Source organism: Erpetoichthys calabaricus, chromosome 8, assembly GCF_900747795.2.
Source record: "Erpetoichthys calabaricus chromosome 8, fErpCal1.3, whole genome shotgun sequence".
In the NCBI taxonomy this organism is placed as follows: Eukaryota; Metazoa; Chordata; class Cladistia; order Polypteriformes; family Polypteridae; genus Erpetoichthys; species Erpetoichthys calabaricus.
The window spans coordinates 98,963,056-99,035,144 of NC_041401.2; the positions used below are offsets into that span (position 1 = coordinate 98,963,056).

At 37.2% G+C, this 72,089-nt stretch overlaps 1 protein-coding gene across 1 annotated transcript; it reads left to right on the plus strand.

Annotated features, from left to right (window-relative positions):
- The first annotated feature begins 2,321 nt into the window (after positions 1–2,321).
- On the plus strand, positions 2,322–43,975 carry bckdk (branched chain ketoacid dehydrogenase kinase). Its single transcript, XM_051930790.1, has 11 exons — positions 2,322–2,691; positions 6,541–6,609; positions 8,903–9,013; positions 12,434–12,481; positions 19,487–19,606; positions 19,985–20,083; positions 23,230–23,303; positions 26,267–26,395; positions 34,183–34,272; positions 35,060–35,215; positions 38,221–43,975. Exons 1-11 carry the CDS (start codon positions 2,461–2,463, stop codon positions 38,363–38,365), a joined length of 1,272 nt encoding a protein of 423 aa, XP_051786750.1. The 5' UTR covers positions 2,322–2,460; the 3' UTR covers positions 38,366–43,975.
- The last annotated feature ends 28,114 nt before the right edge of the window (positions 43,976–72,089 follow it).

A 72,089-nucleotide genomic window follows, 5' to 3' on the forward strand; every position in this document is an offset into this window, starting at 1 on the left:
AATCCCAGCCAGCACAGAGCGCAAGGCAGGAACAAATCCCAGGCAGCATGCCAGCCCAGCGCAGGACACACACATACACCAAGCACACACTAGGGACATGTTAGGATCTCCAATGCACCTAACCTGCATGTCTTTGGACTGTGGGAAGAAACCGGAGAACCCGAAGGAAACCCACGCAAACGCGAGGAAAACATGCAAACACCACGCAGGGAGGAGCCGGGAAATTAACCCGGGTCTCCTTATTGTGAGGCAGCAGTGTGATAAAGATGTATCTAATGAAAATATGTGTCTTGTTTCATGTGTATGATGAAATGGTAGATCTAGCTAACGTAGTTTCATTAGTTGTATTAGCTATATTATGTTACAATAGGTAAACTGCAGGTCTTGTACTTTGAACGTTAGGTGATATACGTGTATCAAGTCTTATTTGCGCATGCTTCGAGATAAATGATTAGTATGGGCTGCTCTTACGGTAAACAAGAATAAATGTTTCTGGCAAAGACAGATTTTTTTTTAAATTACTATAAATATGGATAGCTGCCTGCTCTTTGTTTCCAGTGCATTAGTAGATCTTCATGCCGGCGTCTGTATAAATCGATGAAGAGTCTACAGCGTCGTCATTAACAAGGCTAACATGAGGTGAAGTAATTGACAGTGCTGATAAAAGTAAACACACGACATATCTCAGTGACATTTGGCTTTACCTCCCCTTCATCATCTCACGTGCACTTTTAAACAAGCTTCAAGGTGTCGTTTTGAAACATTTGTGCGTCAAAAGCTCAGCGTCTCATTTCCAATGCACGTGATGATGTGGATGTGTAGCGCCAGTTCGTATCAGTATAGTTATTGCAGAATTTAGTGACAGTTAGTGATGGACCAATCGCATTTCCACGAGGTGTAGTCTAGTTTGGTTGAAGAGTTTAATTCAAATACTGATATATGCTGGTTTTACATTGGAATTAGAATATGAATGTACATTATGCAGATTAAATTCCCGATTAGAAGTCTAACACCAACCAGGTTTTCAAGGAGCATTGCCGCATAATCGGAACTATCAATCAAACGCATCAGGCAACGGCAATCTGCAATCCCCAGACAGATGCTGACCAGGTTTGTTATTGAACACGAGACCTGGCGCTGTCCGACTGGCGTAATTGTTCAAGCCACCGTTACGCATACATTTACTTCTAAACAACGGTAATCCGTGCTAGCGCCTAACATAACTAGTCAACGTTGATCCGATTACTGCAGAATAATTACTTGCTAAGCGTATGTCGATTTACAATTGCCAATTATAATTTTTGACTTCAAAGGTGTATATCACAACTTCATAGAGATTCGGTATTCGTCCACAATGCTCTAAGAGTTTACTGTTAAAATGTGCTGTTAATACAAATGGCCAGGAGGTGTCCCTAGAGAGGTGAGTGTCAGATCACTGATCATGCATAATATGCACTCACCTATCAAAAACTCCATTATGGAAGGTGAACTAGCCAGTGTGGCGAGAGAAATGCAAAATGGAAAATGCGCGGCTGCAGCGCCATGTGCGCGTGCCAGGAATTCGCCTCCCCGCCCTTCTCGCCGATTGGTCAACTGCTCACCTTGGGTCCACCTCAGGGGTAGGCAACGTCAGTCCTGGAGAGCCGCAGTGGTTGCAGGTTTTTGTTCCAACCCAGTTTCTTAATGAGCAATAAATTATTGCTGATGAAACACTTATTGCTTAAGTGATAGTTTGATGCTTCATTTTAGTGGTCTCGCTTGTTAAGTCTCCCCGCCCTTAATTGCTTATTTCAATCTTAAACAACTGCATTCAGTGTGTTAATGGCTCCTTATTTAGTAATAAGATGTAAAAGACAAAGCAGCCAGAAGTTCTCCATCTAGCTTCATTTATTTTCTGATAATTTTGACCATACCTCCCAGCTTGAGTTCCACACCCACTGTGGAACCCCACTGTCCTTTATGATTTTTACATATAAGCATATACTTCTTTTGCAAAACTACTGATATGACTACAGCAACGCGGCTGTACGACAATTCCCGTACTTTTATTTTCAACGTAATAATAATAATAACACATTGTATTTATATATGGCAGTTTCTTTTCCTGCATTCATAAGAAAAGGGGCAATTAATGACATTGAGAGTTTGGAAGACCATACATAATATGTACTCACCTATTAAAAACTCCATTATGGAGGGTGAACTAGCCAGTGTGGCGAGAGAAAAGCAAAATGGAAAATGCGCGGCTGCCGCGCCATGTGCGCGTGCCAGGAATTCGCCTCACCGCCCTTCTCGCCGATTGGTCAACTGCTTACCTTGGGTCCACCTCTTTCAAATGTCAAACGGTTACAACGAAGAAACCAAGAAATCCTCTGCTGCCGCTGGCGAGATGGCAGTGCTGAGTGTTTACGTAAACGAATACTGGACACAATCAAAGAAGATACTTTAAAAAAAAAACGCATGCATTTGTATCTCTGGAATCGCTGGCAGACCTTAAGGATGCGATTTAGTGTGCCCAGGCGAGCAGCAGAGGTGCTCGGCTCTGCCTTCGGAAGAGGGACCTGCAGCCATGTTTCGGCTCGGTTCCGGTCCACATCGTCCATGACAGGTTACACAGAGCTGGCCCGGGAGCGCTCTAAAACTGTCACCTCATTTTACAATCAGTCTGCTATAGATGTATCCGCTGAAAAGGTAATTGGTTAATCGGGGGCCGCGTTAGGAGATGTCGGGGAGTGTTGGGAAAAGAAAGACCGTGGCGCTTCGAGGCCGTGTCATTGACAGGTCGAACTTGGATCACGTCTAACTGCCTGCATGCCACAGACCCGCGTGCACTCAGATTTGCGAAAGGTAGTGGCGCATGACGAGATGATAGCTTTTTGTCTGATAACAGATCAGTGGACAACGAAGGAGGTTAAAATAAGTGTAGCTTGAATCGTCTGAAGTTACGCCACCCGTTAGGCAATCGGGAAAAGAAAAACCGTATCAGTTTCCTATTAAAAATATTGAAACTTGCTTTTTAGAAAAAAAAAAAGTTTTCAAAGGTAAAGCCTGTTTTTATTGATAAGTTAACGTTGACATTTCGGGTAACTACTTTCTTTTAAGTCTTACTTGTTCATAGCTGTTTTACTTTCAGATTCGGAGTAGAGGAACAATTTTCAAAAGTTAGGCAAAACTGAAAATAAAGTTTATTACACTTTTACAAAGTTAAACAAAACTGAAAACTCCATCCTAACAGTTTCAAGTTAAGCAAAAAAAAATTGTTCACAGGAAGACTGTAGGTTTATGGGTTATTTATAGAAGTGGTGATTGTGTTATTGCAGTCAAGCCAAGTGGCTCAGATGCATAATCAAAAAGTCTCAAAGATGTACTGTATTGTCACTTCCCACCACATACACACTCTGTGACCTTCAACAAATCAGCTAACCAGCTAGCATTCCAGCTTCCATAATTTGGCCAACAATAACTTAGAGAAAGGTGCTATGTAAAATCAATTTATATTTAATATTTGAAAGAAGTTCCTGTTGGACAGTTTAATGGTGCAGAAGGTGGAACTTGAACTCAGGGTGATTCTTTACATAGATGTGAAGAGTTTGTATGTGCTCCCCATGTTTGTGTACACATCGTCAAGGAACAGTCCAAGACATGGTTTCAGGATGATTGGTGATTCGGCATTAGCCCATTGTCAGTGAGTGTTCTTGCAATGAAGTGATGTCCTATCCAGAACATGGTTTTGCTTTATAGCAAGTGAAGGTAGAATAAGCTGTGGCTTTCCCCAACACTGTACCTAAGGAAACAGTTGATTGACCGAATTGATAGAAGTAGTTGTTTTGTGTTATGAAACCATAAATACCAGCATTAAATCAATTTTCTAACATGCTACTTTGTTTCAGGAATGTGTGAAATCAGTACTTGTCCTAGTAGTATTGGGCGCAAGGCAGGAGCCAAACCTTGATAAGTGTCGGTCAGTCGCCGGGCACAACCACACATGCACCCACACTGACTTATACAGGGCTAATTTGAATTACCAAAATCAGCCTCACGTGGCTGTTGGGATATTTGGAGGAAAACTAACACAGGCATTGGAACATCTTTGGATCTGTGAGGTGCTAGCCCTACTGACTGTGATACAAAAGTTTTAACTATATCTTTCAACAATTGCTTTAATTTTGCAGTACAGGATGATACTTTAAAGGGCTGTTTATCTATTAATAAATGAAATTGTAGATGCACAGTATCATTGCAGAAATTTGCTCAAGTGGCACCCCTCTCAGTTGTGCATTTTCACTTGGAGATGCTAAATGCAAGCTCACAGGATTCATGACAGGATTCTTCTGACAGCAAGAGCATCTTCTTTTTGCAGTGGACTCTCTCCATTTTAGCCTCATTACACAGGCTACTGTGTTATTGAATATCTTGTTAATCAAGATGTTATCACAAGATATCTTGATATTGTCTTGTTAATCAAGATATTATCTTCTTATCAGTTTTCTGAAACCTCTGTTTCTATTATATGGTCATGAAAAGCAAAAGTTTATCCCAGCATAGTGAGTTCAAGACAAGAAAGAAAAGCTGAATTGGGTGGCAGGTATTTGCTTGGAATCACCAATTCTCACTTACAGCTTATAAAGAAAGGTCCTAAAATCATCAAACTGGATCTGTCCAGTGTACTGTTTTTGGTTTGCACACAAACTCTTCTGACTGCACCTTTGGCATCTGGCATTGTCTTGATGACTCGACCCATTAGCCAAGAATTGCGAGGTGTATTTTTATCCACAATTAAAACAACGTCTCCTGGTTCAAAATTTCTTCTTGGTGCAAGCCATTTTTGACATTCCTGATGTACTGGCAAATACTCTTTAGTCCATCTTTTCCAAAACAAATCAGCCATGTATTGAATTTGTTTCCAGTGTCTTTTAGGGTATGGTTCATTTTCTGAAACGAGTTCAGGTGGCATTTCAGGTTGAGTGTCCATCAACAGTAAGTGATTGGGAGTGAGTGGTTCCGGATCATTAGAGTCGTTTGAATTTTCTGTAAGGGGTCTGTTATTGAGTATTGATTCCACTTTGCACATCATTTTGATCATCGATTATTTGTTGGTTTAGTGTCGAATCTAAGATCTTTCTTATACTTCTGATTTGTCTTTCCCACACTCCACCTTGATGAGAGGCTGATGGTGAGTTAAAAGTCCATTTGATTTGTTTTTGCATCATTGCGTTATTGATTTTTTTGTGTTCCAAATTTTTTGTGGCTTCTCGTAGCTCTCTTTCTGCTCCAACAAAATTTGTTCCATTGTCTGAGAGCATGATTTTAACCTGACCTCTTCTACTCTTAAATCTGCTTATGGCTTGAATACAGGAATCTGTGTCTAAATTATTGCCAATCTCTATGTGTGTGGCTCTAGTTGTTAAACAGGTGAAGATTACTCCATACCTTTTGACTAAGCTTCGTCCTCTTTTGACAAAAAAGGGACCAAAATAATTGACTCCAACATTAGTGAAAGGTGGTTTGTTGGGTGCTAGGTGATCTTCTGGCAAATCTGCCATTTTTTGCTCACCTGCTTTCGCATTGTATCTTCTATATCTGTTCTGTTGAAACAATACACAAACAGAAATTCCATAAGGTCTTTTGGCCTGGGTGACAGTAGGTGTAACCACTTTGTCTCCTTAAATGAATACTCCACCCAAAAATTATACAGATTTTTTTCATTTTGCTTATCACATATAGTTGGTCATGGTGGCCAAGAAATATTTTAATCTCATGTTTTTGTGGAGAAATTAATTACTGAATATTAAAACTGAACAGGGTTGATAGCTGATCAGTGCTGGACAGTGGCAAACAACGTGAAAAATGCCAATGAAAAAAAGAAAACAAATTCTCTTGTAATTCATTTTGCATAAGCTGTATATCCAATATACATTTGTACAGTGAAAACATCCAAAATGTATGCATTTTTGCTAAAATATTAGTAACAGGTACTAACTGAAAGCACTGCATTTATTGTCAACAGGAAAGACATCATTCCCATAATGCTGTGTGTTTATATTAAAGACAGGATTCTTCACCAGTGGATGAGGGGAAGAGGCAGATCTTCAGTTTTATTTTCCCTCCATTTAAGTACTTCATCCTGACCTTCAGTACTTGTAGATTATTTTTTAACATATCAATCTCAGCACATTAATACAAATGGTATGCTTTGAAGTCGTAAAAAATAATCCATTGCTTTTTATACAATGCTCCCATCATACACTTAAAATGGTAAACATAAGATAATGAAATTTAAAATGAGCTAGCATTAGCCATCTTTAAAGGCACTGCTTTTATTTGAAATATTTATTGTAAAGTAATGAACTATAACCATTTAAGATTCTCTATTTTTAAGACTGATTTAAAAATTTAATTAGCTAGTAATCTGGGAAGTTGCACTATCAGGGTCTAGATGGACTGGACAAAACTCGTCTCTGTACGAAACTACACAAGCATGCACTTGTCCAACAGGCCAATGAGGTTAATTGGAATTTAACTGTTCCTTTGCTTTTCCAGCCTTCTGTTCGCCTCACTCCTACCACTATGCTGTATTCTGGGAAGTCGCCAGATGGGAGCCACATCCTTGTAAGTAGCTTTTTTTAAGCTTAGTAAAGTGCTATATAAAATAATTCCTTGTGTTGTGTTCATCTACATATGGAAGACAAAGGTGGAGATTAACCCCTTGTTAAGAAAATATCAATAAGGTCTAACATTTGTCCGGCTTGTAATTCTATTCTAACCATATCCCCAAAGCCATAACGTTACATTTCTAAACTTTTTATCTTGACAGATTGGAATTACCCTTCAACAGTTTTTTTTCTTTTATTAATAATAGTTTGATTCAATTGTTTGGCTAGTCTGTTTGGCATAGTCTTGACAGTTGAAACTATATCCAGTCATCTGAACTGATTTATAGTTTCTTACTATCTCCTATAATCTAAGGGCATTTCACTATCAGAGATGGTTATAAACACCAATTGGTTAGGTTCACTTTCCTCTAAAACATTTCTGATTTGGTTAGCAATGGTATGCTTGTGTTATTCCCACTTTGGTGCTTTGTTCCTGGATTTGTAATCTTAAATTGTGATTTTTATTTTGTGAATTTGTTGTTTTTCTTGTGTGGGTGTGTTTGTGTGTGCCCTGCGGTGGGTTGGCACCCTGCCTGGGATTGGTTCCTGCCTTGTGCCAGCTGGGATTGGCTCCAGCAGACCCCCGTGACCCTGTGTTTGGATTCAGCAGGTTGGAAAATGGATGGATGGATGTTTTCAGGTCAAAAAAAATTTTATATTAGATAAATGTCACCTGAGGCCACTCCAGAATTGTGTGTTTACTTATTTTTATCCATTCTGATGTGCACTATCTTCTATATTTTGGATGATTAGCTTTCTGCACGACACAACTATGATTCTACTTTAGGTCATAGTGAGGATATGTTTACATTCTCTGTAAGAATTTTCTAAACAGAAAATTCGTATTTCCTTCAATTATGACATATCATCCAAATCCCAAGGCAACAAAGCATCCCACAGTAACACACTATTATTATATTTGATTTCTGGCACAATGTTTTTATTGGGGCAGCACGGTGGCACAGTGGGTAGTGCTGCTGCCTCGCAGTTGGGAGACCTGGGGACCTGGGTTCGCTTCCCGGGTCCTCCCTGCGTGGAGTTTGCATGTTCTCCCCATGTCTGCGTGGGTTTCCTCCCACAGTCCAAAGACATGCAGGTTAGGTGGATTGGCGATTCTAAATTGGCCCTAGTGTGTGCTTGGTGTGTGGGTGTGTTTGTGTGTGTCCTGCGGTGGGTTGGCACTCTGCCCGGGATTGGTTCCTGCCTTGTGCCCTGTGTTGGCTGGGATTGGCTCCAGCAGACCCCCGTGACCCTGTGTTCGGATTCAGCGGGTTGGAAAATGGATGGATGGATGGATGGGTTGGAAAATGGATGGATGGATGTTTTTATTGTGTTTGCTTTACACTGTGCATAACGTGGTCCATGCCATCCAAAAAAGTCCACTTTTATCTCCTCTGTCCATAGAACATTTTCACAAAACACCTGTGTATCATCCAGTAGCTGCCTGGCAAATGAGAGACAAACATATATATTCTTCTTGGTTAACAGTAGTTTTTGCTTTGCCACTCTCCATTGAAGCCCATATTACCCAGGTGAATTTATGAGACAAGAAATCTGCTGTTCTTTAAATGTTTTTCAGGATCGTTTGTGTCATTCTGGAATGTTTTTATGCCCTATGCCCTTGGAGTAAATTTGGTAGGCTGGCAACTCTGAATAGATTTATTACTGTTCCAAATGTTTTCCATTTGGACATTCTGGCTCTCACTGTACCTTGATGGACTCCAAGATCCTTAGAAATAGCCCTGTGTTATTTTTCAGACTGATAGATATCAACTACATTTTTCATATCAACTACATTTTTCTGATCTCATTGGAAGTATCATTTAATTGTGGCATTACTGTATATGGCTGGAGAATTGTTTTGCTGACAACTTGACATGATGTTAAGTCAGGTTTACACTGAGCAGGACTGAATATAATCAAGCCTGGCTGTGTTCTGTAAGGTGACGTGACCCCAAATGTCTTTTCACACAGTGTTGGATAACTTTGGTTTTATTATTAAATAATTTAAAAATAAAGCATGTGTTATTTGTTCAGTGACACATCCTTTGTCTAATGTTACATTTTAATTTAAGGACCCAAAAATATTCCTTGTTAAAGTTTTCAATAATAGAGTAAAAAAAGGAATATGTTTTCATTGCAGTGTAAGCTGTTTAAGACAAAGTTACTCTTTTAAATGCTTGAGATGACAAGAACATGGCGATCTCTGTCTGTTGTGGATTTAACCTCACTTTTTCCATGTCTTGTAGAGCAGTGCCAGGTACCTCCATATGGAACTACCCGTCAGAATTGCACATCGCATAAAAGGATTCCGTAGCCTGCCTTTCATTATAGGATGCAATCCAACAATACTCCAGGTGGTAAGTGCCCTGACATTTATTTTCTACAGAATGGTTACGCATCCACTGGTTAAATTTTAAGCTTTCTAGACTTTGAGGGTCAATATTTCTTTTGGGAGTTTTATAATGTTTTACAAACAACATTTATCCAAAAGGCAGGCATAGAAACATGAAAAACTAATTGACGTGTAACAAAAAACAGATTTGTCAACAAAATATTTTTGACTTAGGTCTGAAACTGATGATTAAAGTGGATGTAATTTCTTGTGAAAATATAAGGATGTAAGTGAGGAAGAAGACATACACTTGTGAACCATTTTCAAGTTTTATTTCTTTAATTTAAACTGAAAAAAACTGAAGAAGACTTAAAAACAGCTTGAGAGAGAAGTTAAAATCAATAAAATACCATTAATGGTATGCACCTTAAAGTGTTTTACAAAGCTAACAATGCTGCAATACATTATTAATTTAAGAACAAGACTCAAATTAAACATTCTATTGTAAAGACTTTTCACAGTTAAAATATATTGTCGCATCTTGTTCATTTAGAAGAATCCTTCTTTCAGCTGCTCCCGTCTGTCATAATCCAATTGGAAAGTGATTGTTGTGCTTTAGTTAAAATTAGGGAAACTTAAATTAATTTTACAAAGAATATCTGCAGTTTTATTAGAATCTAGCAGGCATTTATCAGTGTTGTCCTATTCGAACGTTTGTACCATTGTTAACATTTTGGTTATATTTAAATGATTACTTCATGTTACATTTTTTACCTTTTTTGTGCTCTCTTGTTGGGTGACAGAAGAGTTTTTTGACAAAACTGAATATTGTTTATTTTACAGATTTATAATATGTACATTGTAATACAACTTTAAAATCCCTATGCTAATAAAATGTGGTGGGGGGGGGGGTAACAAATAAAGAACCTACTATTAAAAACTAAAACCTTGATAAAGGACAATTCCAATCTGTATAGGTATTCATGGATAGGAATATATCAAGTAAAGAGAACATTGGGGTTAGACAAAATACAGATTTTTGCCCATGAATGTTCAAGCATTTTTATTTTTGCTGAAGTTTTTTGATTAACATATACCACAGTGTTGCTGCTGTCCTGTTCCCAGACAACTACAGCTGATTTATTCTCCATAAATGTTCTTTAGCTGGTCAATTTTGTTTATTTTTGTATAGCCCCCTTCCCTGAATACAGGCCAAGGGTGCTCTAACAACTATACAGCTATAATACAATTACATGATATGCACAGATTTCAAATTGAATAAGAAATAAACTGTAACAGTATATATCCAATAATATTATATTTGTAGTAAATCTTTGAATTATAATAGCTTTTGGCTTGAGAAATGGCTTCTTTTTTATCATTCCATATGACAATTATATGCAGTGATCTCAGATTTGTGATTACAGTATGTGCTTCACTTCACATGTGATTAAATATGCAGGTAGATTTGGTGGGAAAATGCCATTTTTTGCAGTTCTCAACTCATTTGAAACAATCAGCTTTGTTCTATGTAATAATATTTTGTGATGAACAGCATTCTAAGGTGCTTTATAAATACCTAAATATGGTAAATTTGCTTATATTTTTTTATTTGAATCATGGGAAGGTTAAATGACTTGCTCAAATACACTTAGTGAGTCAGTGGTAGAGAATGAGCTGGCAACTTTATGATTTTTTCCCCCTGTATTCAGTTTATATTCAGTGAATGGATTACTGACCCCTACTTCTTGTTTGTGCAACAACATTATGCCTGTATCCTTATAAAAGTTACAAGAGGTGAAGTATGGAGTTCAGAGTTCACCACAAGTGAAAAACATGAGCAAAACCAGGGAATATTGTAATTATGATGGTAACAGATGAGGTGCACTATTTAGCTATAACCTTATTGTCAAAGCTGTTTTAAAAATAATGATGATGAATGGGAACAAATATTGTTACATTTGGAGTACTAGAACAGAGCTTCTTCAGTATTCTACAGTAAGTATTTTTATTATTTAGCCATTCACTTCTGGGTTTAGTTGGCCTTACCTTCTTTTCCCAATTCAAAGAACAATAACATTTACAGACACCAAAGTAACATGATTCTGACAAGTCTTTGACTCATAGGGGCCCTCCTGCTAGCATAGGATTTTGAGTATTCTGTGTCCAACAGTAATATGGAACCCCTAACGCTTTTTATAGTAAGTAAAAGAGATGTCAATTAATTATTTTGGTTTGTAAGGCAGACCGTTTTATTTGGAGGCCAAGAGATTACTGTATGTTGAAAACTACTAAGTCTAGGTTCACACCCCACAATCGAATCAGTTTGTCATCCCACTGCAGTCACAAATATGTACCTGTAAATAGTCTACTGCAGTGTGCATATACTTTGAGATGGGAACATACTCAATATAGAATGCTTGTTTATATAATTTATACTGGTGCCCAACTCTCATTTTTATACTGTGCAGTGTTTTACCATAATAATTTCAGGATATTTTTTAAGTGTTCTTTTTTGTCAGAGTGGTTGGTTAAATTAATCCTGAACAGCAGGGTCTCCAGTCTATGAGAGGTGTGTTTCTATGGCAACCTAAGAGCAGGGCTACAAAAAGGAGAGGAGCTCTGTCCCAGATTTGAGGCAGCCTCCTTCTTGGCTCTCTTTTTGTTTACATCCTACTTCATCTGAACTTTTACCCAATTTTTTTCCACGTCTTCAATAAAATGTCTTCCAGCTCTGTGGGTAGTCATAACAACATGCAGTATTCCCACATCAAAATTGCCTTATTGTTAGATAGAAACTGAAGTCCTTCTAAATCTTGTCACTTTGTCAAGGACTTTGAGCACTGGAAGTGGAAGTTGTTCTATATTAAACATTAATAATATATAACAGCACAAAATATAAAAGTGGTGAAATATTCATTTTTAAAAGCATTCTTGTGTCAGTGTTGAAATAACTGTAAATGCCGACTGAGTGAAAGAGCCATTGGTGCTATTTTACTATAAAGAAATCTTTTTAATTATGAAATTGTGCAATACACTAATTCCCACACACCACAGAAATCCAGCTGATTATTGCATTTTATATATATATATATATATATATATATATATATATATATATATATATATATATATATATATATATATATTCCTCCCACAAAGATATTTTAGACTTTTTGATCAGCCTTAATTTCAATTATGTTGTCTTTTGCTTACTTAGAACATTTATGAGCACCTCCAAAGTAAAAAGGAACTCGTATGACACTGAAGTTATTTTTCATTTATTTATTTATTTTAAATAGAAGGGTGGTGAATATGCTGCTGAGACTTGTAGGGAACAAACTTGTAAAACAGCATAGCTCCTTTCTGCTAAAACTAGATTAGATCTAAGCACTACTTTGGCAATAATGGCAGGTATTATAATTGTTGCCTCAATTTCTTTCAGCATGAACTTTACATTCGGGCCTTCCACATGTTGTCAGACTTCCCACCTGTAAGTAACTTGTTCTATGTTTGCATTTTGCAGTAGGGACAATAGAGTGATGCCTAATAGAAAACCTTTTCATTTCAGCAGTTATAAAAGATGTGTTGACCTTTTGATTTTCCATACTTTCTATTGTTTACAAATTATTGTGGCTTGTTGGCTTTTGCCTGAGAGAATACCACAGTGGATTTCACATGAGTCTGAACTAAACAGAAAGATGAAAGAATTGGGTAATGGATGTTGCAAGCAACCATTTCTAGTAATGCCAAACAACCTAAAACAACATAGCATCTTTCTTGTGGAATATCTTTAGTGTTCACCCTACATTTCCATCACCTTGCAATAAATGATTAATAATTTTTATCAAATAATAGTACATTTGGAAAACCTTACAGATAAGAAAGTAAACAATATAGTTGAGCTTGTGTGAGACAACAAAAGTATTTGTTAATTTTGTTTTTAATATTGTGCTAATCATAGTATAGTGTACAGTGAAATTCTCACTTGCCTGTCTAAATAACATGCAACTCGCTATCATTTTTGGGTGCCTTGATCAGCAGCAAATATAACTAGTCAAACGTACACCTGACCTTAATCTCTGGTTTCTTCCTTTCTCAAAAGTAATTTTTTCAACAAGTATGTACTATATGTACACTACCAGTCAAAAGTTTGGAAACACCCGGAAATTTTCATGCTTTTGATAGAAATTAAAACCTTTTCTTACAAGATACCATTAAATTTAATAGAGTTTTCCTCTCATTGCCACCTTCTTCCAATGACCAGTCTCCCCACACCATCCCTACTAATCAAGAACTCCTACCATGTCAACTGGAATGGCCAGTGACAAGTCTACCTCTGACCATCAGTGTACACTGTCCATAACTGAAGACCTAGTAAGGAGACAACTGAGGAAACAACTCACAGGAAAAGCTGCAGGACCAGATGGAGTCCGTCTATGAGTTCTTAAGGCCTGTGATGACCAACTTTGCGGTGTCCTCTGTCACCTATTCAGTCTGTCCCTAAGGTTTTAGAAAGTGTTACTGATGTGGAAAACAACCTGCATTGTTCCTGTTCCAAAGAAGGCAGGCAACTCTTTACTTAATGACTACAAACCTGTGGCACTTACATCTCGCATCATGAAGACCTTTGAGAGACTGGTCCTACACTTCATTAGTCCTTTTGTGGTAGACCACCTGGACCTACTGCAGTTTGTCTATCGGACAAAGACTGGAGTGGAGAATGCAATTATCTATCTGCTCCACAAGTTTTATTCTCTTCTGGAGAAAGCTGGCAGCACTGTGAGGATTATGTTTTTTGATTTCTTCAGTACCACCCAGCCATCTTTGTTATGGGGTAAAATCAGAAATATGCAGGTGGATGAGCCTATGCTGTCCTGGATAGTGGACTATCTGCCAGGCAGACCACAGTTTGTGAGACTCAAGGACTGTGAGCAACACCGGAGCACCACAAGGAACGTTCTTGTTTCATTTTCTCCTCACTCTGTAAACCTCAAACTATAAATATAACACCAGGCCATGTCACTTGCAGAAATTCTCAGATAATTCTGCACTTATGAGTTGTATTTATAAAGGGAATGAGACAGAGTATAGGAGTCAGGTGGAAAAGTTTGTTTCTTGGTGCAAACAAAATTGTCTGCATAAAAACAACAAAACCAAAGAACTGGTTGTTGACTTTCACCACACCAAGGAGCTTCTATTTCCGGTCACTATTCAAGGTGTGGATGTAGAGTACTTGGATGACAACATTAATGACAGGTTGGACTGGTCTCAGAACACAGAGGAACCTTATAAGAAGGGGCAGAACAGGCTCTTTCTCCTTAAGAGACTGCGTTCCTTTAATGTGGGAAGTGACATCCTTCAAATCTTCTATAACTCTGTGACGGCCAGTGTGTTTTTCTACGCTGTGGTGTGCTGGGCTGGTAACATCACTTCAAGAGAGGCCCACCAAATCAACAAGCTAATCAAAAGGGCAAGCTCAGTTATAGGATGCAGTCTGGACCCCCAAGAGGTAGCAGCAAAACAGAGAATTAAAACTAAATTGAGTGCCATTATAAACAATGCTGCACATCCTCTCTCTGGCACACTAACACTGAGTACTTTCAGCCAATGAATTATTCAGCAGAAGTGTGTCAAGAAATGCTACTGAGGCTCCTTTTATACCAACAGCAATACATCTGCATAATGACTCACTGTGACTGTGACAACCAAGTCATTGCTTTTCTTTCTTTTGCATTTTCTTGCTTTATAGTCATATGGTGTGTGTTCTGTTCAAAGTATGTGTATATTTATTTATGTATGTATTTATTTATTTAAAGTGCTTCTGTAAAAAAAAACAAATTTCCCCTTGGGGACAAAAAGTTATTTCTATCTATCTATCTGTATTTCTATCTACAGTATATCTGTTTATCTAAGATTATGTCTGATTTACTGGGTGAACGTAAACAATTGTCCAGTGGTAGTATAATAATTAGTGCTGATTATGGATAACATGGATATAAATATTTATACATTGAGTTATTCTGGCCAAATCTGAAAACAAATTAGATTTATGGTACTTATTGATGATTGGAAAGCTGATTGGAATACTGCTGCTGATATTCCTCATTGAGAAATTATTGCTGTCATGTAACATGTATTAAAAAAAAATCCTCCAATACCATCACATTCTAAACTTCAAATATAATGTAACCACACATGTTTAAAAAAAATAGTGAACATTGTACATATTCTGCATCAATTTCTTTTCTAACTTTCCTTATTCAGTTCAGGGTGTTGGGATTCTGGTAGTTTGAGTGCATGTCATGCACCGACCCTGAAAGAGGCACAGGCCATTATGAGTCAGACACACACAATGCTCACACAAGGTCAGTTTAGTCTTTAGCCTATGCAGTGAAACTAAAGGACCTGAAAAAAAACTATATGGACATGAGAAGAATTTAAATCTAGGATTATAGAATCAGTATAGAATCAGTAAAGGAAAAAAGGATCACAGTGTAATCCAGCAAGTTTTACAATTTTCATTAGTTTATAATACTTATTTTATAGCTTGTACTTACTTTTTTCTCTTTTCTGTCTTCTGTAAAGGTATTTTGAAAGCAATATCTTGACATTAACCTCCTTTGATATAATACTATTAACTTAGTAGATCTTTACAGACACGAAAGCAGAATTTGTCACGTGCTGTCCTCCACATATTAAAGTATATGCATTGTGATTAACTTGACCTGCTAACTACTGTATTAGTAAAACTAAACATGTACTTTTGAACATACAGTGAGGGAAATAAGTATGGAATGCATCAACATTTTGTTCAGTAAGTATATTTCCAGTGTGGCTATTCGCATGAATTTCTCACCAGATATTGGTATTAACTCAAGAAATCCACACATATAAATAATTCACAACATTAAAGGCCACAAATTAAGGTATGTGTAATAAATTGGAATGACGCTGGGAAAAAGTATTGAACACGCTAATTTAATACTTAATGAAGAAGCCTTTGTTTGTAATGACAGCTTCAAGACACTTCTGTATGAAGAAACCAATCACCTGCAGTACTTGTATGTGATTTTGACACATTCTTCTAAAGTGATTGTCTTTAAATCTAAAAGATTCTGGGGGGGCCCTCTTGTGAACCCTGATCTTTAGTTCTTTCCACAAATGTTCAATTGGATTTATGTCAGGTGATTGACTGGGTCATTCTAACAACTTGATTTTCTCTGAAACCAATTGAGAGTTTCCTTTGCTGTATGTTTTGGATCACTGTCCTGCTGGAAGGTCCACCCACATCTCATCCTCATCCTGGTTGTTGGCAGCAGATTCATTTCAAGAATCTCTCGGTCCCATTCATAGTTCCTTCAATTACATAAAGTCTGTCAGTACCATGAGATGAGAAACAGCCCCACACCATTTTGCCTCCACCTCCAAACGTCACTGTTGATATAGTGTTTTTCAGGTGATGTGCAGTGCCATTTCTCCTCCAAACTTGGTATGGAGTACAACAGACAAAAACAGACTATATTCTCCCAGTATTTCATAGGCTTGTCCAAATGTTGTGTAACAAACTTTAAATGAGCTTCAATGTGTCTTTTCTTCAGTAATGGAGTCTTGCAGGGTGAGTGCATGCACCTAGGGAGTGTATTGCCTATTGTATTCTCTGTAACAACTGTACCTGCTGCCTCCAAGTCTTTCTGGAGCTCTTTCCAAGTAGGCCTTAGCTTTTGGGCTACTCCTGACTACGCTTCTGATTCCCTGGTCAGAACACTTCAGAGAAGTGGCCAGTTTGTGGTGGAGTGATGTCCCTTCCATTTGCAGATAATGGCCTCAATAATGCTTACTGGAAGATTTAGAATTTTTGAAATATGTCTGTAACCAGCTCCATTGATATGGTTTGCAACAATCAAGTTGCTTAATGACTCGGGAGAGCTCTTTGCTTTTCATAGCTAATCAATATGTACTAACCCGACTGATAACAATTTTCACAGATAGGAAGTGGAATTACTTTCTAACTACTTACAAATTCCAGCTGGTTCCTTGCTTTTCCTTGCCTTGCTGTACTGCGTTTTCTTAGTGTGTTCAATACTTTTTCCCCTCTGTCATTCCACTTTATTATACATACCTTTATTTATGAATTCTTTATATTTGTGGATTTCTTGAGTTAATACCAATGTCTTGTGAGAATTTCATGTGAATGGCCTCATTGGAAATAGATTTACTGGAACAAATGTTGACGTGTTCAATACTTATTTCCCCCACTGTATTATCTGTGAATAGAAATATATTTGTTATAATTTCACAATGCTGTTCTATGCCACTCAAATAAAATGCTTGTGCAGGCATTCTTGCATAGCTGGCATGATGTCTTCATGAATGAGGCAGTGCAACAAATGTTGTCCTTCTGATGTGGGGAAAGGAGTAGTCACATGGGGTTAGGTCTGAATAAGAAGGTGGGTGTGGTATTTTGTTGAATTCACAATTTCACAGAGGAGTCTTTGCTACCCATCCACTGTGAGCAGGGAAATATCATAAAGCAGAATGAGGATAGTTGGCAGATTCCCACACCACTTTACCTTGATTGACCTCTGTAACTGGCAAAGCAAATGAGATAAGTTTGACTGATGACGACATGATTTAAAAGACTAAAATAAATATTGTATACACTCTCAGCATCATAAATAATTATGTGCATGATTTTTTGCAATATTACCTCAGGCTTTTAATTACTTTGATGCTGAAGAATACCCATGCTACAATTATTTTTATTGTTGTCCAAATTCATTAGCTTGTGATTCTTCTTTCAGCATTGGATGCAGAGAATCCTAATTTCAGGACTCCACATTCTGGGTTTTGCTGATTTTTAATTGTTCATGAAAAAATGATTAATTTGGTCCATAACTAATCTTTGTAGCATCTGCTGTCTTACACACAATGACTCTTCATAGCTCCATTATAATTTGCTCCACACTGGTAAAATTTCTTTAGTTCTTGATGTTGGTTGGTCAAACCTTGGCTCATCATTTAGACATATCCTGCAAAGATGAAATTCTACAGCCCATCTCTTGATTGTAGTCATAGAAGTGCACTTGTTTGGAAATGTACTAATAGAGTATTAATCTGAAGGTGTATCGTTTTATAGTCTTAGCAATTCAAGGAAAGCCTGATATTTGATTTTGCGAGTTTTGTCATCCATGTTCACATGGTTTTGGAACTAAAACTGGTATTATAAACAATAAATGTCAGAACATTGTAATTCACATATTTTAGTACATGGAAATCCTTCTTCGGCTGTTTACAAAACCAGCACCATGGAATGCTCCCTTTAGGTTCCATACATCCATTTTCTAAACCCAGTTAATTCTGAACACCGTGCAAGTCCTCGCTGAACACTTAGACACACACCAGAGACAATTTAGCATCACCAAGTCCTCTTCATTAGTCTTTGGTCTGCAAGGGGAAACCACAGCACCCTCAAAAGCTTGCATATTGTAATCTTTTTAGTTAGCCAATAAAAGGTGTCATTTTGCTCGACTTCTCACTACTTGCCTAATTGTGGTAATCTACATTTACTAAATCATTTTTAATATGCATGTATTGGCAAAACAATGAATGGAATCATTTGACTGCCTTCTGCTTCTCATATGTTTAAAGTAAGACATGATTTAAAACACTAGAAGGCATGCCATTTATCAAAATGTCAAGAAAAAAACTCTGTCATGGATTTTTACTATTCTTTTGCTTTATATATGTTCTAGCTTTATTGTTGTTTTATTGCAGTAAGTTCCTATTAATGAAAGAAAAATAAACATGAATTAATACAAAAGTGAAGTATAACTTGATTCATTAACATCTATTCTGCTCTGTATGATGAGTGGCTAATCACAATTCTTAGTTTTATAGAAATTAAAATAATTTAGAAGGATGGAATATTTTTTTCAGTATTAGCTGGATTAAAGGTGACCTTTCCAGATAATATGTCTTGGCTTTAAACAGTACTGTAATGACTATATAGGCCATTTTGACTCTTTTATCAGAGTTAGAGATTATTTAAGGGTTGAAAGTGAAATTTTAGAAATCATTTGTTGCCAGTTTAATTTTAAATTTCTGCTGTGGACTGGCATCCTGTCCAGGGTTAACTGTCATCTTTTACCCTATATAGGTTGGATAGGAACCAACCCCCAGTGACCCTGAATTGGTATAAGTGAATTTCTGAATGCAGTATTATGTTATGTTCTTTAATGTTTTTTATTTTAAATACATGTAATCAGGGCATTTTTCAAAGTTTTTAAAATTATGCTAAGAATAGTACAGAGTTGTGTGCTAGCCTTGTTTGTAGCTACTAATTTAGTGTTCTACTTTCACTTTCAGTTTTTACATGTAAAATGTGTACATGTCACAAATAACAACATTGTTGAAATCTAATGGAAAACAATCTAGGTCAGACCAACATGGTTATTTTAAAGAACATTATTGATTGTATTGTGCCTACTCCCCACAGATTACAGATCAGGAGACAGAGATTCGCTACAGCAGAATGGTCCAGCAACTTTTGGATGATCACAAAGATGTGGTGACTATGCTGGCTGAAGGATTCCGTGAGTGCCGCAAGCATGTTCAGGTACAAGGTGGATACTAAGTAGAGGGCTCTTTGATGACCGAACAATGGAAGAAGCCACCTTTTTCATTATTGTAAAAAAAAATTTTCATTAGCAATACCGAAAAGATAGAGAATGTTAATTTACTGAATTGTTTTAATGTAAGAATACTTGTTACCAGTCTTAACGGAGAAAAGAACAGAACACCACATAGTCGACTCACCCGCTTAGAAATCAGAAATCAAGCACCAAAAGGAAAATGATATAATATGTATTTTGTTAATTATAGGAATTTTCATATTTAAGATGTCTTCTTGGAATTTCATATAACAACATACTGTATTCTGCTTCTCAATTACTATAATGTGTTAGAACGACATTAATTAATATTTTGTATTTAGGATGAAACTCTGATTCGGAATTTTTTGGACACAACATTGACATCACGTCTGGGAATCCGAATGTTAGCAACTCACCACCTAAAACTTCAAGAAAATAATGTAGGTGTTTTTTCAACTTGATTCTGACTGCATATAATTTACTGTTAAATTACATTGACACACAAAGCTATTGAAATAACATCATAATATCATAAGCTGCCAAATAATCTTCTGAGGAGTATGTATTCACCTTCTGTACCTCTTGCTGTAATTGTTCAAGAAAACTTAAGAAAAGCAGTTTGTTTTCCTAGTTTTTACGGTTTAAAGGTCACATGATTTACTTTATAAAATAAATCTGTCAATAAGAGTTTTAAAATTGTAAAAACATTTGCCTTTTTTTCTGAAAGTAATAATTTTTACAAACATTGATTATTATTGTTAAAGTAAGACATCCATTAACAGTAATTACAAGGCCAGCTTATTGTTTGTTTTTTATATTGCAGAATGTTTATTTTTAACTACTTATTGCAGTGAACAGTTGCCTAACATAAAATTTATAATCAAAACATGATGCTGAAATGCCAAGGGGAGTCTTTGTTCTCTGATTGGACGGTAGCTAAAAATAGCTCACCCAAAATTCAATATTTTAAAATAGTTTTGTTGTCCTGAGAAATGTCTTTGGATAAGAGTAATCTTTAATTTTTACTCCAGGTAAATTGTTATCAGTAATTCATTAACAAGCCCTGAGGCTTAACCAGTGCAACCCAATGATTTCTAAAACTGGTGAAGTGAATGTTGAAATCTCCTTGTAGCATCTTCCTAGCCAAAGTCACCTAGCAGTTTATTTCTGGACAGATTTCTTCAAAGTAATTATTTAATAATACACTAGTATACATTGAATTCGCAAAAGATATGTAGTTAAGTGGGCAGCATGGTGGCACAAAAGTTACTCCTGCTACATCACAGCACCACAGCCCTGTGGGGAACATTCAAATTCTCCTCATGTGTTTCTGGATTTTCCTTCTACATCCAAAAGTAGTGACTAAGAGCAGGATTGAAGTATGTGTGCATGTTCAGCAATGAACTGGAGCCCCATGCAGGATTGGATTGGAATCCAATGCTGCTATTGTATGAGCGCTTGCATCCTGTACCCAGGAGATGAATAAACATGTTCCTAGTTGATGGATGGATGTAGTTATGTGAATAGCAATAGCTTCCATTATGTGACCAAAGTTACTTTATTGTAGGTATTGCTTTCATCATCAGAGTTCATCAAGTATAATGCAGCTTTTTATGACATGGCATATCATAATCATATGACATCAGCTCATAAAATGCCTTCATTTTGAAACTTAAGAATGCTTTTGTTCTTGAGAAAAATATGGAAAAAATAAAAACAATTGTGCTGAGTAGCTTTCTGTATTATTTCTTCATGATACTACTCTGCTCTTAAAAATAAACCATACTTTCTGCTCCCACATGTACTGTCTCATTAGTGTAGTTTTTGTTGCTGCTGTTTTTGTTTTCATTATCTTTGTCCTTATAGTCTGTCTTAAGGAATTTAACTAGAGTTACAGAGCATTTTGAGGGCACATATTTATTCCCTTTTCAATGAATTATTTCTGTGTTTCTAGCTGGCAAGCACTTTGGTATATCCTGGCTCAGAGAATATTTGTATGTACTTTTATTTACATACGTCACTGTTTGACTTGAGTTCAATGAACACATAAAACCTGTAATGTGATGTATGTGGCACAGAGCTGTAACAGTTAAGCGCTCCAGGATCAAGTTTGTGCCTACAGCCAATAGATACTTAAAAAAAATTAACACAAATCACTCAATCTACATTGTTAGTATACTATGGTTTGTATCTCTGAGTATGTTTGAGTTTAAAATGATACACAATTTGGCTGTGTAAGATAGTATGAAGAGATTTTAACATTTCATTTAGGACAAGATTTTACAGAATATTGGATTACATATGGATTAGGGTTGAAACATATTTGTAAGATAATAATAGAAACAGTTTCACAGAAATCAAATTTAGAAATTCCTCTTGTCCATAGACATTTCATGGAATGGGGTAAAATAGTTTTAATTTTTTTTGAAAAGTACATTGTTTCGGCAGTGGAAAGGGAATGATTTGTTTTTACAAAAAGTAATTTGAACAGTTGTTTTTCAGTGATCAATTTGTGAAAGATGTTTGGGAATATTAGTAGCATACTGTTACTCTACTTAGTTGTGAATTCTGTCTATCTTGAGACAGGGAAGAAGGGTGTGCATGCAAGTTACAAATTGTTGAAATGCAGACTTAGTGGAATGCCATTTTGAACTTATTGTCATTTTGTTGCCACTTGGTGTGTGATACCTAAGGTACCTCCTCCTGTGCCTTTTTGGTTTTATCCTTCTGCTTTTTTAAAATAAACCTTTGTATGATAGAGGTCCTATTTTCTATATAGACTAACATAATAAAATACTAGTATGTAAAACAGAGAATCTAAGTTAACAGCAAAGCTCAATAAATAGCTTTGGCAGTGAGTCACTTGACAAAACATTGTATGCTTCCTGTGTCATGTGAGCCTTTTTACCTGAAAGCCTGGTTTCTGTGTAAAAACTTAAATTATTTGTCTTTGGACATTGTCAAAGTGCTAGTGTGTGGCTTGCTAGCAGCCTCCTTCTTCCTGAGAATACCAGCGTGGAAAAGTGTTACAGTGATATAATTTCTGACAGAGGATCAGACCACTGCTGTCTGAATTAAAATCATCATTCTCCTGTTTATATTTTTGCACCTTTTTGAAAAGTCATCAGTTTTTGGAAGACCAGACTGAAATATTGAAGTGATTTTTATTCAGATTGTAGTGTAACATTTTATCATTGCAGTTTTAGGGTGTTTGGTATAATATACAATAATCAATTTTGATTGCAATTATTTGACTTTTTTTTTGTTGCTTTTTATGTACTAGAAAAAAACAATAATGTATTCTTTGAGAGCTCAATGGAAAGCAATGTAACATTAGGGTGGCTCAAACAGTTTGAGAAGGAGCCACACCATTTTTGGGAATTCTCTTCTTCAGGGATGCTGAAGTTATTAAATCTCTTTGCTTCACTTCTAGGTTGTCCACAGTTTATGTCACTGCTCTATTTTCCGTCTGTTGAATACTGTGTGTATTGTCTGAAAATCATGCATGGTTAACCAATAAAATGTAGTTTAGTCTTTTTTTTTTTCTTTTTTTCAATACAACAATGTGCCTTGTTGCCTTTTGCAGCCTGACTTTGTGGGAATTATTTGTACACGGCTGTCACCAAAGAAGATTATTGAGAAATGGGTGGACTTTGCTCGGTCAGTAGTCTTTGAGTCAATAACATCACTACTCATAAAAGTGAGAGATACTCTGTAAAGCATAGTGTATTATGAATATGGAAACTAAATGTTCAGAGGCATTTCTTTTTAGTATATGCAGAAGTGGTTTTGAAAAGTCATCACTTGTGTTATATTTGCTTTATCTGTTTTGTTCTGAGGTTTTTAATAATATGGTAAATATTTACAACCCTATTTAAATTTTTAACAGTTTTTTAACCTTTTTGGTGTAGTGGTCCTAAACATTTGAGCTGCCTAACAGGAGATTTAATGTGGTCATTACACAGAAATATAGTATAGCCTCCAGTCTAACACACAGGTCAACAACTGTTATCTGAATGCCAGTACCTTCTAAACATTTCTTACACCTACTTTATTACATTCCATAAAGTATAGGCAATGTTGGAGTCTTCCAATGGCAACAGTGGGCTCAGGAAATCAGAATTTCACAAAAAGAACGATGTCAGTCAGTTGTGGGATATTCAAACTGGTGCAATTTAGCATGGCTTGCTATTTTTGTCAATACAAGTTTTAATCCAAAGGGCAGACTAAAAAGACAATTTCCCCTCTGGGATTAACAAAATATATTTAAAAAAATGATAAATGAACACAAGAGCTCATGCAGGAAACCTGCCAGAACATGTGAAACAATTTTCAAACATCCTTTGCAATATTTCACATAGAACAAGAAAGAACGATGATTTTTTTTGACCATTTAGAGAACCTTACCCTTAATAATGCAGTTAAGTAATGAAAACAGTGGAAGATTTCTCTAAAATGTCAGTTTAAGATTTTAGAGGAAATGAGATTGCATTTACTCTGTCAATTAAGGAAGTGCAGTTTTACTCACCTCATTTCTTGATTCATATAAACAAAATAATAATGTTCTTTCTGGTTTCTCTATAGGCTATTAAGTTATGTTGCTAAAGTAGACCCTGAAATCACCCCCTTTTAATTTAATCTTAATTGCAGCCTTTAGTTTAAGATATCTGGAGAACCAAAAACAGCAAAGGTGGAAGTTTATGTAGCAGTGATTGTCAAACTATCCTAGTCTCAACTGAAGACTATTCTTTCTCACTGCCTCTCCATTACAGTAGCTGGAGTCGTCAAGGATTATCCTCCTCCATTTGTTGCAGAACGACAATTCATTATAGTTTATTAAGACATTTTGTGTTATTTGATGTAAAGGGAGGCTATCCATAGGTATTTCAGTATCAATAACCATATGGTGAATCAGAAGTAAGATACTGAAAACTATGTATACATTTAAAAGTAGGTTTCTGTAAATTTTGTGGCAGTTTTTTCCTCCTTTCTTTTGTAATGGTCATCCATTATGGTTGTTGTTCAGTAGTGGCCTGTTTTTTTCTGTGCACTTACTAAGTGTTTTTCATCAGTAAAGGTTAATGTTTTGTTAAACAGACAAGCTTTGGTTATGCTTCATTGCACTTTTAAAACAAGTGTGAAATTGCTCTCTTCTATACTGATCCCTTAAAACTATGGTATCTGATGTATTATTCCATCATTATTTTTACTCTAGTTCTTCACATTCTATTTTGAGAATCTGCTGGCATGAAATAGCTAAAATTTAGATTAGCAACCAGCAGAAGCATCTATTTATATCTTGGACAAATTATTTGGCCATATTGGGGGTGGTTTTATAGAATAATATCCTAGTTAATCTTTGATAGATAATGGATACTATCTGCTGACTTTGCATGTTGATTCCAGTAGTATGAACTAGTTAACTATTCACAGCAGAGCTAATATTTGCACTTTATAAAGTACAACCATTTAATGCAGCTGTTCTGTTCAGGGCACATAATGGTATTTTATTTACTGTATAAGTAACTACATTGTAAGCTAATAAAAGGAAAACCTCTACTGTTCTTGCATCTAAAAATAGCCAAAGAAAATCACTAGCAAACTGTGCCTATTGTGCATAGTTTATAATAAGCCCACTACAGATAATTTACTTTACCAGGAAAAGAGTACATTCTGTTAACAAGCACAAATGTGGCACACATTTACCAATACAGCAAAAAACAAAGTACGTGCTTGAGGCTGAATACAGAGGACTGGGGAATGTATATGTAGACATGTACATAGTTTACTAAGCTAGGTTATTAATGTGCCTAAATGCAAATAATTAAAACTTAAGTCTATAGTGAATCTATAAGTCCTTAACCAATTAGTCATCCTTCCCTGAGCATTCCCAACATGGAATTACAAAGCAGGCAAATCGTAACTCTGGGGAAAATTGCTACAAAGGTCTGATGCTGAGTCTTTCAGTGACGATGACATATCTGCACTAAGATTTAATTCCACTGACAAGAGGGTTGCCCTGATCAAAATGACAATGATTCCAAGTACTGCCACAGGGCACAAGAAAGAGAAAAAGATTTAACAACACACACTCACATTATTATTTGTTGCTGGAAACTTATACTTTAAGACACTTTCCCCTCTGGGATTAATACAGTGTATTAAATACCAAAAAAATTATCTAAACCTACTTATTTAGTGTCAGGTGGCAGAGAGTTGAAACTTACCTCAAGAAGTACAAAAACAAAAAGGAACTATACAAATTATAAAAACACTATAAAATAAATATTATGTCACTATATGAGAGTGCTGTCTTTTCACACTCACTCACTCGCTCACTCACTCACATTGTGTGAATTGTTTTGTTTACAATTGTCAGTCAAATCTAACAGTGTCTGCTTAGACTGTGAGAGTAAAGACTTGTCCAATATTTAATTTCAATGAATCCCAAATATCCTAGAATGCTTTACTTCCATTCCTTTTTTTTTACAAAAGTTTTTATTCTGAGAAGATTTTAGATGTTAATATTCTCATAAAAGTGAAGTAATTTGTCTCGGAGTAGAAACTGTTTTTCTGAAAGCAAAGTGATTACATTTTTTCTAAAATGTATTTCTTATTCACAGGCGGCTCTGTGAACACCAGTATGGTGGTGCTCCACGAGTTCGAATTAATGGTCATGTGGCAGCTCGCTTTCCTTTCATTCCAATGCCATTAGATTATATCCTACCAGAATTGCTGAAAAATGCTATGAGGTATGTTTCTGAAACATTTTTACCTTCGGTACGTATTTTTGGAAAATGTATTCATTTAGTTAATGTTTCATATTATCAGCTGGCTCATGGTCTACCATATCTTTCTACCCTAGAGATTTTGCTAAATTCACAGTCAGACAAGTAGTAAAGATTGGGCATCATTTTATGTCTTTTCTATACTTAGCATAGGGCTGATGGAAAACGAAGGAATTTAATGTCACCTTGGTTGTTTGTAAGATTAGCTTCACAGTTTAACGAAGGATATGTTGAAGCATTGCAAATAAAAACTTGTTTTTGTTATCTTTTTATCATTGAAATAGTACTGTACATAATGTTGTCTAACCTATAAAAAGTTTTGCATGTTCTAAAAATCATGTTAAAAGCAACTTTATTACCAGACACTATTGTCCTTTCTCATTTAAATACTTACTTTTGTAAATTGTCAAAATAAATTTGCAGGTACTGAAATTGCACAGTCACAGAACAGTTGCACTCTGGTAAAATATGAACAAGAACAAGTATTTAATGCTGGCAATTAGAATCTGTTACTTATGTGCTAAGGTAATGATTTATTTTAGTTTATATTTTATTTGGCTTATTGTTGTCAAGTGGTAGTCAGGCTAAGGTTTGTCATGTTGTTATATAACAATAAGTATTGTACAACGTTGTACTTAAATACTTATAGTACATATATAATATACATTTTAAATAGTTTATTTTCTCTGTGAACATGGTATAATACAGTAACCAGAGTCAAAGAGAACATCTGAATGGAAGAAGAATTGGGGGTCCACCAGAAGACCTCTTGCTCATTTGTTGAATGTATTTAGTGTCAGCAGTGATTATATCTATCTGTGACAGACACTTCATATACGTCTATTCTGGATTTGAGATAGGTTAGTGCTGGATGGGAAAGAGGCAAGTTAAGGTCACAGATCTTCTGGATTAAAGTATTGTGACTGTGGAGAAAACAGGTAGACATCTAGTGTTTCCAGTACTAGTCATGCCGCTCTCCTTAATACAAGTGTGCTGTCTTTTCTAGAGACTGTTCCCCTGATATACTGTAGATGTGAGAAACACTGGGACATCACAATTAACAGCCCTGTCTCCTTTTCTCTTCACTCTGTACACCTCAGATTATACATATAACACCAGGTCATGCCACTTGCATAAATCCTCAGATGATTCTGCACTTATGGGGTGTATCAAGAAGGTGGTTGAGATATAGGAGTCAGGTGGAGGATTCTGTTTCTTGGTGCAGAAAGAATTATCTACAATTTAACATCAAAAAAAACAAGGAACTATTTATTGACTTTTGCCACACCAAAGAGCCACAATGCTTGGTCACTGTTCAGGGTGTGGATATAGAGGTGGTGCATTGCTACAAATACTTGGGTCCACATTAGTGACTAGCTTGACTGGGCTCATAAAACAAGAAAGGGCAGAGCAGGCTATTTTTTCTTAGAAGACAGCACTCGTTTAATGTGAGTAGTGACATCCTTTATATATTCTACAAATCTCTCAAGGCCAGTGCAATTTTCTATACTTTGGTGTGCTGGATTGGTAACATCATTTCAAGAAAAGCCCACCAAATCAACAAACTAATAAAAAGCAGGCTCAGTTATGGGAAGCACTCTGGACCCCCTGGAGGTAGTAGAAAAGGAAAGAAAACAAAATTAAGTGCTATTAAAAACAATGCTACACACCCTCATTCTGAGACACTAATACTGAGGACTTTCAGCCAATGAATTATTCACTACAAGTATGTTAAGAAACTCTGCTGGTGCTCCTTTACACCAACGGCAATATGCCTGCATAATACCTCACTGTGACTGTAACTGCCAAGTCAGAAGTGTTCTTTCATTTTAGTTTTCTTTTTTTTAGTCATTCTGGTGTGTGTTCAGACCATTTTGTGTTTACAACAACATTTATTTATATAGCACATTTTCATACAACAGATAATGACAAATAAAAGTTATAAGAAAAAAAATAAGATTATGTAATAATATTAAAGAATAAGTAACAAAACAAGGTAATGTCAGATGGCCAGCAGGACAGAAAAAAAAATCTGCAGGGGTTCCAAGACTAAAAGACTGTCCATCCCCTACTGGGTATTCTACCTAACATAAATGTTCCTAAATAAAACCTCTTAGTTTCCATGCTTCACATGATAGGATTTGATTAAGCTGGTCTCGTGGACATCTGAGATACCCGCCTTCATTCCATTATTTCATGAGGCTGCATGGTGCTTTGATCAGGTGATGGTGGTACAGATCGTCACCACAAAAGAACCACAAAAGACAGCAGAGCACAGTGGGGATTGGTATAGATTGTGGATCTCTGAATAATATGGTTCTATACCTATATAGTCTATTAGGAATACAACTGAAATGTAGCTACCAAAAAGTCATATTAAAATAATAGGGTTTTAGCAGTTTTTTTTTTAAATGTTCCACAGTATTAGCCCAGTAAACTATTCCATATTTTAGATGCATAATAACCAAAGGCCATCTCACCACTTAAATTAATGCTGGGTTCTTGGAATTACAGTGGTGTGAAAAACTATTTGCCCCCTTCCTGATTTCTTATTCTTTTGCATGTTTGTCACACAAAATGTTTCTGATCATCAAACACATTTAACCATTAGTCAAATATAACACAAGTAAACACAAAATGCAGTTTGTAAATGGTGGTTTTTATTATTTAGGGAGAAAAAAAAATCCAAACCTACATGGCCCTGTGTGAAAAAGTAATTGCCCCCTGAACCTAATAACTGGTTGGGCCACCCTTAGCAGCAATAACTGCAATCAAGCGTTTGCGATAACTTGCAATGAGTCTTTTACAGCACTCTGGAGGAATTTTGGCCCACTCATCTTTGCAAAATTGTTGTAATTCAGCTTTATTTGAGGGTTTTCTAGCATGAACCGCCTTTTTAAGGTCATGCCATAGCATCTCAATTGGATTCAGGTCAGGACTTTGACTAGGCCACGCCAAAGTCTTCATTTTGTTTTTCTTCAGCCATTCAGAGGTGGATTTGCTGGTGTGTTTTGGGTCATTGTCCTGTTGCAGCACCCAAGATCGCTTCAGCTTGAGTTGACGAACAGATGGCCGGACATTCTCCTTCAGGATTTTTTGGTAGACAGTAGAATTCATGGTTCCATCTATCACAGCAAGCCTTCCAGGTCCTGAAGCAGCAAAACAACCCCAGACCATCACACTACCACCACCATATTTTACTGTTGGTATGATGTTCTTTTTCTGAAATGCTGTGTTCCTTTTACGCCAGATGTAACGGGACATTTGCCTTCCAAAAAGTTCAACTTTTGACTCATCAGTCCACAAGGTATTTTCCCAAAAGTCTTGGCAATCATTGAGATGTTTCTTAGCAAAATTGAGACGAGCCCTAATGTTCTTTTTGCTTAACAGTGGTTTGCGTCTTGGAAATCTGCCATGCAGGCCGTTTTTGCCCAGTCTCTTTCTTATGGTGGAGTCGTGAACACTGACCTTAATTGAGGCAAGTGAGGCCTGCAGTTCTTTAGACGTTGTCCTGGGGTCTTTTGTGACCTCTCGGATGAGTCGTCTCTGCGCTCTTGGGGTAATTTTGGTCGGCCGGCCACTCCTGGGAAGGTTCACCACTGTTCCATGTTTTTGCCATTTGTGGATAATGGCTCTCACTGTGGTTCGCTGGTGTCCCAAAGCTTTAGAAATGGCTTTATAACCTTTACCAGACTGATAGATCTCAATTACTTCTGTTCTTATTTGTTCCTGAATTTCTTTGGATCTTGGCATGATGTCTAGCTTTTGAGGTGCTTTTGGTCTACTTCTCTGTGTCATGCAGCTCCTATTTAAGTGATTTCTTGATTGAAACAGGTGTGGCAGTAATCAGGCCTGGGGGTGGCTACGGAAATTGAACTCAGGTGTGATACACCACAGTTAGGTTATTTTTTAACAAGGGGGCAATTACTTTTTCACACAGGGCCATGTAGGTTTGGATTTTTTTTCTCCCTAAATAATAAACACCATCATTTAAAAACTGCACTTTGTGTTTACTTGTGTTATATTTGACTAATGGTTAAATGTGTTTGATGATCAGAAACATTTTGTGTGACAAACATGCAAAAGAATAAGAAATCAGGAAGGGGGCAAATAGTTTTTCACACCACTGTATAAGCAAACCTCCATTTGAATATCTAAGATTATGACTAGGAGTTTAAGGGGAAAGGCATTCCAAAATATAGGATGAAGCAAGATAATTTAAGGCTTTATAAACCATTAGTTGTATTTTAAAGTCAATTCTGAATGACACAGAAAACCAATGTAACAACACTAAAACTGGTGAGATATGCTCAAATTTTCTTTTTCTAGTTAAGATTCTGGCTGCTGAATTCTGCATAATTGTAACCAATTTATGTCTTTCTTAGGGAGGAGAGTATTACAGTAATCTAGTCGACTAAAATCAAAAGTATGAATGAATTTTTCAGCATCTTGTAAAGTTATATGAGGTCTAACATTTGCTGTATTCCTTATGTGAAAAAATGCAGACCTAGTAATCGGGTTAATATGCGATTAAAGTTTAGGTCAGAGTCAATGATTACCCCTAAATTCTTTACCTCCTCATTCAAGTTTATTTCTAATGCCCTTGCTATATCCATGTTTGCCAATCACTAAGATTTGCTTTTTCTTTATTTAGTTTGAGAAAGTTACTAATCACTCATTCAGAAATACTGCTAAGACATTGGATCAGAAGGCCAAGAGCATCACTGTCATCAAACTCTATAGATAAATAAAGCTGTAAGTTGTCTGCATAGCTGTGGTAGCTCACCATGTGCTTTGAGACCTAATGGAAGCATGTAGATTGAAAAGCACAGCGGACCCAGAATAGATCCTTGTGGTACACCATATAAAATATCATGGGTCTCCAAAGTGCAATCACCACAACTAACAAAGAATTTTCTGCCTGTTAAGTAAGACTGAAATCAATTTAAGAAACCGCCAGGAAGGCCCACCCATTGTCTAAGGTGATTTATAAATATACTGTGGACTATGATGTCAAATACTGCATTCAAGTCTAAGAGAACAAGAACAGATATACAGCCTCTGTCAGCATTAATCCGCAAATCACTTACTACTTTAACCAGTTCAGTTTCGGTACTATGGTTTCTTCTAAAATCTGACTGAAACTTGCCAAGAATATAATACTTATTCAAGTAATCATTGAGCTGCTTAATAACTGGGTTTTCTAGAATTTTACTTAAGAAAGGCAGGTTAGAAATTGGTCTAAAACAGTCAAAGGCAGAGGAGTCAAGATTATTTTTCTTGAGCAGAGGTTCATCAACTGCAGTCTTTAGACAGTCAGGGAAGACCCCCAAATCAAATAATGAGTTCACCATGTCAATTACACTATCAGTAAGGACATTGGAGACATCTTTAAAAAAGCCTGTTGGTACTGAGTCAAAGCCACAAGTGGAGGGTTTCAGCTGAGAAATTATTCTACGTAGTTCGGGTCGATCTATTCCAGTGAAAGAATTTAACTTGCTTCAAAGGGCATGTTGGGATTCAATTAGATTAATTTTGAGGGGATGTACTGCGTTATTTCTAACATCTTTAATTTTTTATTTAAAAATTTTTTAGGAAACATTCCATTTAGTCAGCTGGGTTTAAAAGACGATCTATAGTTGAATCTCTATATTAATTTATTTAATGAGCTTCTATAAAAAAGCCACATTTCCCTCTGAGACCAAATAAAGCTCTGTCTGCCCATCTATGTATTTACCTACCTACCTGCCTTCCTCACTTTGCCTTCCCACCTCTCCCTTCTAACTGTTATGGGCTCTCACTGAAGACTAAAGGCAGGGTCATAACATCCCTGGGAACAGTAAGTATGCCTGCCAAAAATCATGTAGCAGACCGCACAGAGCCAGAAAATAGAATAGAAAGCATAAAATTCTTGCTTGAATCAAATTATTATGAAAGGTGGTGAGATCTTTTAATTAATCCCTGGGGTGTTGTTATATGTTTGTCCATCAAGTCTTGAAAAGATGACTTTTTAGTCACTCACATTATTGACTAATTCCTGTGGGCCTCTGCAATCTGCACCACTGATTCTGAATATTGCTAACAAGATGTCACTTATCTTAACTAACATTATTCTTACCAGATGAACACAGCATCTTTGTTTCCAGATGTCAGCTAGAATGTAGCTTACATACCAAGAGGCCCATGCTAAAGGTATCACGGAATATGCTATCTTCATAAGGAATTCCACTTGGCTATGATGTAGAAGCTATGATGTCAAGCCGTTTTTACTTTGCAGTCCTTCAGCTAAAACCAAGGTGTAATTTGCCATACCAGAGTGGCCCTACATAATAAGTTATCAAAAATGTTCAGCCAGTTTAATTACAAGTATTAGAATTTTGGCACTGCTTTGTAAACAAAACTGCAAAAGACTTCATATTTCATTCAGTCAAAATCATGTTGTAGCACATTTTATTCAAGTGATGATAAAGGTGCTCTGATTACGTGTTAAAGTTGTGTTTTTAGGTTTCCTTTGGTTGTATTGATGGACTTTCAGGTACATATTTTGCCCAAGGCTTTGTGAAAGCAAACCCTGTAAACTACTCCTCTGCTACAGTGCTGCTGCAGATTTAGTTGCATAGTCATTGGCATGTTTACAGCAGCTTTCTTTCTCAGTCTGGAATTCATCCCTTAAGGCAGGTTGGCAGCTACCCAATATTTTCAGCACTGAGAAAATGATTCATTTGTTATTCACACTGACTGGCTTGACAATTTTTTTCCTAATAGCTTTAGTTTTCAATTTTTGTATTTTTCTACTTTTATCTGTAAAACAATCCTTTGTTTTTGAAAGGTCTTTCTAATTATTAAAAAGGAGAAAATTCTGTATTGTCAGCACAGGTTTGAATGCAGTGCCTCTTTCTGTAATACCAGGAGGACCAGTTTCTTTTCTAACAATATTTGTGGCTGCTTTGTTTGCTGAGCTAGCAGCTCCTACTTACATTTTCACTTTTTATATTGTTCTTTTATTAGCATATGAGAAGGAATTCTGGTGTTTGATCATTCCTATTTCCTATAATATTCATCTGAAAATGATGTTTTGCCACATTTTTATCTATGAATGTTAAAAGTTATCTGCATGTTTGTATGAAGCTGTGCTGACACATTTTGGATTGTAAGCTCCTTATTTCAACTTTTTTATCTAGTGTCTGGTATATACTGTATGTATTTGCCTAAAATCAATTTCTTTGTCCTTGTTTCTGATTAAACTGCCCTCGTTGTAGGAACATATATAGTTTCAGCACTCAGAGAAACAAGCATGCAGTTTAGTAAAGGGCTTAGTGCCAAAAGCAAACAAAACACTCCCAGACGTTCTCATCTAGGCTAATGAACATACTGGAAATGTAAGCATGGAGTGCAGGGAACAGCATGTTCTTGGCTGATAAGTTGAGACTGGCATTTAGGGCACAGCTTGTGTGAAGCATACAGACTGTGCTGTCTTTTTCATTTCAAAATAAGGAACATATAAAGTAACAATGAAATATTTTTCCCAATGCAACTACTTTATTGATATATGCAACTTATATAAATAACTTATTTTAATGTTTCTCTACTTTTTTAGCAGAACATTTCAGAAGCTCCAGTCATTTGTAGAGAGTAAAAAGAAATGACTACAGAATATTACAGAATTCAATCCTTTGGTAAAACTGAGTTCATATCAGCTACATATAATTGTTAAAGTTGGGTGTAATGGTTGTTCAATCTTGCATTCCCAGGGCAACAATGGAGAGTCACCTTGATACACCTAACAATGTTCCAGACCTGGTTGTGACGATTGCCAACAATGACATTGACTTCATCATTAGGTGAGATCAGGCCACCTAGGCAAAGTCTTATGTAAAAATATATTTCAGCGTCTCTAATTAAGAAAAACAAAGCCTGTGTCTCGTATTCTTAATGTAAAATTAGTATCAGCTAATGAAATGTGCCTGTTACAAGCTGTATACTATTATGTTGCTTTCTTTTGGTTTAAGAAGTAAAAAAAAAAAGTGGCATACTTCTTGGAGAAGTAATACTGTGTACTTTGAAAACCAAAATATAAGAGTGCAAGTTATATATAATACAGCCTTTACTTAACACAGAAGTAGTGCCAGATTACAGTATATTTCATAAGGTTCTCTTATTAACAATAATTCAAAATGTGATTGTTTATGATTTCCCCAAAGCTCTGGAAATTTGCTGGAGCCTAGAAGGAAGCTAGCTGCCTCTCTAATGCCCAATATATTCTGTTACTTATCTGTCTTAGACAAATGCTGTTTTGGTCTGATCAGCTCAACAGATTCATCTCCTGTTATGTCAAATTAAAAAACAATTATTTGTATTAATGTAACATACATCAGGCATGTTACCTTTATTGAATAAAACATTAGGAGAACACCCTTAGTTGATACTTTATGTAATAAAAAGGTAATATGTTGCATATAAAACACTACTGCTTATCTAATTATGTTTAGGTGGTGGGCTAAGTTTATCATGTAGCATAATACGGAAGCTAAGCAAGTTAAAATATGACTATGTGTGCTGCTGGCTCGTTAAAAGATTTGTTCACATGGCATGGCATTAATGAGTTAATCTTGTGTTTAAATTGACCAGGATTTCTGACCGTGGAGGAGGAATCCCTCACAGCATTGTCGGCAGTGTGCTAGACTATCACTTTACCACAGCAGAGGAGAGTAATCAGGATCCACGGGTCAACAATTTTTTTGGAAACATGACCAACAGTAACTTTAATAATGGCCCAATGCATGGGTAAGTTTGTGGCCGTACTAACTGCTACCAAGTGTCCTGCTAAAAACAAGTGCTAATATCTGGGATCCATTTGTATAATTCTTTGCATTTACATAGCGCTTTTCTCACTACTCAAAGTGCTCAGCAGTTGCAGGTTAAGGGCCTTGCTCAAGGGTCCAACAGAGCAGAGTCTCTTTTGGCATTTACAGGATTCGAACTGGCAACCTTCCGATTGCCAGTGCAGATCCCTAGCCTCAGAGCCACCACTCCTCCTTTTTGTATGTGCATGAGGATACTCACTTATTCTCAAGAAGCCATATCTAAAGCATTAAACTAGCTGAAAATCCATTATTTGTTGATAATGTATGATATACAGTATTAGGATCATAACGAATTTTTTATTTAATAATGCTTCTGTAAAATATATTATTAAGTAAAAATACATGTCTTATTTGTTGTAATTGGTTTAATTTAGAATGTTGCCTCCACTTCTCCATATGCTGTTAAAGACTTACAGCTAGAGGAAGTGAACATCAGGGATGGCTTCCAGTCCTAAAATCCTTGCTGCTCTATCCCCAAAATGAAATGTTTAAAGTATAGATGTACCATAGAACAAAAACTAGAGAGATGAAAGAAGAGTAATGATTATGACGACATATGGTGTATTCAGAAAGTATTCTGTTTTTTCCACATGTTGTCTTAGAACAGCTGTACAATAAAATTCATTTTTTCAACCTCCAATCTGTATATAATACATCTTAAACAAAATTTAATTTATTTTTTTTTTACAAATTTTGGTAAATGTCTTTCTATTATAAAAGGAAATGTTGGGACGAGACATTCTCGGAGATAATTTCAAGTCCTGCGAGACAAGACTTTATGCAAAGAGATTTTGAAAAGTCATGCCCTCCTCTCAAACATTTAGAGCAATGCCCACAATCCAATCACTTCTCATTTGTGTGAATGCTATTGTCAGACACAGTTCCTGTGCTCTCAGCTCCAAGTGGGGTTGGAAATAAAAAACAAAGAGTAGAAGACAAAGTAGAACGTCCTAAAGAGGTTCAAAAATGTTAGTGCGATACACATGCAGAGCAGGTTAGAGATTATGAAAGTACTAAAATTCAAAAGTCTCAAAAAACTGATAGTAAAGATTGTATTAGCGCTAACACACGGAAATTATTACTCGGTGAAATAACGGAACAGCGAAAAGAGATTGAATATAAGGACATAGGTGATATGACAGAAGTATGTAGATATTGTTTGGCTTTAAACTTTAAGTCGGAGATTTGTAGATTGTCTGGTTCATATTGCCGTCAGGGAAAAGTAGTGTTTCTTCCCAATGAAGAGGTGTATCCACGATAATTAAAAGATTTGTTGTTTGGTGAAAGTGAAATCCACATACATGAGTGGCAGAGACATGAAGTGGCTGGTGCGAAGAGCATGCCGGGGGGTTGGCGAGTGAAGGAGCAGGGGGCAAAGCCCCTTAGTATTAAAAATAAAAAAGTTCAGATGTTTCAGTAGGCTTTGCACCCTAGGAACCAAGTTACTCAAACTGTTCTATAACATATCAATAATTATTTACTGCTCTGATGCTGATCTTTCTGATCATAAAATAGGTCATTACAATAGCAATTGACAGGAAGAATTCATTATTGATTGCAGAATTACGGTATTAGAGGGTTCCTCTAGACTGTCTTTTGCACGATTTGACTCAAAAACTAATCAGCAAATTGTCATCTCTTAACAGGCTTAAGTTTCAAGTTTTGTATTTTTCTGTCCAGCTGTTTTAGCTCAAGACCGTCTTCAAGAAACTGTTACACAAAGATGTAAACACACCCGTCATGGAGATATCAATGTTTTCGGAATCAGGGGCCTCTAAAATGTTGAGATACATCGAAAACCGGAAATTGAAATTTTTGATTAATCTAAAGGTATCACTATTCCCCCATAGATAATAGGTTATGGTGGGGAAGGGCGCAAAGCAAAAACAGTGCTATGACATGTACATTAAGTACTAATATGTTTTGCTATTAAATTGACTTTGGGCGCATGCGTTGATGTTTCAACATCTTGGTTAATGTTTATCTTTGGTTAATTCAATTGATTGGATGTAATTTGTGAAGACATACTTCTATACTCCTCTTTGAGCTGGCCACTCACCCAAACTGAGCAAAAGGGGACTAATATTGGTTTGAATGGCAAGAATTGCATTTGAAGGAAATCAGGCATCACATTCTGCTGATTATTCTGCTGATATTTTTCAGCATCAGGGACTGGGAGGCTTATCAGGATTGAGAAAAAGATGATTGAATTAAAGTATGGAATGATAATTGAAGAAATCCTTCACTTTAAATGATTTTGTGAAAAAATAATGAATTTCAAAAATGCTGAACTTGTCCTGGGCGGCACGGTGGCGCAGTGGGTAGCGCTGCTGCCTCGCAGTTGGGAGACCTGGGGACCCGGGTTCGCTTCCCGGGTCCTCCCTGCGTGGAGTTTGCATGTTCTCCCCGTGTCTGCGTGGGTTTCCTCCGGGTGCTCCGGTTTCCTCCCACAGTCCAAAGACATGCAGGTTAGGTGGATTGGCGATTCTAAATTGGCCCTAGTGTGTGCTTGGTGTGTGGGTGTGTTTGTGTGTGTCCTGCGGTGGGTTGGCACCCTGCCCGGGATTGGTTCCTGCCTTGTGCCCTGTGTTGGCTGGGATTGGCTCCAGCAGACCCCCGTGACCCTGTGTTCGGATTCAGCGGGTTGGAAAATGGATGGATGGATGGATGAACTTGTCCTTTAAACGGTTATTCACACTTACTTAGTAGATGTTTACAAATTATATGTGCACAAAGAGGGAATAATGCATTTGAATCTGTCTCTCTCCAATAATTTACAGGTTAGTCTTTTCATGATTAACAAGTCACTCAGATAATCTAGTATGTAATTAGTCATCTCAAATTCTTTTTATAGAAATAATATTTTAGTGCATTATATGCATTGCTCAAAAGTTTTTTTTTCTCCAATTTTCTCAAAACCTGTAGATTTGGCTTTGGCCTGCCAACATCGCGAGCATATGCAGAATATCTTGGTGGCTCACTTACTATCCAGTCAATGCAGGGAATTGGAACAGATGTCTACTTAAGATTGCGACATATTGACGGCAAGGAGGAAAGCTTTCGCATCTGAGAAACACAATAAAGTTCACTACAACTCTAAGGATGATGGGATTTGAGTGTTACAGGTCACAGACAACTGGTATCGTAGAGATTATTTAAGTGGATTTGCCAGTGGAAGGACTTCAAGAAAACCTCAAGGAAGGTGTGGATGGATGCACAATTTTTTAAATTAATTTTTTTATATGACTGGCATGTAGATGGATCTTTTTCTCTATTCTTTAATGGATATAGTAAAGTGCCTTAAATATTTTCCATGTGCTTGTCCACTTCTAGATCATTCTGTCCATGTTTAGTGTATCTCCTTTGGATCTCACCGGTCAGACATCCCACACACATTCGTTTGAGATGTTTTTTCTTCAAAAAGAACTTGACAAACATTTAGAGAAGCTATTTACTGGAACTTGCAGAAATGAAAGCAAAACCATATTTTAACTACATTTCATAAGCACTGGATGTGATTCAGACAAATTATGACTTTTTAGAGTTCTGTGGGAGAGTAGGCAGTTGCTGCCAAGTGAGTGAAATATTTTTGAAAATAAGAACTGGAACCTAAAAGGTGAATTCTACTACTTTTTCTATGTACTACAAATGCAAGTATTGCTGAGTATAATCCTCTCAAAGAGAGCTCATTGTTAATTAAGCAGTGTGCGCCCTCTAACTGCCAAAAAGGGTATTTAATATTTCTGTGTCTAAATGACAATATATGGAATGAATCAGTAAGGCAAAAAGAAACTGTGAGAGCAGTGTCTAGTCACCTAAACCTACCAATTTAATTGGATCTTCAAACTGTTGTTGTTGTACTAACTTTGTATTTTGTTTATTTGAAAATATAATGATTTGACTTAAAAAAATGAATCATGTTTGTATATAGAACGAAAAGTGCTAAATAGATATGCTAATGTTTTTGGTGGTAGTATGACTGAACAATCATGCAAGTAATGCTTTTAATCCTGTGGAAATTGTTCTTTTCTGTTATATCTTTGACATATTTGAGCACAAAAATTTGTGTGTTACTTATTCACTTTATCACTGGTCCTTTGCAATTACATCAGATTTTCTAAATTCCCTTTCCTAAGTTTTCTGTCCTTGCTCTTCTTTATTTGTTTAAAATTAAGTTTTGCAATCTGGATAATATGTGAAGTGCAGGTGTAAACAATTTAAAACTATAACCGTACCATTCAGATTAATGTGTAGCTAATAATTGTCCAAAATATTCTCTTACTGTCCTAACTAGTATTATAAATGTCTCATATGTCAAGAAGAAACTAACTTTCAGTAGTGTTCAAAGTCAACAAGCTGACGTGAATTTGCACATCCCATAGTAGAGGTTATCCAATGTTTATTCTCTGTGATTGCTTAAGGCCTCTTTTATTTCATATGGGTATTATGTACTTATCCATATTTATTCACCATCACTAGCAGGCAAACAAAAGTAAAAGGCCAAAGAGTACTGTTATGGAAAAATAACTAAACCCAAGACTGCTTTGAGACCTAAACCTAATCTGTATGATCATCAGTATCTGTCACAGCAGTTGCCAAGGTAAGGTCCTCTTCTAAGAGTGTCAAATATAATCTTTATGTCATTATATGAAAGCGTTACTCCAAAACTTAAGTATATAATGAAAGTTAACCTACCTAATTCCAATCTTTTTGTTAATAGTCATAACTAACAACTTCTTTGATCACTCATTATTTTTTATTTTATTTTTTTATAGATGTCTTGCCTTCATTGTGAAATGATAGTTTATAAAAATGATAAAAGTCTAACACAATGATGTTTATACATTTTTAATGAGTCTGACATAGTTGCAAGCCATTTGTAAGCAAATTGCCTAATTTAGCCATTAACATGACCAGTTCAAATACACTGAATTTATTAATGTAAAAGTGACTAGTTATAGGACATAATGATGATAGATGCAAAATAATAAAGAATAACCACCATTATGTTCTACATCAGTCTCACATAAACTATCTGGTACTAAGATGTCTACGAATCACATTTACTCATTTACAAACAATACTGATAAGTGTGTTCATGCGTTTGGAAATGATAAACGGAATGGCATCCAGTGCAGCCAGTTTTCATGAAAATCCAACTGGTGTAGCAAATGTACATTATTCAGTTCAGTTTATTTTTGTTTTTTTCACTGCACTGTAGAGTAGGCTCAAAGCACTTTAACATTTTTACTGAAAAAGTATAATTACAGACTTTACATGCTGCACAGTGCACACACATGAAAATACAATAAAACAAAGCAATTTTAATTGATTACCATGAGAACATCCTAAACATATTATGTCCATTAATATTATTGTTAGGATATGGCTGGTTGACAATGGAGGAGGGGAAAATCAAAAACTCCAGTGAGCATCATTCCTAGAGAAAAATAAACCTCTGGGGGGTTAGTCAGACACAGTCACAGCAAACTGGCTGCCCACTCCTCCAGGTCAGTACACATTTATGCTGGGTAGTCTAATGATAAGGTAAGATCCTTTCATCTTTGGATTCTAAGGTTCCCTGTATCTGTGGTGTCTTTCCCAAGGGCTACATAAGCATGGAAGTAGAGCACTGACTCTTGATGAGAAAAAAAACAGAGCAAGGTTAGTAACCAGTCATAATTACTGTATTATTACTTCGGGGCCCTGTAACTAAAAGTCTGGCCTCCCACTGTTTTATTAATCACTGGGATCTTTAGTAGGAAGGCATCTAGTCATTCAAAAGTCAAAGTGAACTTTATTGTAATCTCAGCCATATACAAGTTTACAAACAGACAAAATTGCGACGCTCAGGGTCCACAGCGTAACATGACATGCAAATAATAAATTAAAAATAGAATTAAAATTTAAATTTAAAACACAAACAAGACATTGTCCAAAGACAAGACAAAGAAGTAGCAGCAATATTGATGTGTAAGATATGTAATATAATAAATAAATAATAGATATAGATAATACAGAAATTATCAGTGTATGATAATAGTTGTTTAAGACATGTGTAAACAGTGACAGGTCAGAATGTTTCACAACAGAAGGATAAGAAGAGTATCAAAATACTTAAAGGTCAGTATGAGATTTTCAGTTCTTTTCTACCTGCACACTCGTCTTTGCAGGACAGTGGCTCGCATGTATAAAAGTTTTGTTTTTAAAAGTGGTTGAGGCAGTGTGGAAGGTCCCAGGGGACAGCCTGGTAAGGAGTCTAACAGCTTGGGGGTAAAAACTCTCCTGCAGCCTGGAAGATCTGGCTTTGATGCTGCAGTAGCTTCTCTTGGATGGCAGAAGTGTGAAAAGTCCATGTGAGGGGTATAAGGTGTCCTGTACAAAGCTGCAGGCCTTGCGGACACTGCATTTGTAAAATATGTCCTGTAGTGAAGGGAGAGGCACCCCAATAATTTTCTCTGCTGTCTTCACTATCCTTTGCAGGCGCTTGCGGTCGGATATGTTGCAGTTGCCATACCAGACCGTGATGCAGCTGATCAGAACAGTGTCAATGGTGCCTCTGTAGAACATGGTGAGGATGGAAGGGGGAAGACTTGCTCGCTTCAGTCGCCTCAGGAAGTGTAGTCTCTGCTGGGCTTTCTTGTTTAGTGATGAAGCGTTATGTGTCCACGTAAGTTCCTCAGTTATGTGCACACCGAGGAACTTGGTACTACTAACAGTCTCCACATCTAAACCGTTGATGCTGAGTGGGATGTGGGCAGGACGTGATTTTCTGAAGTCCACGATTGTCTCTTTTGTCTTGTCGACATCGAGAGATAGATTGTTGTCTTCACACCATGCAGACAGCCATTCCACCTCATCTCTGTATGCTGTTTCATCATCCCTGCTTATCAGTCCCAGCACCATTGTATATTCCGCAAACTTGATGATGTGGTTGGTGTTGTGCATGGCTGTGCAGTCGTGAGTCAGCAGGGTGAAGAGCAGTGGACTAAGTACGCAGCTCTGCGGTGCTCCAGTGCTCAGTGTGATGATGCTGGAAGTGTTGCAGCCCTTCTGAACTGACTGGGGCCTCTCTGTCAAGAAGTCCAGGATCCAATTGCAGAGGGTGGTGTTCAGGCCCAACCTGCTCAGTTTTACAACCAGCTTTTGAGGGATGATTGTGTTGAAGGCAGAGCTAAAGTCTATGAATAGCATCCTGACATATGTGTCTTTTTTATCCAGATGTGTCAGGGAGAGGTGAAGGGCAGAGCATATGGCATCCTCAGTTGACCCGTTTGAGCGGTATGCAAACTGAAGAGGGTCAAGGGAGGCAGGGAGATTAGTCTTTGTGTGACGTGACTAACCTTTCGAAACACTTCATTATGATTGGCGTGAGTGCAACTGGTCGGTAGTCATTCAAGCATGTCACTGATGACTTCTTCGGCACTGGTATGATCGTGGTCGACTTGAAGCATGCTGGGACTGACAACTGGCTCAGAGATGTGTTGAAGATGTCTGTGAGGACACCAGCCAGTTGACTGGCACATTCTTTGAGCACACGACCAGGTATGTTGTCAGGTCCTGCAGCCTTGCGTGGATTGACTCTGGATAGAGTCCTCTTCACGTCAGTTATGGAGAGACAGAGTACCTGGTCAGTGGAGGGAGGTGTTGCTTTTCTCATAGGCTCTTTGTTCTGCTCCTCAAACCGTGTGAAGAAGTTGTTCAGCTCATCCGGAAGGGAGGCATCACCATCGCTGCTGTGTGGGTTGGGCTTGTGGTTTGTAATTGTCTGAGCGCCCTGCCAAATACGACGTGTGTCTCTGGTGCTGCTAAATTGTTTGTTGATCCTCTGCGCGTATGCCCACTTAGCTCTACTTGAAGCGCGAGACAGGTTGGCTCCCATGGCAACGATATTATTTTAGTAGTAATTATGATTACATTCCTTTTTGTGATTAGAATTTCTGAGCTAGTTTCAAAGTGCTTGAGATTTCTAAAAAGGATACTAGTTGTTCCTTGCCTTTTGATTCACCTAATGGCAAACATTTTAGAGGAAGCCTAAATCCTCCTTTATTTGCTAATGCTCAACTAGAAGCCAAACTTATTCATCAATATTAGAATTATATTTAAAGAATTGTTCAACCACTTCAGTAAAATGGGACTTGTTAAGGAACTAATATATATTTATAATTCCAGCAACAGTTCTTTTGCCCTCTTGCCTTATTGATTTACATTTCCACTCTAGTACAGTAGTTTATGAATTTACTGTTCAGCTCCTAGGAATGAATCTACTGTTCAAACATTGTACTTTTCTTGCTGTCTGATGTGCTTTAACATTATGAATGCATGAGGTCAGCTATATACAGTATGCTGTGTCAGCTGAATGTTCTCTCAGTGGACAGGAAAATGGGTCTATAAAACTGTTTCTCTTTATAAGAAATATATTAATGCTGTTCAGTTAGTGGATTTTTTGAAGTGTTAAGATATGTTCTTAGATTTTTTGTGGTTCTTCTTTAAATGTTTTAGGAGTGACCCACACCCATCACCTAATCTCTCTTGTCTTGCATTGGTATAATATGGCAGCTTGTTTGGTTAGTTTAGATAGATACTTTATTTGTCTCCAAAGAGAAATTAAAACTTTACAGACGTTGAAGAAAACTCTAATTATTATTAAACAAACAACTATATCCCACACCACTATCCCCCCATAAAACCCACCCCACAACATACTCGAGCACTTCTGGCTTAGCCAATAATAAGAGTGCTGTTGTCATCTAATAACAGGTTTGTAGGTGGTAACATGGATCAGATTGTGGTCAGATATGTCAAATTGTGGCAAAGGTTGACATTTACATTTTTAATATAGTAGGAGTAGATTGTTGTGTCGATGATTGGGACATGCCACATAATAATGGAACTTTGTCATAGTTCCTTCCAATGTCTCCTGGTTGAAGTTACCACATATTATAAGTGCAGAGTCAGAATGATTTATTATTAGTTTCCCACCACTAAAGTGAATGCCTGGTGCAGCCTGGGGGCTGATTATGCCCCATGTATAAACATTACATTGTAATTGTAACAGTGTCGTGCCACATTGTGTTATTGGTACTAATATTAAAATTCTGTATTAGGCAATAAATATGTACAAAGTGTGCCGAATATACATGGACAGAGAAGCTTGTTGGTTGGAAAAAAATTTGAAGTCCCAAGTTTTTCATGTGTACACTATACAACGAGATTCTTACTTTCACACATGCAAGTGACAATATAGTGTAAAGCAACAAAATGATCACATCATCATATATTACATAGAAAAATCAGATAATAATATTTTGGAAAAGTTTTTTGCTTTATGCCTTGTGCCCAAAGCTGTCAGGATAGGTTCCAACTTCCACAACCCTGAATTGGAGTAAGTAAGTTGGAGAATGTTATATTTATGAATAATAGTGGTGCATGTGCTAAAGGTCTTTGGAGCCTTTGCCAAAACAAAGATGAGGGACACCAAAGTGACCATGCAGGACTTTCTAAGGCAGCACGTGGTTTGTATGTCTTGACAGTGTGTCAGTAAGATTCTGTGTAGATCTCAAGCTGAACAGGTGCCATACCAGGATGTTATATAGTTAGTGAGATTGCACTATGTATTTACAGGAGATGATGAGCACTGATTGAGATATCTGAGGAAGTAAAGACATTGGACAGCTTTGATGCCCTGTATTCCCATTTTTTTTTCTTGGTGTACCAGCTCCAGGAATTTCAAAGTACCACTATTTTTTCAGTCTTAACTGGCCTTGGAACATGGCTACTGGAAAGTCTCAATCCTGCTATAGGTCAGCTCAGGAAGTTGAGGAGTGAGTGGGAGCTGTTACCTTGAACCTCATGGGACACTTCGAATTTGGTACTACCAGTTGCAGTGGGTGAAAAGGCTGGGTGGAGGACACTGGAGTGAAGTGTCTTAGCAGGAGCACCATAAGACATACTTATCGCATTGAAGTGTTGCTGAGGATTTAGACTCGGGTTCAGCTGCTGTGAAACCAAACAATCTTTTTCAGTCTCACTTTTTTCCCAAAACTGTTTGTTTCTTTGTGTACCACCTGGTAGCTACTCACATACCATTGGTTGAGAACTTCTACTGAAGACAATAGATGAGTTGTATCGTGATCACAGCAAGAAATGTAAAGTTGCTAATCCTCTCCACAGCATTCCCTTCCATTGTAGCAGGCAGTGTGGTCTGCCTCCTTTTTCCTGAGATCTGTGACTAGCTCCTTGATGAGACTGACTGTGAGGAGAGACTGTTGTCCTAGCACTCTGTAGGTCACCTTGCCATTGTGGGTTTTTATTTATGTTAATCAGTTTCTACTTTGTTTTCTGTGTGTTTTAACAAATGTGTATATTTATACAGTATGTGCTGATCCTGTATTTTTATATTTGCATTTTACCTGAGAGTGTGTCACAGCACTCTGCACCTATACCCTGTGAAGAGCACTATACAAAAATGAACTGATTTGAATTGATAGTGATGCCAACAGCAAATTTTGTGATGAAGTTGAAGCTGGGTGGCTACACCTTAATAGGTGAACAAGTATAGCTGGGAACTCAGGACGATATGCCGTGGGGTTTCTGTGTTGAGGACCACCATCGAGGATGTGGTTCTGCCAGTCTACACATGCAGGGATCTTTCTGTTACGAGATCTGTAGTCCAGTAAGGGTGGAACTACATTGAGGAAGTGTTAAGTAAATATCTTTAAGCAAATAAATTCATAAAAGTCATACTTTATGAGTTGCTTTAAACATTGATTATTTTTTTTATTACTTAAAAAACTTACTACTAAATAAATATTATGGGAGTGCCTTGTTAGCATTCAGAATTTCATTGTCAGTAAATTTTTAAAAGTTAACTTTAGTTTAACAGTGGATTAGGAAAAGTGGATGATCTCATTCAAGTGGCAAATTGATGATAAATGGTGTACAAAGGTGGCAATAGGGCTGCATCAGGCTGTCTCAGGAGCATCTGCTGACAGCACAGAAGTAGAGGCAGCCGACCAGAGGTACCTCCAAAGTTTGAAGAAAGTTGGCCAGCTAACTTGGAACAACACGTTTTCTGTTTGTCAAGTCATTGACTAAACATCTAAAACCAAATAGAATAATACATTTGAGCTGTACCACTGACTGAACAGTTTTGTCTGAAAGTAAAACAAATATATGTGGAATACAGTCTGAAGGCAACTAGATGGGATATTTTTCAAAAAACGAACAATTTTATTATGAGTTGGGGCAAAGTGGTTACTGCTGCTGTATCACTGCCAACACCCAAGTGTTGACCCGGAGAAATGTGTGTTCTCGCCCATTGTCGGCAGTTCCACACGACCCTGTGCTCTGCAAGCAAGTTCGTAAGTGTAATGCAATAGCAGATCATGTGTTTGCAAGTGGGGCAGGAGATGTAATCATCCCTATATGTCAATGGACACTTTGATACTTAACAAGAGACCTGGGAGGTTGTGTGGTGTGGACTGCCACAACTCGATTTGCTTTTGGATAGAAGATAATACAGCATTAATATTCTCAGTATTAAAATATTAAACTTGGTTAATTGCTTGCTTCTCTAGCTTTGCATTTCCCTTTACTTTGTCACAAGGGACTAAATGCATTAGTTAGGGCAGCAGGTGAGGTGAGCACTCTAATGGAATTGATGCCCTAACCTAGCACTTTGATAGTGGAAGAGCACAGATTCAGGTTGCTTCCTTTACTGTGGGTGACTATAATTTATTTTATTTCAATCAGGGTCAGAAAGACAATGTCAAGCCACCCATTCAACCACTGAAATTCCAAATCAATACAATGTATGTACAATAATTTACAATATTCACATTTTCACACAAAATACAGGTCCTTTCATGATTACCAGTCTCACTACTCTCACACACACACACACATATACTGTATGTATTTAACACACCCATTATGGACTGTGATTCTGCATATACAAAATGGGAACCATAGTTTTCAAACTCTTTCATGAAACATGGCAAGTACAGAAAACTTTATTTTAAGCTCAGGACTGATAAAATTTGTTAACATATATTTTTTGATGTTTATGAAAAAAATACCAAGCAGGCATCCGAATGGTGTTTACCTTGCTAATGAAACTATATGGCCTATAGCAGCATTCTCCCTTTACAATTTGTTCTACATTAAATAAAAATAGAAAACTGTAGTATTTTCTTTTACTTGTGTAGTTATTTTATTCATATTGTATCAATTATGTAAGTTATTACTTTGTCATCGTAAATGCAAAATTAACCTCTTTAGACAAGAATGTAAAAACTTCACTTACTGTTCATTTATTAAAAACAAATTCCTTGATATTCATATATAAAACCCACTCTTAAAGAGCATTTTTAAAATACTAATTAGTTTATTTTTGGCATTCTTTAGTTGACTTTTGTAACAATTTAAAATTATTTAATATGATGTACAAATATTATTCTGTGAATTTGTGCCATTCCACTGTATCTAACTGTGAACTTTATTTTTTATAAAGCTCCTTTACAAGGTTATAGTGATGAAGCCATATTTATTAGTAAGACTATCCTGAAGGAACACTCATATATTTGTTTAGAAAAAAAAGAATCAATATTTTATCAATATTTATTATTGTTTCATTATTTGCATGTACATACAATGGTGATTGAATGTCACTCTACACTATCTAGCTAAAGACCAGTGTTATTCTGTGCTATCCAAATTTGGTCTCCAGTTATTGTTTTTACTGAAAGGAATTGCATAGTATAAATATTGATTATCTGCTCATTTAAGTTTATCAGCATTTGCAATATTGTTCACATTGGTTGATATAATGGCCGTTTTATTTGCTGCAGTTCATTATAAATTTCATTTGATAAACACACAACATTTTGCCAATCTGAGAATTAAACACACTATTCATTATTAAACACGATATTCAAAAACATTTTATATTCTCCTTTAGCATGTCTGTAGGAAGTAAACTGGCATCTGCAGCTGGTTACTGAAGGAGTGCACACTTTAGGAGGTGGCTATGAAGAAAAGGTCATGGGTTGTTTAAAGATTATACAAGTCAACACTTTATATTTCAGTTAAGATAATGACACAGTATCATTTAGTATATTTTGTGAATGCCATTTAGAACTGATTTACTGTTCAGCCATGTCTAAGTGTAGAATCTATTTGAGTGTCATTGTCAGAGAATAGGAACATGCAGCCAGTTTAAGCAGCAATATTTTTCTCAATGAACATTTAATAATGTTCTTTAAAATGAAAATGTAAAATGCAAATTGTGAGTGCCTTTCTCAACTATCTATGCAAAGACTTATGTCATTATGTGCAATTCAAGTGTGGACTCCTTTTTATTATGGAGCAATATTGTGGACAAAATAATAAAAACTACAAAAAATAAATAAAACTACTGTGAGCAGAAATAAATATATGTGTTATGATGTATAAGCATAAATAAATATGACATGAAACGTGAGCATAAATAAATATGTCATGAAATATGTTTTTGTTGCTTATTTGTTTAATTTTGTCTCTAATATTCCTCCAAACGCATCATGAAATACGGCTTGAAATAAAACTATCGCTTTCACTCGTCAAAGTTGAGCGAGTAGGCTCTAGCGCATACTGTACTGTGTTTTGATTGGTGAATCTTCTTTTGTAGAATGCTCATGTCTAATTCAATACATCAGTATGGGAGATGGTAGTAAATGATATAGCACAAGAATTAATTGCATAAATGCTTACTACTGCCGAGGAAATGGATTCTGCCAAAGTTATTGCGTATTTCAAAAACAAAAGATTTATCAGAAGAAATTACAATGTTGGCAGGCATTTTAGACTATGATATCGATGAAACTATTTTTGAAAACATCAAAGAACTGGAGCAATGGAGTAGGTTACACGCCAGTTCAGGTGACAAAGTCACCTGCCCTTGACTCCCAGCCTTTAACATTCCAGCTGAGTCAATAGAACACTTTCTTTTATGTGGTTTAAAAGTACAACAGATTACAGATCTTTAAGGTGTAACAGAGAAGACAATCACAAGGCTAATAAGTCAGTGTGAGATACGGGGAGCAGCACCTGTTTCAGTTTAGACATTTTGGCACTACCCAAAGCAGTGCCAACTAATATTTTGAACTAAACATATGACCCCTTTTCACAAGTCTAAAGTCAGGTGCATATTTGCAGCTTTTTTTTCAAACAACTTTACAGTTCTGATCAGTGGCAAACATATAGAAACCATGGAAGTCCAACCCTGACAGCGCCCTCTAATGGTTCCTGGGGATCCCAACAGTGCTGCACTTCCAGACTCCAATTCCCATGTGCCAACGCAGGTGTCCAAACTGGGATGCCTCAGGAGGACCACTGCCACCTGTCGTATGGGGGATGGAACTGCTCCCAGCCTCCGGCTTCCATCCTTTATGTGACTTAGGCTGGGTATGAAGCTGTTTCCTTATCCAGCTGGTATTGCCCATTTGTCTTTCCACTATGGCCTCCCATCTTCCACCCCAGCTAGGAAGCCTAAAACATCCTACAAACACTTACAAACGTATTGGTTTAAAGCAACATGGCCTGTTTGGCACTGCTTGAAGACTAAGCCAATTATCACATGCAAAGTGAATGAGCTTTTAGGGCCCAGTTGGATTTTTTTGCCCATAACGATAACTGGCTTATGGGCTGATTTAGACTTTCAAGAGCCATTCTCATTGAACTATCCATATTACTAACCGAGAATTGTAAACCGGATGGACGCAGGGACATCCGGCCATGGGCCGTGGACGCAAAAGACGTACTGCGCAGGCGCCCCCACAAAACCCCCCTTCCAAGCAACGGAAACCGGATGGAAAGCAATGTAAAATTAGAAATGAGGCGCCCATAGCACACAGAAAAAAGGAGTCCGACGCCGGCACCGCACGAAGCCCATGGCACACGAAACGGAACACACACAAAGAAGAGAATTGAGACCCACGACACACAAACACCCCCTCCACTAACAGAGATAAAAAAAGTGAGGCAATGCGCCCCTAGCACACACAAAAAAAAAAAGAAGTCAGACGCGAGCGCCACACAAACCCATTGGACACAAAACGGGACAGACTACGGACATAGCACACGAAACATACACAAAAAGGAGGATTCGGACCCACGACCACACTAACATAAATAAGAAATGAGACACAAAGCCCCACTAGGGTTACCACTTTTAATACAAAAAAATAGGGGACGCATACTGCAGCGGGGGCCACATCCCAGTGCCAACACTTTGCAGACTCTACTTAAAAGACCCGCCCTCCTCACTAGACAGTTAAAATGACCAATCAAACTAATGATGACATCAAGTATTACCCAATCAAAAGTAGGAAAGGAGGCATCTTCATAAAATGCGTGTGGGATGATTTGCATGAGATGCTGCTTTAAAAAAAATGATAAAAAAATATGGGACAAAACCCGTCCCGTATTGATTCAAAACGGGACGCGCAATTTCATTCTCAAATACGGGACGATTCCGTATTTTACAGGACGGGTGGCAACCCTGCCCATTACTGAACGAACCGTCCGTATTAAACATACGTCATCTGAACACATTCAAATTAGGCAGCATAGGTCGATCTCATTATACTGATCCACTATTAACCGTTTAACCACAGAAAAGGCTCCATATTAACAGTGAGTGCGATCCTCCTTATTACTTATCCATAACAGAAACGAGCGCAGATGGACAGACACAATGAACGTACACGCATACAGCACGCATCTCAAAGTGCTGCATCGAAACAGGCAAGGGTTCAAAACGAAACACCTCGAGTCTCAGAGATACAAAAACGGCAGCGAAGAGACAAAATAAATAAATGCAGACGTCTACAACGCGCATCTAAAATGCCGGAAAACAAGCAGACAAGGCTCCAAAAAGAGAGAGCTCGACTAACCAACATACAAAAACGGGCAAAGCTCAATACAAACAATGAACGCCGTAAACTGCAACGGGCTTCTCACACAGCACAGGCAAATCGATTACAGCTCCAGAATAGCACGTCCAAAATCCTGCACATACAACGGCGCGCCTCTCAAACGGCACAGACAAAACATACACGTCAAGGACATCAACGACAGACACCTACTAAACAATTGCGCCAGTTAGCTGACAACGCGTTCAATAATGAGTCCACTATTCATGAAAATTCATTGGGATTAATGAATGTCATTTGCAATCATTATCATTCACTTAACTTCCTTGAAGAAACAACTAGCAATACAAGTAATGAATTTACACGTTATTGTCAAAAGGGTCAAATTAGACTGCCTCCTTTACATTCATATCCTGCATATCTACAGAAGCTTCTAACTAACGAAGTACCTGAAAGTGAAAACTTTATGAACTGCATTAGATCCTACAATAGTTCATTTACTTTTGCATCTAATGCCATCCAGTCACTTACTCAACACCATTGATAAACTTCTACAAACGTTGATAAATAATAATATTCCCTTTGGAGGAAAGGTACTTTTATTAGGGGGAGATTTTACACAGTGCTTAGCTATTGTTCCACATTCCATGCGCTCGGCTATTCTGCAGTCCACCTTAAAACACGCAGACAATTGGCATTGCTTTCAAAAGAGTTACGGAGATATTTGGAACAGCAATCTCATTACACCAAATACCCCTTTTAACACAACAAACTATATTATGTCCAAAAAATATTAATGTTGATCACATTAATAACTAGGTCATTTCATTACTTCCTGGAGTTGCACAGCTCTTTCTAAGCTCTGACAAAGTTGACTCTGATGACGACAATGACCATCTTAATTTCCCCTTACAATATTTAAACACTATTTACCCAGCCGGATTAACACAACACAATCTTAGCCTTAAAAACGGAACAATAATCATGCTATTAACAAACCTTAACACTAAACAGGGTTTATGCAATGGTACACGTTTAGTCGTCAACACCATGCCACACAATGTTATTGAAGCAAAACTTCTTACAACATCACATGCTAACAATACTGTTCTAATTCCTAAAATTAACCTTACAAATTATGACCTGGAATTACCTTTTACACTTAAACGGCGACAGTTCCCCATTAAACCTGCATTTGCCATTACCATCAACAAATCACAAGGACAAACAATACACAAAGTTAGCATCTACCTCTCTGAGCCCGTTTTTGGACATGGACAACTTTATTTGCTTCCTATATGCGTCATCTACACCTTCACACTATGCTATATCTCATTCATACATCACGCTCTTTGTAATTTCACAACACCAGGGGTTGGCGAGCGAAGCGAGCAGGGGGCGGAGCCCCCTAGTTTATTCGATTTTTTAATGGCATTATCAAAAATCATGGCAAAATATTTTGCATAGGGTTTACAGTTGGTTGTCTGAGAGCCAAGGTTACTTGCAAGAGAAGAGTACATGTAAGATCAGAAGGTCCAAAAGACACAGTTTTTTTGTCATTTAGATTGATAACATTTAGTGACATTCATATTTTAATGTGTTTCATTCCAATAAGGGTTTAAGAGAATATGTTTTGCTTTTTTTCTGTGGACGATTTATCTGTGTGTCGCCTGCGTAACAATAAAAAGATATGTTATGTTTTTCTTTAAAATGGATCCTAAGGGCAACATGTACAGTGAAAATAGAATATTGGAAATTAAGGACTTAAATAAGTGTTGTAAGAGCAAGGATATTTTTGGGTCGGCTCTGGTGAACACTGAACACTGCTACAAAATGCAACAATGCTCACACCTTAAAAAAAGCTTTTTGAATGAATCATTTCTTTTTTTTTTTTTTTATAAAAAAAATTTGTTAATGAGGTTTAGCAAAAATACATGAAGGATTCTCGTACATAAACATTTGCTAATAAAGCCTAAACTGTCAACAAATGAAAAGTAAAAAGAACCAATGAAAAAGAGAATGAGAACCCCAACCTGGTGCTCAACCCAGTGAAACCCACCCATTTAACAGCTGGAGAGGAAAATGTGTAGTCTGACAATACCTGGACAAACAGGGAGCCCTGGAGGTGACTGGCACCAAGGGTCACAGGAAGACCCCTGGATTAACCCTTTAAACTCAGCCCCACTCTTTTGGACCTGCCAGTGGGACCAAACAATGATGCAAATTTTTTTTTTTCGTCATTGCTATAATTAAAGTGCAGTGTTTTGTGTTAAAATGCCTAATTGCATACTCTGATACCAGGTTGCAATGTTTTTCTTTTTTTCCCCTCACATTCCCATCACAGCTACACCTGACACAAAATGGCTTCCTTGAATATCCTGATTCAAATGTGTACAATTTGACAGACAGAGTTTTATCTTCTAAATGAGAGGGGGTTTCAACTTTTAAATGACACCACTGTTCACTTTCTATTTTTTTTTTCTTTTTCACAAAACTTTTTGTAAAGAAATTTTTGAATCTTGCAGCTATTAATGTTGTAACTTGCATACACAGTATAATTTCTTTACCAACTATACTGTATATACTGTGACAGTTAGATGTGGCCTTCAAAATGATTCAATAATGAATGTGTATGCTGTTGACACTTATTTGAAAACAGTAAAAGTGGAGAAAAAAAATAGAACACTTCTGAAAGAGAAATGTCTGACGTTTATTTTGAGCAGTGAAACATGAATATTGAGTGAAGGATCAAAGTTAAATGAAAGTAGCAGAAAACATACAAAAATGAGTTTGAGTGTAAGGGGTTAAATGCACATATATTCAGCCCTTCTGACTTACGCCTTTGTTGTTTATAGTTATATTTAAATACATGTAAAAGTGTGTATATTTATATGTGAACATATAATGTGTGAAACAACAAATCCCTCTACTTAAAATATTCCACTCATAAAAGCCAACTCTGGAAATGGGATAGTGCTTCATTCAACTCGGAATTGACAGATACATACGTAGTGAGAATATTTGATATACTGGATATCAAATGCATTTAGACTGCAGAGAATGGGGTATGCATGTAAGCAGATTAGGCAGCCTGTTGGACTAAAATACAACAAAAGACTGCCACGTACAGATTGTGTAGACATTTAACCATTTTATTCGGATCACTTCCTACATCACATTTCACTACTCATTGATTATATTGAATGAGTGGGCACTGTTGATAGAAAAATGTCTGTTTTAATTAAATCTGTTTACTTGTATTAACATTAAGTGCAACTTTCTTCAGAATTATAAGAAATGATATAAATGACATTATATTTAGAAGTTAGATTACATGCATCATTTATGTTCATAATGAATTTAGCACACAGCTTCTTTCATCCTAATAATGTTGTATGCTGCATTTGTGGTTTTTCTTTAAAACTACTTACACTGAATTTTACTGATTATTTGAAATTATTGATCACTACTAAGGCAAGAGCTTATCTTAAAATAGCAGTATACGTCTTCTGGAAGTTCACTGCTCCTGTAGGAAGGAAAAGGTCACAGCTTTGACCTCTTCTATAAATTCTAGGAAGTGAGCTTGACCTGGTGTGGCACCTAATGCCTATCATACCCATACTGTTGTATAGCTTTATGCAAACACTACAGATGAGGATATTCTATCTATCCATCTTCTATTTTTTAGGATATTTTTTTCTGAAAGTTGTAGTCTCGCTGAAGTCAGATGTATACTGTAATATATGTCTAGAAACAACCATGGGTGAATTTTGCTTAAAAATTGGTGGGAACAATTAGACGGCTCACTGAGTGTCACATTTCTAAACCAATCCAGCGCCTCATTAAGGTGGGATGGTGATTTTGATCTACTAAGATCAGAAATGCTCTTGTTAACCTGGTTCGAGAGAGAGCCAAGCTTCTGTTTTCAACGAACTGTCTACAATCAAAAAGTCTTGTAAAAAACACTTGTTTGACATATAATTTGTGTCACATGTGCAGAAAGCCATGGCACATTTTAAAAATAAACATAATCTGCTGCACGGAAAAAAACTTTCTGTAGCATCATCTTACATTGGTGTTCCACGGTATCATGTTGTTGCAGGTACTGTGTGTTCTCCCTGTTGTCCAGTGTTTCGACTGTTGTGTAGGAGTTGATTTAAACTTGAAAGATTTGGCATATATATTCATGAAAATACAGTGCATCCGGAAAGTATTCACAGCGCATCACTTTTTCCACATTTTGTTATGTTACAGCCTTATTCCAAAATGGATTCAATTCATTTTTTCCCTCAGAATTCTACACACAACACCCCATAATGACAACGTGAAAAATGTTTACTTAAGATTTTTGCAAATTTATTAAAAATAAAAAAATTGAGAAAGCACATGTACATGCACATGGTGGCTCCCCTGGTGCATAGCCTGGAAGGGAGAAGCAGGGGAGTCACCAGTTAAAAAACGCACCAGGCTTTGTGGTACAAAGGACAGCTTCCAGCCGTTGTTTTAACCTTGTTGTTTTTAAAGGGATTGTTTTTTTCTAATGGATTTTAACCTCCACTATTTCACGCCTGTTTTAATGGATTATTTATTTATTGAAGATTTTTGGTAAGACACTGCACTTATTTATTTGGACACTGTTGTTTTTGTTTGCTGTTTTTTATAAAAGCACTTTTGCACCATCCCCTTGCTCCATTTGTTGTGCCTCACGTGGAGCTAACCCGCATCGTCATAGCATCACAAAACTTTTTAGTAGTAAAATGTATTTCATTTGTCATTCCAATAGATGGCATATCACAAATATTAACGCCGCTTTTATGAATCCGATATCAAATGCCATATAACAGACATATGCATTGCATGGTGCATTGCAAATGTTAACGCTGAGATCTACATTGATTACTTAGATTTCAACCCATCTTAGATGGGTAGCACAGCTAGTTTATGTTATAAAGCTAAAAACAGATATTGTAGTGTTAGACAATGCAGTGTGGATGGAACTATTGGAAGAAGGTATCAGGAGTATTGTGTGACTTTAAGACAGTAGTAAGACCAGTAATGATGTATGGAGCTAAGGCATGGGCAGTAAAGAGCACAGCAGAAGAAGTTACATGTGGCAGCAATGGGAATGTTAATATGGATGTGTGGAGTTACAAAAAAGGACAGAATAAGAAATGAGACAATCAGTGGTACAATAAAAGTAGGATTAGGGTTAGGGTTGTGTAGGAGTTGAGAACTAATGAGTGCTCATTCAGAAGTACAGTCCGTGCAATGCAGCTACCAAATAACAAAAGCAAATGTTTTGGATCTTGCAAACAGAAGACATGTGTCTGATGTGATTTGTTTCATGTGCCATGACAGAATGGGAAGAAGCAAAAAAAGACAATGATTGCAGCTGAACTCACCATATCTGGAGAGCATTTGGTCACATGGTCAGGCAGTGTGCTATTGGCTGTCAGAAAAAAGAGTGAGCTGACAATACTTTGCAAAGGTGAAAGTTATCATGGTGTTGTGTAGTTTGTCATTCTCTGCGATTTCTAGTTGGGTGATTTGACGTTGTAGGTGACAAAATCACAGCAGCACTTGTCAGGTGTGACATCCCCTCCAAATAGACGTTGCATAATGTGATACGATACAATACAGTTTATTTTTGTATAGCCCAAAATCATACAGGAAGTGCTGCAATGGGCTTTAACAGGCCCTGCCTCTTGACAGCCCCCCAGCCTTGACTCTCTAAGAAGATAAGGAAAAACTCCCCAAAAAAAACCTAGTAGGGAAAAAAAAAAATGGAAGAAACCTTGGGAAAGGCAGTTCAAAGAGAGACCCCTTTCCAGGTAGGTTGGGCGTGCAGTGGGTGTCAAAAGAAGGGGGTCAATACAATACAATACAGCACACAGAACAGAACAAATCCTCAATAAAAAATTTAAAACATTTTTTAGAAGTACGGAGCAGAATTTAACAGTAGACGATATCACATAATAGGATTTAGATAATTTTAGACTCCTGGAGACCTCATCCATCAAGCTGCCTCTCCCATTTGGCCGTTCCACGGCTGAAACAGTGTTGGGCCAGCCAATCCGATGAAAGGACCCCTCTTTCTCACGATTCCTGCGATCCTCCATCAGGGATGACTTTACCTTAGGCAGGCAAAACAACTTGGCAGGTGGGCCATTTGAGTACCGAGAAGAGAAACAGAATAGGTGAAGGTTAGTATCCAATTCTAACTATCATGTTACTTATGTTTTAGTGCTAACGACTAACAACAGAGATGCAGTCTGTACAGTTAATCAGCAGCTCTAGTCAGGATATGCTAAACTGAAGTAGTGAGTCTTCAGCTGGGATTTAAAAGCTGACACCGAAGGGGCATCTCTTATAGTAGCAGGGCAGACCATTCCACAGTTTAGGGGCCCTGTAACTAAAAACTCGACCTCCCATTGTTATTTTAGTAATCCTTGGAACCATAAGCAGACCAGCATAATGAGATCTTAATGTGCGCTCTGGTTTATAAGTCATGATAAGTTCAGACAAGTAAGCTGGACCTCGGCCATTTAATGCTTTATATGTTAAAAGAAGGATTTTGAAATCTGCCCTAAACTTAACCGGGAGCCAAAGTAAGGATTTAAGAACTGGAGTTATGTGTTCGTATTTTTTTGTTCTTGTAATAATTCTTGCAGCCGCATTTTGTATTAACTGGAGGCTGTATAAAGAACAGTTTGAACATCCAGTGAACACTGCACTGCAGTAGTCAATCCTACTAGAGATAAATGCATGAATTAATTTCTCAGAATTCTGGTAATTTAGAAAGCGCCTTAATTTCCTAACATTTTTAAGATGGAAGAAACATGTTTTGGACAACTTTGTAATATGCGCTTTAAATGACATGCTAGAGTCAAAGATAACTCCTAGATTGCGGGCTGATTCAGTAAAATTAATTGGGATTCCAACTGAGTTAAATGATGACAAAATATTGTTATGATCAGCGTCATTCCCTCCAACAATTAACATCTCTGTTTTATCTGTATTTAAAGACAAGTAGTTCTCATTCATCCACTCCTTTAATTCGCTAACACAACTAATTAAAGACAACATCGGAGAAACTTCATCTGATTTAAATGAAAGGTATAACTGGGTGTCATCTGCATACAAGTGAAAATTAACATTATGTTTCCTAATGATAGATCCCAGTGGAAGCATGTAAAGTGAAAACAGTAAAGGTCCCAGTACTGAGCCCTGTGGGACACCATATTGAACTTCTGTGTATAATGATGGAGTACTGTCAGCACATTTCTGTACATATTGGAATCGATTTGATAAATAAGAATTAACCAAGCGAGCACGGTGCCTGTAAGCCCAACATCATTTTCTAGCCTGTGTAGTAAAATAGAATGGTCGATGGTGTCAAATGCTGCACTTAAGTCCAACAACATAATTACAGTGGAGTTTCCTTCATCAGAGGATATCAGAATGTTGTTTACAACCCGCGTTAGTGCCGTTTCTGTACTATGACCAGTGCGAAAACCAGACTGGAATTTCTCAAATAAATTGTAATGCATAAGGTGTGACTGAAGCTGACTGCCGACTACTTTTTCTAGTATTTTAGAGAGAAACTGTAGATTTGAAATAGGCCTATAATTATTTAGTATGTGTGGGTCTAGGTCTGACTTTTTAAGTAATGGTTTAATGACTGACACTTTTAGTGCTTCAGGTACTGTGCCATGCAATAATGAACTACTGATTATGTTTAGAATAGGTGCTGCAAGAACATTCATTGCACTTTTTACTAGTTTTGTTGGCACTGGATCTAGGGAACAAGTCGTGGGCTTCATTTTAGAAATTAAAATTAAGACTTCCTGCTCAGTTACAGGATTAAAATTACTAAAGTGCTGAATGCAATGTGAGACTGGGTCTGCTAAGCCAGTATTTGGTTTGTAGTGTGATGCAGAGATCTGGGATCTTATATTTTTAATTTTCTCATTGAAGAAGTTCATAAAGTCTGTACTGCTAATATCTGTTGGTATTTTGCACTGTTGATCTGAATTTCCATTTGTTAATTTAGCCACTGTTCTAAACAGTACCAGAGGATTTTTATTATTGCTATCTATTAATGTAGAATAGTATTCTGAGCGAGCTTTAAAGAGGGCTTTTTTATATTTATTAACACTCTCTGTCCATGCAATTTGAAAGACATGTAGCTTTGTTGTTCTCCATCTGCGCTCTAGTTTTCGACACTCTAATTTAAGAGCTTGAGTGTTTTCATTAAACCAGGGAGAGCTTCTATGTGCTTTAATCACTTTTGTTTTAAGGGGAGCCACTGTGTCCAGAGCATCTCTCAAGGTCACATTATAATGTGATGTTAGCTGATCTAAATTGTTTTCCACGTTTACATTTGATGTTAACTGATCTGAATGGTTTTCCGCAGTTACACACGACTTACTCAAAGTATCTATAAATTTTGAAGCAGAATTACAATCTAGATGTCGCACTATCTTTGTTTTAATCTGGGAGTGTGTTGACAAAGGCAGGACTAAATCAAATGTAATTAAGTAGTGATCGGAAATAACTTCATTTAATGGAGTGATATTTAAATTTTGAATTTCAACTTTGTAAGTTACAGTAATCCCTCGCTATATCGCGCTTCGCCTTTCGCAGCTTCACTCCATCGCGGATTTTATATGTAAGCATATTTAAATATATATCGCGGATTTTTCACTGCTTCGCGGGTTTCTGCGGACAATGGGTCTTTTAATTTCTGGTACATGCTTCCTCAGTTGGTTTGCCCAGTTGATTTCATACAAGGGACGCTATTGGCAGATGGCTGAGAAGCTACCCAGCTTACTTTTCTCTTTCTTTTGCGCTGACTTTCTCTGATCCTGACGTAGGGGGATTGAGCAGGGGGGCTGTTCGCACACCTAGCCGATACAGACGCTCGTCTAAAAATGCTGAAAGATTATCTTCACGTTGTGATCTTTTGTGCAGCTGCTTCCTGAAATGACATGCTGCACGGAGCTTCACATACTTAAAAGCTTGAAGGGCACGTATTGATTTTTGATTGAAAAACAAACTCTGTCTCACTTTGTCTGCTCCTGACGGAGGGGGTGTGAGCTGCCGCCTTCAACAGCTTTGTGCAGCGGTGCTTCACATACTTAAAAGAAAAACAGCCCTATTGATCTGTTTGCTTTTCTCTCTATCTCTGTAACAGTCACTGCTCCTGACAAGCACTCCTTTGAAGAGGAAGATATGTTTGCATTCTTTTAATTGTGAGACGGAACTGTCATCTCTATCTTGTCATGGAGCACAGTTTAAACTTTTGAAAAAGAGACAAATGTTTGTTTGCAGTGTTTGAATAAAGTTCATGTCTCTCTACAACTTCCTGTGTTTCTGCGCAAATCTGTGACCCAAGCATGACAATACAAAAATAACCATATAAACATATGGTTTCTACTTCGTGGATTTTCTTATTTCGCGGGTGGCTCTGGAACGCAACCCCCGCGATGGAGGAGGGATTACTGTATAATTAAATCTAATGTGTGGTTATGATTATGAGTTGGACCTTTGACAATCTGACAAAATCCTACTGAATTTAACAAATAAGTAAAACATTTGCTAAAAGTGTCAGTTTCCACATCAATGTGTAGATTAAAATCCCCCATCAGTACTACGTGATCATAATTTATAGCCAAATCAGATAGAAGGTTGCTAAATTCAGTCATGAACAATGAATACGGCCCTGGTGGTCTGTAGACTAGCACTATAATTGTGTTGGAATCTGATTTAATATTTAAAATGAATGCCTCAAAGGATCAGGGCTGGCCCTAACAATTGCGGGGCCCTATGCGAAACGGATTGCGCGGGGCCCAGTCGGGGTAGGGATAAGGATAATAAGTGAAAATTAAGATTTTGTATTAGAAAATAAATTCGTCTTTGCATTTTATTCATTCTATACTAAGTACAAAATCACGATCAAATTAACTTTACTTTACGAGCCTTGCGTGTAGCGAAGTCATACAGTATATCATCAAAATTTTGTTTCCTACATAGATCACGCTCAATAGCAAGAATTGCCAAATTGTTCAATCTATCTTCGTGAATTGTTGACCTCAAGTAATTCTTGATTAGTTTGAGGTGTGAGAAGCTTCTTTCACCAGATGCCACAGTTAAAAAAATGAAAAATGAACAAAATAAAGTATTTGCTGAATTATTACGTCGTTATTGCATTTGATTACGTGATTTTACGTTTGAACGACAATTTGCATTTGATTATGTCACGTTTGCATTTGATTACGAGTAAATAAAATTTAAAAAAATACCTTAAGTCTACCAATTTAGGGGAACTTGAGGTAAGATGAACCACTTTTTAAAATTCCTTGTCAAATCCACATTTTTTGCTTTTTACCAGTAATTTTCAGTCAAATTATTGTTAATGATCTGCATATGCATGCGCTTGTCGCCTAGGGATGAATCGGTACGTTTTGAGCAAGTGTTTGTGAAAAAAAAATTTTTTTATCTTACCCCTACTACGGGTAAGATGAAACAATCGTTTGGGTAGACGAATCACATTATTTTATTTTGTAAAACTATCTTAAACATTTGAAATGAGAGACTATTCATAAAACAAATTGTATAAAGATACAAGTTGACGTGCCGATGATTCTATGGCTGACTGTTAACATAGGGTGGGTTATCAATGTACAGGATCTTCGAATTTTATACAACGCTTGTTTCTGAGGAACAAGCTTTACTCACCGGTGAAAAAATCTTCATCTGGCAGAAAAGAGAAAATTTAAACCACTGCCGGTAAATTTCAAACTATTCATCCAAAAAATCGATAACATCATCTCCATAAATAGCTCCTCCTATTTGATTGGTTTCACTGAGCTGAGCCATCATAAGGTTAAGAACGGTGTCTGTTTCATCTTACCCCAAGTTCCCCTAAATGACGAGTTTAGAGATAAAGCACCCGAGCAGCTACAATTTTTTTTCAATTTTATTTACTTGTCATAATCATTTGAAACAACGACGTAATAGATAAAAAACACTGTAAAAACATAAAAACAGAATAAACACGCTGACCTATACATGATTATAAGTTATAATGGTTTAATTTAATAATTTACACCTAGAATTAGCGCGGGGCCTATGAAAGTGCGGGGCCCACTGCGGCCGTATAGGTTGCAGTGGCCTAAGGCCGGCCCTGCAAAGGATGTAAAGTTGCCTACATTTTTAGAAGTAATTTGCATTTTGTTACAATGAATTATTCCAAGGCCTCCTCCTCGACCAAAATCTCTAGACTTATGAAGGAACGAGTAGCCATCTGGTGACGCCTCAGCTAGGGGAACAGTGTCACATTTACTAAGCCAGGTTTCAGTGAGAAGACACAGATCATATTTTGTACTTAATATAATATCATTTACCAAAACAGCTTTAGTGCCAAGAAAGTGAATGTTCAATAAGCAGCATTTAAAACTGCATGGTTCTTTCTGAACTGCTGATATATTTTTTGTTTTAATTTGAAGTAAATTTCTATTACAGATGCCCCTGGTGGAGGGTCTGGTTTTATCCCTTGGTCTAATTATACACCTTATTTTTTGGTTATCAATTAATTTAAGGTTTGTATCAAGACTAAATTTACTGGATGCCCCATGACAAGGATTATGGGTAACAGCTTCAGGAAAGTAACAGGTGGGATAAACAACAGCCTGTGATTTAAGATCACATGACTGCGGCCTGGATAGTGCCCTAATCAGTCAACCAGGCAGTTTTGCAGCCATATTTTGGGATAATACATAAGATCCCCTCCAGCTAGGATGAAGACCATCTCTTCTGAAAAATCCAGGCCTTTCCCAAAAATCATCCCAATTATTCACAAACGCTATGCTTTTGTTTGCACACCAGGTTTCTAGCCAGCAGTGAAGGGAATGCAATCTGCTATAAATCACATCCCCTCTATGTAATCTTGGTAAGGGGCTGGATACAACTAAATTCCGACATTTTCTTTTGGCTTTGAAGCATAGAGAGATGAAGTTCCTCTTTAATACCTCAGATTGCTGTGAATAAATATCATTAGTGCTGACATGCAGCAATAAGGTAGATACTTCATCGTCGGCGACACGGTCCAATGCGGCCTCTATGCCAGAAATCTTGGCCCCTGCGAGGCACTTAACATTAACTGCTGGTTTAACACAGTTTGGAATTCTAACATTCCGCACTATGGAATCACCAATTATGAGCACTTTCTTATTCTCAGTTTCCACGGGCGCACTGCGGAGTGCTGAGAATCTGTTCTGGGTCCGAATTGGTGACCTAGGTGCCGGGGGACTACATTTTGGATTCTTAGACCCCCGTCTTACTGTTACCCATTCGCCCTGTGGCTGAATTGGTGCTGCTGACTTCGGCCGTGCACTGACTACAGTGGGACCTGGAGAGACTGAAGCCGAATCAGAAGTAGCCGAATTGTCTAAACAAACCAAGTCGATCCAATTTTCGGTTTGCCTAATCGCTATCAGATTCCTAACGCGGTCCTCCAATTCACGTATTTTCCCGACCAACTCTAAATTAACTAAACACTTTTGGCAGGTGAAGCTGTCTACAATGTCGGCCAGAAAACCTGATAAAGCTGCTACATGGCTGGCAAGAAGCAAGTGTGAGGTCAGTTTTTGAGTGTGTGTCTGACATATACTGGGCCACAAAACCACAATCATGGCACTGAGAGCAGGGGGTTTGGGTGTGTGGTGACATCCATTAGTTATTTCATAGTGGGCTACACATGGCAGAGTGCTAACCCTCCACTTTTTTCTTGGGCCTGCTTGAGCAATTTGTTATTGATATTTATTTTCATATATTTTATTGTTTGCACAAGTCTTTTCCACTGACAGGTGGTATCAAGCATGTCTGCAGTGCAGGAGCTGGTAGATGGGGCACTGACCTGGGCCGAGTGCACTTGCCTCCTGGCTGTAGCCCTATGCTCTTCCCATTAACAAACATGAATTTAATATGGTAAAAATACAGTTACCGTGCATTTTACTGTACTGCGTATCTTATTCATGAGATACAGTGGGCTCTCTGGGGCTGGGAAAGATTCCAGACTTTGATCAAGTAATGAAAAAAAATGCAAAGTTTTATTAAACTTGACCTAACATGGCAAAGTAAAGCAGTTAGCAGGCTGAAGTCTACTCCCCAGAGTAAAAAATGAAAAGAATGAACCAGCCATTTTGTCTTTGGCTAAAACGACTGGCCTGTGGGGAATGAGTGGCTTTAATCACAATGACGCGAGAATAAACAAAGGTGGCTTGTTTCCTCTCAGCTGGTGGGCTTAAAGTCAGATTAAACGTCTTTGCCAGAAACTGAACAGCGCAGGAATGTTTATCAAGTGTATATCCACAGGGTGCAGGTCCCATAGCAAGTTTGGACTTGTACTGATTTGAGCTGGAGCATGTTGGGATTAAAGAAGGAACAAAATGGAGGGAGGACAATAGTAGGTTTACAGTAACCCCTCAGCATCAGAAACTTGCTTACTGACTTCAGCTCCCTCAGCTCAGAAATGTGTCTACTGTTGGTCAAAGCTTCTGCTGGGTATGGCTAAAATTGATCCAAGGGAGCATTCAAAGCTAAAATGCATTGGAGTTGAGGAGCATGGGAAAGAAAAAAAAAACCAAAATATCTACAATTGACCCGTCCAATCAGCTCAGTTTGTTATAGTAACCCCATCAGGAGCACATTTCTTCAGACAACAATAGTCTAATGGTCATTGAGACGCACATGCTTCTCTACCAGGCCAATGTCAACTTTCTAGGTAGGTGTTGTGGCGTGAAATTTTTATATACAAGTTGATAAATATTTTGCATGTCTTTATTAGTAAGTCAGACAAAGCAAATGTAATATTAGTGTTTCAGGAGAAATGTTTTATTTCATTGATGAGGACAGCAATACTTTCATGTCTAGCCAATCCCTGAGTCTTTAAGACTGACTCAGGATGTGAATTTTACTGTAGGGTTGGCGGTTGCCTCAATTTTCAATTCTCATTGAATTCTGCATAGGACATATAAATGAGACAACCCCCACAGGATGGCCATACATTTCCTAGTTGGCAACCTTCAGCTCAACAAATGATCTTGGGGGAAGAGGCAGTGTGAAAAGGCAGTGTGTGCACCCGTTCACCTGAAGTATGGCTGTTTGGGATTGGTTTTGAATCATAGACTTTTCTGTACCACAACGCCCTATTGGTGTAAGGATTTTGACATTAAATCTAAAAATTTGGTTGCTTTACCCATTCCTCTCTCTCTCTCACACACCATGGCCATGAACAGAAGAACACAAGAAGAAAGCTTTGCAGCCATATTGAGACAGGCATGCGGCCTGTCCTGAAATAAGCTGACTAGAAATGATTACTTGACCAGAGACATTTAAGTAACTACAAATCTGTGTGCCACCTGAAACTACACATCTAGAACTTATTCACTTGTCTGGTTACCAATATTCACATGTACTTACTCCTGCTTGTGTTTTTACTTTTTACAGTTATAGATGTAGAAGGCAAGGTGGGGAGAACTTATAATGTACAATATCTTATAAACAGTGGTAATTCTATGGGATTTGAGGCATTCTGATAAAGTCTACACAATAAAGAATACAAAAGGGAAAAGTACAGTAATATAGAACTCTACGAAGACAAAACAGTAGGGAAGTTCAAGAAACATGATGCTCAAATATCTGAAATCAATGATACATACTATAATCCCTGTGAATTGCTGAGGCTGAGGTTGATGGAGGAGAGTACAATGTACATGACCATGACTCGAGAATAAATAAAGGTGCTTTGTTTCTTCTCATCAGGTGGGTTTAGCACAATTGGAATACAACCCCTAGCAAGAAACTGAGCAGTTTAAGAGTGCTTATCAAGTTTATATCCACAGATTGCAGGCCCCATAGTAAGTTCAGACTTGTGCTGATTTGTGCTGGATTGCACTGTCAAAGCAACTGTCACATACAGTATGTGTGTCTGTGGACCACTCTCCAGGCTTATCACAGGTATGTACTACCTGTTCAGGTCGAGAGGGGGTGCTGGCACTTACATTTTACTCTCTTGTTCCTGTCACAGAACAGAGAAGACGCCCAGTACACCGAACCCAAGACAAGAAAGAGTTCCTTCTTGTGAATTTTGCAATGACATAGCCTGACGGCAGTCTTCTGTAGAAGTTTTTCTGTTGCCATGCATAGCGACCCTAATTTTTTGTTTGTTCTAAAGTAAATATTTTGTTGGAATTAAACAGGGACCTCAACAATTTCCAGTGGAAAATTGCAGTTCCTTCACTCAACCATACAGCATACAGTCCTGCTTCCATAATGTAGAAAGAAGGAGTGGCAGAACGTAGGGACGTGGATGAAGTTACGCTATTGTCACTGTTGTTTCTCCAGGTCAGTGGTTTTCAAGCTCCATCCTGAGGGGTCCTCATGGCTGCACATTTTTGTGTTAATGAATTTCACAATTAGTATGTCATTCTTACCTTTAATTAACCTCACATTTCAGTTATTTGTCCTAAAAATATTTCTTATAAAAGTATTAATATTTATATTAGTCATCATAAGCCTTAAATGGTTATGTTTCTTTTGTGACATTCTTTTTATTTTACACTTTTTTGTACAGTATGCTCCCTTTGTTGTATCCAAATGCCAATGACTAGCCAAAAGCAGAGGAGAGAGGTGCAAGAGGAGCAATAAATGAGCAGACCTTTGAACATGGCACTAATGTAACTGCTCCCCTTTAGCATTCAATGTTGTGAGAATTTGGATAAAATTAAGGGAGCAGACGTGTAAATGAAGACAAAAATGGCAAAGGAATCTTAAGCATTTAAAGCTATGGCAACAAATGCAAATTCTATTGAATTTTTACAAATATTTGCGTGCCAAATAACTAACAGTGAGATCAATTAAAAGAAAGAATGACACATTGATATTGAAGTTAGTTGGATCAAAAACCTGCAGCCATGAGACTTGAGGACCACTGAACGAAGCCGATGGCTTCTGAGACAGACAGATGTGTGACATGTCTGGTCTCGTTCTTTGTTCCCTTTATTTTAGTTCCCACAGGCCCGGCCGTAATCTTGACAGGTTTTGAATTGACTGGAGCCAATATAACAAATTAAAGGACAGATCTGCCAAAAGAGAATTACAGACATCAATGCAAAATGCAATGAAAACTCCACTTCAGACATGAACAGAAGTAAGTGGATGCAATAGATATTTTAGAGGTGGATGAAGCAAATCTTCTTCATGTAAGATGCACAAGCAATACATGAATCAAAATTTATCACAGGAAAAGGAAAGTGTGACTGTATGATCATATTCAAGACAAATCAATTGAGTTCATTTCTGAAGCTGGACCTTGTGATGATTAGCATGTGTTCTGATCACAGTTTAGTATTGAGAAGCTGTGCTCCATCCAGTATTTTGTTTATCCTATGAGATACCTGATAAACATCCCTGATTGATATAAAAGGCACTACAGAATATAAAATTAAATAATGTGGAAGGTGCTGCAAACTACAGTATATTGTCAGTTATTAAATGCATAATAAACTAATAGGAAGGATATAAAAATGTTGCATGATAAAGAGGAGCGAAGAATGTTAAGTATATTTTCTCAGGGTCTTTGCCCCAAGCTTTAAAGATATTTGAGCAAAGAAACCGGAGCAAGGAGTACTGTACAACAGATGAGTTGATTTGTGTTTTCCATTCAATAAAATTAAATTATATGTTTTAGTACATGCCTTTTTATCATAGTGCCAGAGAGTGGATATATGGTGTATGTTGGATGGTTGTACATTGTACATGTGATAACTGCTTTCTGCAATAATATTGCCAAAAGAAGGCAGGGGCGCAGAACCTTGAGGATCTCCTCCTGTGGTTGACATTAAGGTGGGGTGACCTAAGATAATCCTACAACCATGGGAGAGCAGTACCAGGTATAACAAGCATGCTTTCCATTTGATCCACATAAAGGACCTGTGTTGGGTTTCATTACCTTGGGATTCTCTCTTTGAAAGTTGGCCTTTGTTTGTGGCAGGCTACTGCTAGTAAATTAGGAATTAGGGTACACTGCTCAGAAGCCAGAAGTGATAAAATGTAATTTTCTATTAGAAGAAGATGTATTTCAGTGTTGATCAGTCAAATGCAAGAGAAAGGTGCTGGCAATTACCTATATAGTTATTGGGAAAAAAAAACTGAAAACCTAAAATATAGAGCCAAGTCAAAGATTCAAGAGCGAATCAATTAATTTTACAATTAATAAAGAAAAACAGCCAACCAAGAGTGTCTTGTGTTTTTCATTCCAATTTCAACCAGATAGCTATGTATGTACACATTTACACAGTCAAAACATTGTCTTCTCTTTTCTGTTTTCTCAGAGTGGGGATAACCGTTGCTTTCACTTTCATTGTCATATCTTAGCCAGGGTTCCTCCTCTAGCTGGGATTCAAGTTCATGTTTAATGTCTATTAAGTTAATTTTTGATTGTTTAATTTATGTACATAATGTTCATTCTTTATTTTTGGTTTTGTCTTTGTTTATATGTAGCCTGTGTTATGCTCCATGTGTTTTAGGGGTGGTTCCCATTGAATTGCCAGGAGTGACATCACACACAAAAGTATTCAGACTATCAGTCACACATATAATATAAAAATGTGTTTAAAATTAAATTAAAACTGTTGTATTTCCCTATAATTAATAAAAAAAAATCAATTTTATTCTAGTAGATGTGTTTCAAGTAAAACACAACAATTATTGCGCAAGTTTAATGAATAATTTGGGAGCAACAGCAACAAAAACCTTGGTAGCTTCCATCATGCAGACAGGACTTAACAGACTCTGTCCTGTTGAATTATGAGGAAAATAGTGAGGACCTTTAAACGTTAATGTTAGGGTGGTGGGTCTCATGCTCCTGTTACCTTGTAATAGAAAAATATTGAGGGATAGATGTTGCTTTTAGATGGCTGTTTTACATTAAACATAAAAACATACAGCATTTCTACACCTACAGTAAATCATTCCTTTTCTGAACCGATTTAGAAAACAAAAAGTTTTTGTAGCCTTTTTTAGTATTATAAGACTACTGTTTGCTTTCCTAATTCATTATTTGATATTCTTGTAAGCTGTGCTGTACATATAAGATGGGTTGAAATGTAAGCAATCAATGTAGACCTCTGCGTTAATATTTGGAGTGCACCATGCAATGCATGTGTCTCTATTATATGCCATTTCACATGGGATTCGTAAAAGCAGTGTTATTTTTTGTGAGGCCCCATCTGTTGGAATGAAAAATGCAGCACGTTATTGCTAAAAATGTTTGTGATGTGCCATCTATTCAAATGACAGAGATATAGCAACTGGACAGACACACAGACATTTGTCCTTTTATTAAGGTGGGTTATGAAGTCTGAATTGATCTGATTTTGCGATTATCAGCTGATAATTTTCATAAATTTTTATTAATTAAAATCTAATCTAAACAGCCATTAATACAAATGCCAGAATGACATATTACAGTATATGGAATACTTTGAGATAGAAAAATGTGTTTTTTTATTTTCAGAGACACAAAAATACTTGGACAAACCAACATAATCTATATAACATCCAACACCTGTCTGTCTGTCCACTTTTCACAAGAGAACTACTTAACGGATTCAGATCAGGTTTTTTTCTATAATTTGCTTGAGCATTTCAGTTGATTTTGCGACTTCTTTCATCATACTAGGTATTCTAGTTCACTTATGGTACTGATTTATTTGCGTGAATACGAGAGAGACACAGTGGGCCAAGTAGGGTGGAGCCCTCAGAGGGTACCTTGCTTCCTCTTAGCTAGCGAACGAGAGAACTACTTAATGGATTTAGATCGTTTTTTTTCTATAATTTCCTTGAACATTCATGCTAATCCGAGACAGAGGCTGTAGGCTGAGGGGAAGGGGAGAGTGATGTCAGGAGTAGGGAGCCAGACGGGGCCTTCTTCATTCACGTGCCAGCTTCTATTCGAATCAGTCTACCTCTGGCCATGTTTTGGAGCGTACCTTGCCTCTGCTTAGCTAGCAATATCTGTTTGTTTATTGATTTTTAAAGTTTGTTCTGTTTCATTGCTATGCGGGCGGAGCTACGAGGGACAGCTAGTCATGAATATAAGGATAAGTTTCAATACTTAGTTGAACAACCTTTCCAGTAAATGACAGCGTGAAGTCTAACCCATGGCCTTCTCCAAGTAATGGTTTTCCACCCTACTGATGCTTTGCCTTTACTGCAGCTGCCTTCAGTTGCTGCTTGTTCGTTGGACTTTCTGCCTTCATTTTGTCTTCACCAAGTGAAATGCATGTCCAATTGTGTTCAGGTCAGTTGATTGACTTAGTCATTGAAGAATATTCCACTACTTTGCCTTGAAAAGCATTAGGTTTGCTGTCATAGTATGTTTTGGCTCATTGTCCACCTGTTCTGTAAAGCATTGTCCTATCAGCTTTGCAGCATTTGTTTGGATCCAAGCAGACAGCATAGCCCTGTACACTTCTTTGAAAATCATTCTGCAACTTTTGTCAGCAGTCATATCATCAATAAACACCAGTGACCCACTTCCATTGGCAGCCACACATGCCTATGCTATAACACTGCCTCCAACACCTTTCACAGATGATGTGGTATTCATCAGATCATGAGTCGTTTCTTCTCTTCTCCATCCATCATTCTGGCACACAATGATCTTAATTTCATTTGTACAAAGAAAACTGTTATAAAACTGGACTTTTCTTTTTTTAATATTTTCTGTCAAAGTCTAATCTGTCCTTCCTATACTTGAGAATTACCAAAGGTTTGCACATTGTGATAAACCCTCTGAATTTACTTTTTTAAAATCCTCTCTTGACTGTAGACTTTAGAAATGATAGGTCTGCCTCCTAGAGAGTGTTCTTGGTTTGGCTAAATTTGTGAAGGGGTTCTTCTTCACCAAGGAAAGATTTCTGTGATCACCCTGCACAGTTGTCTTCTGTGGTTATCCAGACCTTCTGATGTTGCTAAGCTCACCAGTGTGTTTCTTCTCTTTAAGAATGTACCAGATGGTTAATTTTACCATTTCTGGTGTTTCTGATGTCTTCTGGATGGTTTATATTGTTTTCTCTGTCTAATGATGGCCTATTTTTACTTGCATGGATAGCAATTTGGACCTCATTTTGAGAGTTCACAACAACAGCTTCCAAATGCAAATTCCACACTTGGTATCAACTTCAGACCTTCTACCTGCTTAATAGTTAATGAAATAATGTGGGACCTGCTCCCACCTGGCTATGGAACAGCTTGTCAGTCAATTGTCCAAACACTTTTGAGCCCCTAAAAGTGGGAGGGACCATGTATAAAAATGTTTGCCATTCTTAAATGACTCATACTATATTAGATTACATTTCTGAAAGCCAACACTTAAATCATGTAATTATTTCTTCATTTCAAATCCATTGTGGTGATATATAGAGCCAAAATTAAGAAAATTGTGTCACCGTCCAAATATTTATGGACCTGACTGTATCTTTCATTTTATAAGGCCTCTTTTTATTTATAATAGATTTTGTTCCTTAGTTGTTGCAATATTTATGGAAGATGCTGCCGAAACAAAGAACCCTGACAGACTGAAGAATTTCAGTTTTGTATATCCCACTGCTTAGCAGTTAAAATCTCATCTGATTTATATTTAAAAAGGCTTGTTTGATTTGGTTGGACTATTTTGTAATATGTCAACAGTCAGAGACCAGATTTCCTGAGCAACACCAGATAACATGGCAATTTTATTGTATTTTCCTTCCATCTATTTATGTACACTTTATACAGTTCAAAGATTAATATATATTTTATTGATTTTAATTT

Bases quoted from the DNA above. Each gene is read 5' to 3' on its own strand.
- bckdk (XM_051930790.1), top strand. From the start codon at position 2,461: ATGCATTTGTATCTCTGGAATCGCTGGCAGACCTTAAGGATGCGATTT. The intron at 9,014-12,433 runs GTAAGTGCCCTG...AATTTCTTTCAG, and splicing joins ATCCAACAATACTCCAGGTG to CATGAACTTTACATTCGGGC. The intron at 19,607-19,984 runs GTACAAGGTGGA...TTTTGTATTTAG, and splicing joins AGTGCCGCAAGCATGTTCAG to GATGAAACTCTGATTCGGAA.